The 72,089-nt window shown below is 37.9% G+C and overlaps 1 protein-coding gene across 2 annotated transcripts; it reads right to left on the reverse strand.

Annotated features, from left to right (window-relative positions):
• Nucleotides 1-16,743: 16,743 nt before the first annotated feature.
• Nucleotides 16,744-45,594, reverse strand: LOC142856436 (uncharacterized). 2 transcript variants are annotated; one of them, XM_075983892.1, is made up of 4 exons: nt 45,483-45,589; nt 21,470-21,596; nt 21,222-21,282; nt 16,744-20,088 (listed from the first exon to the last, which is right to left on the reverse strand). In XM_075983892.1, the coding sequence occupies exons 1-4, from the start codon at nt 45,483-45,485 to the stop codon at nt 18,810-18,812; spliced, it is 1,470 nt and encodes a 489-aa protein (XP_075840007.1). In that variant the 5' UTR covers nt 45,486-45,589; the 3' UTR covers nt 16,744-18,809. The 2 variants fall into 2 exon arrangements, 1 of the variants encoding a protein (XP_075840007.1); XR_012911644.1 differs by lacking the exons at nt 16,744-20,088; nt 21,222-21,282; nt 21,470-21,596 and adding exons at nt 21,603-22,503; nt 27,119-27,352 and having other exon boundaries at nt 45,483-45,594.
• Between the last annotated feature and the right edge of the window lie 26,495 nt (nt 45,595-72,089).

Genomic DNA, 72,089 nt, shown 5'->3' on the forward strand with positions numbered 1-72,089 from the left:
CATCAAATTGTGAAACTAAGTTCTGACTAGAGTAGAATACAGAAGATAATTTGACTCTGCAGCCCCAAATGAAGGCTGCAGGTGTTCTTGGATAATTTAATGAGTCACCCATCCTCCTGTAACCAATTTCCAAGATCGGAATCTATAAAAAATTCCTATTAACTCATTTGTTGACCCAGATATGGATAGTACTACTTCTTTTCTTAGTTGCTGTTCTGTATGGGATGAATAGACATTTCTGTGTATTTCTTCAGAGAATGTCTCCAGGAAGACATCAAAGTACCATCAGACATTACTGTCCTCAATATTGGTGAAGTACAACTAAGAGATCAATATATTAGCTGCATTATTGTCCTCTGTGGCCCTCACCTTGACTTAAATAACAACTTCCTTTATCTTCAATCATTTTTCCTGCTATGAATCTGGCCACTAATTTTCTCTTCTTTTAAGGGAACCACTTATATTATGTTACAAATCACTAAACTGACCCAAACTGGATTATGTTTTTAAGAAACATACACACACACACACACACACACACACACACACACACACACACACACACACAATCACATTCTGAAATACTGGTGCATTTATCCTCAATAGAAGGCTCACAATTTTGGATGATAAATTCCTATTGAAATGTTCACGTTGATATTTGATTAAGACAATGTCTGCCATATTTTCTGCTGTACAGTTTCTGTTTTCCTTTATAGTAAGGCAGATTTACTTCACAGTCCTTAATACCTCACTAAGATTCTATTACTACTTAAACTATTACTCTAATTCAAAGATACTGATTTTAAAAGTCTTTAATTTGATCAATTTATGCCTTCCCTTATGAGGCTTCCAGTTGTATCTGATTCCTTTTTTGCTTAAATAATTTCTTAGCTGAAAATTCTAGATGCAAAAATTGATGCCAACCCATGAGTTTTTCCTTTTCAATTTATGGAATTTAGAATTTTTGTAATTTTGCTTGACTAAATAAGTCATTCCTTCTATACTAAGGAAAATTGTTTGTCTATATGATTCGATCAACAAAAATCTACACAGAGGCATATATTTGTATTTCTAGCAAAAAAGATGAGCGTTGAATGTTAAATATTTCTAATGCTATTTTAAAAAGTCATACTTATTTAGATATCTCTTTTAATTCATTTATTTATTTTTGGTTTTTCTAGACAGGGTTTCTCTGTAGCTTTGGAGTCTGTCCTTGAAATAGCTCTTATAAACCACACTGGTCACAAACTCACACAGATCCACCTGTCTGTCCCTGCCAATTGCTGGGAATAATGGTGTGCACCCCACCACCAGGTTTACATATCTTCTTTTACCTGCTTTCCTAATATAAAATATCAGTGCTATTAGTTCCATTCATTCATCTTTTTATTTGATCTATATGTATTCAACTCTATCACTATTTGTCATCATCTACACCTCTTTTGCAAATATCTTCAAATCCATACACATAGCTGTTTCATATTGTTATCTGTCTGTGACATGCCTCAAGCAGTTTTAAAGTAACTAATATACAAAGGCAAACAGAGACATACAGAGATAGTTCATGTTTTTCTATGTGCAATCATTACAGCTTACTGTCCTAACCAGACCTATTGAGAACCATGTTTTCTAGTATACATAAGCAATAAGAGCATGATAAAATATATGTGTTTATAGAAAATAGTAGATTCAAATATATGAATGAGCAGATGTTAGAGGTCATCCACAATTGTAGACAATGGCTTGTATTAACTCTACATGGAGAACAGCAGCAATAATCTGTGTCATCTAGGTATACTAGGTAGAGATGCACTCACTTTTAAGCAGAGAAAAATGGAGGCCCAGTTTCCCTACAGAGCAATATGGGAAAATCCTTACTCTGACTGCTCATGATGAGAGAAAGATAACGGTGAAGGCATAGTTAGAATAAAGCATATTGCTTAGCTGAAGATCACAGTTTAGTGATGGCAAAGTCTCTTACTTCGTGTAAATTATAGCTGCTGTCTTTTAGTTATTTTGGTTAATATCATGCTTCTGACTACCAGTATGTCTTGGAAATTGAGTGAAAGAAAGACATTTTGTCATCAACAGTACATACAAGAAAACAAAATCACACAAGGATTCTGTGAGACCTACCTATTTATTTATTTTTATATAATATTTTCTCATTTTACAAGCTATCCCCATTCCTTCTCCCTCCCTGCTTCCCACCTGGGACTTACCCCCACTTCACCACCCATCCACTCTTCAGAAAGGGAAAGGCTTCCCATTGTGAATCAACAAGGTCTGACACATCACTTTGATGCAGGACCAAGGACCTTCTTGCAATATCTGGGCTGAGAAAGTTATTTCTCCAAGGAAAATGTGATTCAATATGCCAGTTCAAGCACCAGGATTTCCTGGTCCCACTTCCAGTGGCTCCAAAGACTGCCCGAGTCTCTGTAAGATTTTTTTTTACTTCTGGCATTATACTTTGTGAACAATTCAAATCATACATGAAAGTGTAGCATAGAAAAAATTCAGTATATCTGCATCTAATCACATTACAATAGCCCATTTTCACAGGGTAGTAATACTACTGTCTATTTGACCCAACAGGTTCCTTATAGGAAAATTTGCACATTCTTCATTTGGCCTAGAACACTTGGGGACCCAGGCCTTTGCTGATTTCCTGTCATATAACAACCTGGCAGTTTTGTCTAATTTAACCAAATCCTTGGGGACAGCCAAGTGCCAGAGTAGCACCCATTTATCTGAAGACTTCTTAGTAAGCTTCTCAAAACCATAGCAGGTGCAGTGTCACAGGGAAACAAAAGTATAAGGAATTATAACTCCTGTTCATCTCTGATGGCTACTTCTGAGGTTCCTGTTGTTTTTCTCCCAGATAAGGAAAGATGGCCATGCGGTAACATTAGAGGGCCCATTTTTTGTCCTGGTCGCCCAGCTAGCTTACACCCGAAATAATCACTGCCTGGCCTATTAGCTTTAGTTTCTTATTGGCTAATTTTTACATCTTATATATTATCAGAGTTAATAAAAACTATATTTATAACTATTTATTCTTCAACTCCATCAGAGTCTTCAGAAGAATATATTATTACTTAACTAAATAGGAAGTTCATTATAAGCAACTTCTAAAACTCTAGAATTGACAGAGACATTTCACTGCCTGGACAGTCACCAAAAGTTCTATAACATTTTGGCATCCAGTCTTTGGCCTACTGTCCCAATGTATCCAGCAGACATTTCTATGAACTAGGAAACTTGAAAGACTGTTTTGCATATATTGGCAGTTTGTCAATAACTATCTTCTGTGCCCTGCAGAATGTCTGGCAGACTCTTTCACAAAGCAGGAACCCAAAGAACCATCACACCTTTAGGCAAGTTCAGTAGTCATTTTTCTGTGTGTCCTGACTATCCAGTTCATATAGCATACCATAATGAGGTCTAGGCAAGGACATTTTCTTACCCAAATGGCTAACAGACTCCATAAAGAGCCTCTTTGATGCTCATCATCCTCTTGAAGTAGATTGGTGCTGTCAGAAGCAAATGAGACTCTTTGTCATGAAAAGTTCTAAGTTTTAATATGTTTAAAATGTCATATTTAATAGGTCTTTGAAAGGTTTGAAGATTCTCTATCTATCTAAAATACATCTTTATATATCTAGAAAACCTAACTAATATGACTACAAGCTTGAATATTATAAATGACTATCTATTAACCTATATTTCTCAATTATACATTATATTTTTATATAAACTGTGTAAACATAGTACTCTAATGAAGAGCAGCCTTCTTGCACAGTCCAACTTGGCAGAAACATGTTCACTGACATTGAGAGCCATTTTCTTTGCACCAGATCCAGGGTCACAGTGGGTCTATGAAACCATTAAGCAGTTTTTAACACAGACTGATTGTTTGGAGGGATATGTTTGTCAAATGAACTTTCGACTTAGAATATATCTGATCTATATGATCTTAATTGATGTATTCTTAGTGTCAGATATAATATCTATGAATAGAGACAGAGTATATCTTTAGGAATTATCACACTGTATGTACTTTTGCATCTATATTTAATGCCTTTTTATTGATGTTTCCTTATTTCTTGATAGCAAGAAGTGGAGTGTGTGTTCTGTTTTTACACATGTGTATCTGACATTATTACTTTTTTCTCTTATCAGGCAGAGTGAAGAATCCTCCAGGCTTTGAGTTTTTGTAAGTTTTTTTTTTTTTTTTCCTAGCACTTTCCTAGGATTTGTAGTGCAGATTTTCCTCTTGGCACCAACTAGGTCTATTACCTATTATTCCAGCAGAGGACAATAGTAACACATGTTTGTCGATTCAAAGACAATATACTTAGTGCTGAAACCACTTTAACACTATGAATAAGAGAAAGAGGTTGCTGGGCTCTTAATTGAATTAGGCATCCACAATGTTTCCAACCACTTCTCTAAGACTGCTCTGACCCCACTGACACAGCCTCTGGAACCTGGCAATTCTGAAAATTCACTGTTTCCAGAGAGGAAGAAGGTCTCCCTGATGTTCATTCCTGTTTATAACAATAGTCTTGGCTCAGGAGGATCAAATGTCCAAGCTCCTCTTAAAACCACTGTGAGGCAAATGGTGGGTTAATGACAGTTGCTACAAAATCAATATTCATGTTTCCTTCTTTTTCAGAAATGAGGATTTTATAGGATAAGAATTCTGTGGAAATATTCTTGAAAATACCTGAGTAGTAGAATACACACTGGCACACTGGATTTTTCCGGGAATTATGAGTTCTGAGCCAGTTGATTAAACTGGGATGAATGAGAAAAGCTTAACTGAGGAGCTCCCTCTTAATGAGGTGAAAAATTTGGGGACTGAGAATATTCAATGTATAGTACGAAGAGTCATACTTAGCTGAACTTTAGAAATGAAAAAAAAAAATAAACCCTACATACTGAAGAGCAGAACCAGTCATCCATGTAGGTCAAATTAAGACTGGTTATGAAAGTCTATTTGGAGAATACTCTAGAAAAGTAGCAAGAAATACTGTCGAGAAAAATTAAAACAACACTCAGAGATTTTACTTTTTTTTTTTTGTCAACTTAAAGACTACAAGTTAGTGAACAGACACATTTATTTGTCAGTCAAGGGCACTCCCCGATTTTGCATATTTACTCTTCAGCAACCAGTTCAGACTTTCTTTTAAGAGAATAAACTTTGAAAAGAAGTATTTGCAGTCAGACATCATAATATGTTTGCTGGTGCAGTTATAACTTGCGGTTATTCAGTGTCTTAGGTTAGAAAGAGGAGAGGCCCCAAGCTGACACTCAGAATGTTTCCATACAGAATTTTTACTTTTAAAGTAGCAACTATCCTTCCTTCCTTTCCTTGTCTTCCTCTTATACCTCTTTGTCATCATTTATTACTTCATTGCAAAGTATGTAATATGAAAATATTCTGGAGTCCCATTTCCTACTAACATATCTCTTTTCATCTTTCCAACCATAATATCAAATGCAGAAATTGTTCTCACCCAGTCTCCCAATTTCTTGGATGTTTCCCAGGGAGAAAGGGTCATTGTCACCTTTAGGTCCAGTTCAAGTGGCATTTTTGGTATCTTTTATGGTATCAGCAGAAACCAGGAGTCTCTCCTAAGCTAAGCTCCTGGTTCATGGTACATAAACCTGGCTTCTGGAGTTCAACTCCACTTCAGTGGTAGTTGGTCTGGAATGTCTTACTCTCTCACAATCAACAGCATTTGGGCTGAAGATGCTGGCCATTTATAACTTATAACACTCATAACACAGCAGAAGAACTGTGTCCCATTATTCTACAAAGCACAAAAAGCACTTTAATCTTGGACAGAGTAAATTTTCTCGTAGAAGATGAAATACAGTCAAAAGTTTGAAGGATATATGACAGAATTTCCCAATATATCTTCCATGGAAGCAGGACTGAATTTCAGTCAAGGGCCTTAAGCAGCCACTTCTTGCAAAGACAAACAGAAATTGTGTAAATGGAAATAGTAGGGTAAAATAACCAAAGTTCCCATCTTCTTTTTGGAATTTCTGTGCAGGGGAGTGTTTGAAAACTGTAATTCATATTTCCTGAACTGAAATAACTGATTCTGTGGGAATGTCATAGGGATTTTGAGAATATATGCAGGGCTTTAGGATTTATATTATCTTTTCTTTATTTGTTTTTTTTGTTGTTGTTGTTATTTTTAGTTTTTCAAGATGAGATTTCTCTATAGTTTTGGAGACTGTCCTGGAACTTGCTCTTGTAGACCAGGCTGGCCATGTACTCGCAGAGATCTACCTGCCTTTGCCTCTTGAGCACTGGGATTAAAGGCATGCACTACTACCATCCAGCAGGATGTATATTTTCACAACTGTTTCCAATTTAGCAGGAAAAACAGCTCTGGCCCAGAGGAGCATTTTATTAAAGAATATGTCTCTGGGAGTAAGAAGTAAACATTGAAAGAAGACTTCTCTATTACTTTCTCTTTGGATGGGGAATATTGACGAGAGCATCTTGCTGTATTTTAGTAGAACGTGCAGCACTGTGGAAATGGTTATACCAAACAAACAACCACTAATGTGAAAAAGTTGTCAAATACAAGAAATTGTCTTCATTCCACTAAGTAAAATGTAGATTGAGACATTGTATAATCTACTTTTAAAATTTTAGAGCCTAGAGGTATACACATGCATACCTATATTCATATACAAATATCACCAACTATGTTTCTATATACAATGGTTCAAATGACATAAATAAAAATTATTCCAAATCATTATATTTGCAATAAAATCTTTCCTTCATATTTTAAATGGTCACCCTTTCTTGCCTTGTGGTTTAGATGCCAGTGCTTTTGTTTAACCCTGAATGGCTTCAGAAGTAGCAACTCCCAAGTAGCCAGGTGACCACTGATCATTTACCATTATCCTCGAATGTAACATATTTTCTTTTCTATAGTTCATTTTAGAATTAGGTCTTCACTTTATATTGAATGACCATGCCACAATATAATCAAATACAAGTTCTAACCATATCTATGGTTAAGGTGATCCAAAAATTTTTATATAAACTATATTCTTGGCTAATATTATTTTCAATCTACATGGTTCTCTCTGATGTGACTCATTTGTAGACTGTATGTGCGTGTAGAAAGTAATAAATTCTTCACTACATTAACTGTTGCAACTATGTTTAATACATTTGGCATCAACATTTCCTAATCAGCTTCAAAATTAGATATTTTTCCTTAAAATGTCCCAGGTTCATAAAGCCCAAGCTGTACTGAAACTTTTACCTAAAGATGACATTGAACAGCTGGCACCTCTGATTCCTATTTCTAAGGAACAGACTACAAGAGTGTACATACAATCAGGTCCAGCGTATGTAGTACTGGTGATACGATCCAGGGTTATGTTTTCATTGTAGGAAAAAGTCTATCAATTAAGCTACATACCAAACCAATATTTTCTTACTTCTTATAAGCAATAGTTATATTGCATACATATATGTTCTTATATAAGTTATGCACTCCAATACTGTGGGGAACTAAGAGGTGAGTGAATATTCACAGGGTGGGATGCCCCACTCTCTAGGACCTCCTCAGCAGAACAAAAGCACAGATCCCTTCTCCAACACTCTAGGCTTTTCTAGTCATCCAGCTGGGAGTTTCCTGCTACTAGGCTTTCCCCCAACCTATCCAGACCCTATCCATATTACTAACTACACCCTGCCCCCAAACATGCCTATTCACCTGTAATATCAGTGGAACTTTGAAACACAGCTTGCACCAATACTGAGGGGACCTAAGAAGTGAGTGAACAGCCACATGGTGGAACACCCCACTCTGTAGGACCTCCTCATCAGGACAAAACACCAGGCCCCTTCCCTAACTTCCTTGACTTTTCTAGCCAGCTAGTAGGGCGATTCCTGCAGCTTGGCTCCCCCCAAACCCATCCCCATCCCCTGGAGCCCCCAAGCTACTAACCACACTAAGTGCTGAGAGCTGGCTGTAATACTGAAGGGACCAAGAATGTGCTACCACACTGGGGTGATTAAGAGAGAGCACCAAGAGAGCAAAGCAGGAGAGACGACCAAGAGAACAGCTGTATAGAGACTTCAGAGGCTTTCTGAAACAGAAATTGACAGTACAGAGCAGACCAAGAAACATTCCCAAATACTCAGACAGCCACAGCAAGGATTGGACCAAGACACAAAGACCCTACCATCTTCATTTGGAGGAAGGAATGGGTAGGCACCAATGCAAGAATTCCTTCAACAAACTAAAGAGCAACATGGTAACACAAGAACCCAGTGGTTATAGATCAGAAAGACTTGATCTTCCTAAACCAGAAGAAGTAGAAAAAAACAACTTTAAACATAACTTTATGAAAATAATGGATAACTTTAAGGAGGAAGTAAAAAAAATCCCTTAAGCAAATATAAAAGAAGACAAACAAAAAATTGGAAGAAATTAATAAATCCCTTAAAGAAGCCCAGGAAAACCAAGAAAAAAAAAAACAATCAAACAGGTGAAGGAAACAGTTTAAGGCTTGAAAACTGAAATAGAGGGAATAAAGAAAACACAAACTGAGGAAATCTGGATATGGAAAATCTGGGTAAATGAACAAGAACTACAGAAACAAGTATAACCAACAGAGTACACGAGATAGAAGAAAGAATCTCAGGCACTGAAGATACTATAAAGTTCAAAGAAAACATTAAATCCAACAAATTCTTAACACAAACATTCAGGAAATCTGGGGTACTATGAAAAGACCAAACCTAAGAATAATAGGGGTAGAAGAAGGAGAAGAATTCCAACTCAATGACACAGAAAATATATTCAACAAAATTATATAAGAAAACTTTCTAAACCTAAAGAAGGATATCCCTTTGAAGGTACAAGAATCTAACAGAACACCAAATACACTGGAAGAATATAACATCTCCTCATTATATAATAATCAAAACACAAAAGTTATAGAATAAAAAAATATTAAGAGCTGTAAAGGAAAAAGGTCAAGTAACATATAAAGGTAAACCTATCAGAATTACACCTGACTTCCCAATGGAAGCCATGAAAACCAGAACATCCTGGATAGATGTGTTTCAGACACGAAGAGACCACAGATCCAGGCCCAGACTACTATATCCAGCAAAGCTTTCATTCACTATTGATGGAGAAACAAGATATTCAATGACAAAAACAGATTTAAACAATATGTATCCACAAACCCACCCTTACAGAAAGTACTAGAAGAAAAACCCAAACCCAAGGAAGCTAACTACATCCACAAAAACCACAGATTTCTGATAACCCCCAACCAGCATAACCCAATGAAGGGAAACACAAAAACACTACTACCAAAAAATAACCAGAGTTAACAACCACTGATAATTAATATTGTTTAATATCAATGGTCTCAATTAACCTATAAAAAGACACAGGCTAAGAGAATGCATATGAAAACAGGATCCAGCATTTTGCTGTTAACAAGAAACACACCTCATCCTCAAAGATAGACACTACCTCAGAGTAAAGGATTGGGAAGTAATTTCCTAAACAAATGGACCTAAGAAACAGGCAGGTATAGCTCAACCAAGAAAGTGAATTACAGACAGATGTCACTCATGAACATGGATGCAAAAATTCTCAATAAAATACTGGCAAACAGAATCCAAGAATACAATTCATCCATCATGATCAAGTAGGTTTCATCACAGAGATGCAGGGCTGGTTTAACATATAAAAATCTCTCAGTTTAATCCATCATATAAATAAATAAACCGAAAGGAAAAAAACTATATGATTATTTCATTAGATACTGAAAAAGCATTTGAGAAAATTCAGCACCCCTTCATGATAAAGTGATTTGAGAGACCAGGGATACTAGCATCATATCTAAATATAATAAAAGCAATATACAGCAAGCTGACAGCTAACATCAAATTAAATAAAGAGAAACTCAAAGTGATTTGACTAAAATCAGGAAAAAGACAAGGCTGTCCACTCTCTCCATATCTCTTCAATGTAATTCTTGAAATTTTAGCAATAGCAATTAAGACAACAAAAGGAGATCAAGGGGATTCAAACTGGATAGGAATAAATCAAACTTTCATTATTTGCAGATGATATGACAGTACACAAAAGTGACTACAAAAACTCTACCAGAGAACTCCTAAAGCAGATAAATACCTTCAGTGATGTAGCAGGATAGAAGATCACCTCAAAAAGTCAGTACCCCCCCATACACAAAGGATAAAGAAGCTGAGAAGGAAATCAGAGAAACATCAAATTTCACAATTGCCACCAATAACATAAAATATCTGGGAGTAACACTAACCATGGAAGTGAAAGACCTATTTCACAAGAACTGTAAGTTTTTGAAGAAAGAAATTAAAAAAGATACCAGAAAATTAAAGACCTCCCATAGTCTCAAATGGGAAGGAGCAACATAGTAAAAATGGTAATCCTACCAAAAGCAATCTATAGATTCAATGCAATTCTCATCAAAAGTGCAACACAATTTTTCACAGACATTGAAAGAACAACAATCAAGTTCATATGAAAAAAAACAAAAACCCAGTATAGCCAAAACAATCTTGTACAATAAAGGAACTTCCAAAGGCATTACCACACCTGACATCAAGCTCTGTTACTGAGCTACAGTAATAAAAACAGCTTGCTATTGACATAAAAACACACCTATGACCACCTAATATTTTGACAAAGAAGCTAAAATTATACAATGGAAAAAAGAAAGCATTTTCCACAAATGATGCTGGCATAACTGGATGTCAACATGTAGAAGAATGAAAATAGATCCATATCTATCCCCATGGACAAAACTCAAGTCCAAATGGATTAAAGAACTCAATATAAATCTAACTACAGTGAACCTGATAGATGAGAAGGTGGGAAGTAGTCTTCAATGCATAGGCATGGGAGACTACTTCCTACATATAACCTCAGTAGCACAGACAATAAGAGCAACAATGAAAAAATGGGACCTCCTGAAACTGAGAAGTTTCTGTAAAGCAAAGAACACAGTCAATAAGACAAAAAGGCAGCCTACTGAATGGGAGAAGATCTTCACCACCCGCACATGAGACAAAGGAAAAACAACATGAAACCACCAGAATCCAGTGACCTCACAACAGGAGGACATGAACACCTTAATCAAGAAGAAGTAGAAAAAAATTGACTTTATGAAAGTGATAGAGGCCCTTAAACAGCATGTAAAAAACACCCTTATAGAAATGGATGAGAAGTATAACAGAAAGTTTGAAAAATTGAATAAATCAGTGAATGATACCCTAGGAAACCAAGGAAAAACAATCAAGCAGATAATGGAAACAGTTTAAGACTTGAAAACTGAAATGGAGGCAAAGAAGAAAACAGAAACAGAGGGCCGGCTGGACATGGAAAATCTAGGTAAATGAATAGAGACTATAGAAACAAGCATAACCAGCAGAATACAAGAGATAGAAGAAAGAATCTCAGATTCTGAAGATAACATAGAGAAAATAAACGCACTGATCAAAGAAAACAGCAAGTCCAACAAACTCTCATCACAAAACATTCAGGAAATATGGGACACAATAAAAAGACCAAACCTAAGAATAATAGGAGTAGAAGAAGGAGAAGAAGTGCAGCTCAACGGTCCAGAAAATATATTTAATAAAATTATAGAAGAAAACTTTCCCAACCTAAAGAAAGATGTACCTATGAAGGTTCAAGAAGCATACAGAACACCGAATAGGCTGGATCAAAATATATAAAGAATACAAGAAATTAGACAGTAAAATTCTAAATTACCCAATTAAACAATGGGGTACTGAACTAACAGAGAATTCTCAACAGAAGAATTTCAAATGGCCAAAAGATACTTAAGGAACTAACTTCCTTAGTTATCAGGGAGATACAAATCAAAGCAACTCTGAGATACCAATCTTACACCTGTCAGAATGGCTAAGATCAAAACACTAATGATAGTTTATGTTGGAGAGAATTTGGAGTAAGGGAAACACTCATCCATTGCTTGTGGGAATGCAAACTTGTACAACCACTTTGTAAATCAGTGTGGCGGTTTCTCAGAAAATTGGGAGTCAATGTACCTCAAGATACAGCAATACCACTCTTGGGATCTTATTCTCTTTGGACGTATACCTTGCTCATTCTGGTTGTAGTGGGGAGGGCCTTGGATCTTCTACAGGGCAGAGTGCCTTGCCCTCTCTTAGGATTGGAGGGGGTGGGGTAGCAGGGTGTGTGGAGGGAATGGGAGGAGGGGAGAGAGTAGGAATTTGGATTTGTATTTTTTTTAAAACATCTAATAAAAATAATAATAATAAATAAGTTATGTGTGATATGTTGTACAATATTCTTCTTAACACTGCTGCTGACTCACAGGAAAAAACAGTTCGATGTGTGTTTCATTAAGCTTGCTGAATACATTATAATTTGGCATTAATTATTGTCCCCTCTATCACACCCCAATAGGACAAAGAAGCAACCCAGTCTCCATTTTAACAATCTCTCCAGCAGGGGGAGGCAATAGTACATGTCTACCAATTCAACATTTCAAGTCTTTAGACAACCACTCACTAGGGACAAGAGTAGTTTTCAGTTTCTATATCACTTGGCGTTTGGGGTTTTCTTCTAGTCCTTGCATATTTCTGTGACAGTGGTGAGGGCATATATCACATTCACAGTTATTTTGTGAAGAATGGAGATCCTGACAACTCCTTTTGTGGCAGATAGAGTAAAGCTGGTGCAATGACTCTGGCCCTGAACAATGACCTTCTTGGTTACCAGTATCAGGATCACTGCTGCTTCCTTTTCTGTTCACCCATTGCAGTCCTGTTCAGAGCTGATGTAGTGTTGCCTTATATATCCTTGTAACCCTAATAGAGGGTGCTTGTAAACATCCTAAAGACCTTTCAAAGTTGAGAGTATAAAGTGCATAGGAAGATTCTAATAAATTATTATGAGAGAAAACATAAGACATATTAAATCTGGCTTCCAATATCTCCAGCCTGATCTCAAAGGATTATAGTTGGAAGTGAAAAGTTTAGCAAGGTATGTCACTTCATCTGCTATTGAGAAATCATTTTTGTCCATTTTTTCTGTCTTGAATATTGCTAATGTTATGAATCTATGCAAATAAATTCTTTCTCCCTGTGTTTTCTTCTTTTTTCTTTTCTTCCTCTTTGGGAAACTCTCCACAGCTTTTTAGAAATGAAAATGTAAGACCAAAACTCTCCTATATACAGTGCCATGAAGAAACAGACTGTGAGCTGATGTGAGTCCCAAAGGCTCTTATCACTGTTGTATAAAGGATCCAAGGGTTTGTTCTTTCTCCAAACAAATAACACCTTATTGTGTGGTTTTTCCACTGCCCTTCAGTAATCAATAAACAGACCAAACTTTAGAGATCTACCCCACAACATTAGACTTAGTGAAGCCCTCTTAATGATAATGTGCCTTTCCTATGAGTAAACCCAAAATGTCACACACATGTAAAGATAATATATTATGGATGCCATGGAGGTTTAGCTACAAGTTCGAGAATTAGATTTTAGATAAACTCTATTGTTATTTGCTCTAAGACAATGTAGTGTGCTGGAAAATTGTTTTCCAGAGGAGTGTGAAAAAGGATTGCTGTAGGGCAGACAGGAACGGACCCATTTATATCCATTTATCACCAGGTATCATGTCTTGTTTCCAATAATTAATGTAGATTGTTCTGAGAATGCAACTTCATGAAGGAGGTAAATGTAGAAGTAACTAGCTGAAAAGTACCTAGACACTGTCAATTCAACCATAAAACAGATGTGTTGCCTTTGAAGTGTTTATTCCCCCAAATAAACAAATGTTGTGTTTCTAGGTAGACTCCCTCAAGTGTGGGGCAAATGCTGTTCACACAGACACTGTCCTCCACCAAGAGCATTCCTGACCATGGGACCTGGGTAACAATGAATTCATTTCTGCCTGTCTTTAGAAAACAATTACACTCCATATAACTACTGTGTGTAAGTGTTCTGTGACACACTTCTATGAAATTGTGGAATAAAATGCTATTTTGATTGACTATTATCATTAACATAATTTTATTGCTTAATCAAAACATACATATATTTGGTGTTATTACATGAGATATACCCATATTAATGGATAAGATTAAAGGTGGGTTCATACTTTGTATCTCTATTGCAGACTTCTTGAATGCAAGCACTATGACCATTTGCTTCAGAGTCACTGTTGTCATTGATTTTCAGGTCAATCATTTTCTGATTGCACTCACCTCCCTCTAGTTTCTGACACCTCTCCTGTGTTTATCATCATTTTCAGGCCCTGAATGGGTGTCCTTCTAACCCTGAACAATATCTTTCTCTTATATAAAATCAAGTTGTGAGGCATGTCCTCTTAGTATCTGAAAGAGACATGATGTCTGGAACATACATAAGTTCAGAGACTGTTGTACATTAAGGACAATGAGTGACTACTTCTGAGAGAAACACATATTCCTTAAAGACAATAATATGGTAAGAAGAGATTAAAGTCTGGTACCTTTATATGAAGACACACAAGAAAATTGAACATGGATATAAACCTAGGATAATTTAGGAAGTGTTGTCATATACACAAATGGAAGGAGGAAAATCCTATGGCCTTTTCTGACACAGGAGGTGTTCCTGAGTAGCCAAATTGTGACAAATAGAGCAAAACAAGATTGTTTGTCTGAAAGATAAAAACAAAAACAAAAATAAAAAAATAAAAAAAAATTTAAAATTTTAAAAAAAGATTGTTTGTCTGAAAAGATATGCTAGTTATATAAGGTCTTGCCCTTTCTTCCAAGTTAGGCCTGCAGCACACCGCTACTGCCAGCAGAAGAGACGACTGCAACAGGATCCTTCTCAGAACGCCCTTTATTGGAGCACTTACACTTGAGGTTTGAAAGAGGCAAGAAGACCCCGTCCCCGTGGAAGCAGAAGAATATATACGGTGCCAGACAAAGCCCTGACGTGTCATCAACCCAATGGCTCAGGCCAGAATGGAGCGATAAACGTGCTAAATAATGATTGGCCAGATCGGATGGCCAGATCGAAAGACTCCCCGCGCTGGAGGGGGGGAGCTCGCGCGCATGTGCACAAGTTCTCTCAAGTTTGACGTGGAGCAGCAAACGGCGCCCAGGCTCCGTGCCCACGACATGACAGCGCCATGGTGCGCGCTACATAGGCCTTCCAGTATTATTGTATTATTTTTCTGGGGAGTATTTGAACAAGAAGTTGCATAGCGAGTTGGGGAGCTTTCAGCAAAGGATACATCTACAAGAGGCTCAGGGAACTTTTAGGAATGAGGGCAGAAAGACTGACAGAGTTAGAAGATCAGGAAGTTTGCTCTTAAATTTATTTTTTCTGGTAACAACAGAATCTATACCTACACAGCTTCACCAATATTATAACTCAATTTTAAACTAAACAAGAAGGATACTAAAAATCACAGCAAAGTGGATAGAGAAAAGCCCATGAGGCTTCAATTCTATGAAAGAACTAGAGATGACTGGTAAACCTGAGAGTAGGGAAGAGCACATAATTGCTTGTCAAGTGTCAAATGATCAGCGCTGAAAGCATACATACAAGCAACATTATATGGACACAATAGGTAATATTTAGGAATAGATATGTGTAAAGAAATACACAACTACATACAAAAACAATGAATGACAAAAGAAGCCATGAATTTGAGAAGGAGCAGGTACCTGTATTTGGGAGAATTTGGGAGGAGGAATGACAAACAGGAAATTTTATAATTAAAATTCAACCTCGGAAACATGAAAAAACCAAAGAATGTACATGGCCTCAATAACATCTACAATAACCTACCCATGAAAATACACGGTAAGCATTTATGTACTGTCTGTAACTGTACCATACCTGACAACTACTGCCATGGAGGGAAACATAACAAGGGATTTTTACATGAAACTTGACAGAAATCAAAATAAGGTGCAACTCATAGACTGGTGCTGTTCTTTGGTTTCCAAAGAGCAGCACATTCCCTATAAATAAAACTATATGGTCTCTCTGATCTGAGATGTAGGAGGACAACCACAAACCAGTAATGAATTACTCTCTTGCCACTCCTATAGTGGTATCTGGTGATTGATGATTTGCATATGCCCAGACTACAACTCACTGCCTTGAGATCTTCTTCATAGTCAGGTCACATCCAGTGCTGGAGTCAGCTCCACACAGGTAACAGCACAGACATGACAATTCCCACTCAGCTTCTGGGGTTGCTGTTGCTCTGGCTTACAGGTAAGGAAGACAACATGGTAAAATTATTCAGTTGAGTGTGGTCACTGTTGACTGGTCTCAAGGAAAGTCTTCATCTAACAGTATTAAATATGTGCAATTTTTTTCCAATTATTCAAACTCAGGTGCCAGATGTGACATTCAGATGACCCAGTCTCCATCCACCTTGTCTGCATCTTTGGGAGACAGTGTCACCATCACATGCTTGGCAAGTCAGGACATTAATGGGCATTTAGCATGGTATCAGCAGAAACCAGGGGAGTATCCTAAGCTCCTGATCTATGGTACAAGCAGCTTGGCAGATGGGGTCTCACCAAGGTTCAGTGGAAGTAGATCTGGCTCACAGTATTCTTTTAAGATAGGGAGCCTGCAATCTGAAGATGCTGCAACTTACTACTGTCATCAGGGTGATAATACACCTCCCACAATGATTGATGCCATTATAGAAACCATCAAGGGAAGCAGAAGTGAAAGACCAGCCTGGCCCATTTGCTTTTTCTGGTGTCTGCTCTTCAATGTGTTCCAGCTGCTGAGGGGCAGGCATAACTCTCTTACACTTAGGACCTCAGGTTCAGATGTACCAACTGCTACAGGGGGAAACAGGCAGGGGGAAAACATCTCTCCCCTGCCCACCTCACCATATGGCAGATGAGGGGAGGAACTACATTGTCCAAGGTCAAGATTTTCGGGCTGGTTCACCAGCACCCATGTCAATATGGTCAGCTCCACTATGCTGCCCAGACAAGGTGAAGGACCCACTTTCCCAATTGCTATAGCTGGTAAGGGGGAGGGTCTGATCCTTGTGGTAGGTACAAATAGAGGAGGGTATCTTTACGTTGTTCTTACCACCATAAGGCAGATGAGTGTGGTGGGGCCAATTATCCCACATAAACATCACCAGAGCCAGCTCACCCTCATTTCCACCAACTGGGTCATTTCTATTATGCTGCCCAGTCAAGCAGCAGGGATTGGTCTCCTGAATATTGACGCTTTTAATTGGGGAGGGTCTACTCTCTTGTCTGTCATTGTCGGTGAGGGATGAAGGATAAGGAGAGTATCCCTCCCCTGCCCATGCCTTTACATGACAGATTAGTAGTGGGGACAGCTCTCCTACACTCAGAATTTGGGGACTGGATCATCCTCAATTCCTGCAACAGGGTTGCTCTATTGTGCTGCCAGGCAAGGAGAAGGGTCTATTCTCCCAAGTGCTGTAGTGGGTGAGGGGCTGGACTAGTTCTACGGTTCTTATGACTTGAGAGTCATCTCTCCCTCCCTCCTCAGGTACAGGGGCTAAGGAGAGAAGACATTTCTTTCACACTCTTGACACCATATGGCAGATGGGGTCATGATTTCACTAAGTACCAAAACAATCACTCGTATGGTACTACTCCATATCAACCCATAGGAGATAAATTCATTGAATAGGTTCACACAGAATTCATGGGATCCACAAGATTATGCACCAGATAAGTTGACATTTTGAAAGTCAACCTACCAAAATTTATACTTCCGATGGAGGTTAAATTCATGTAGGCATGGTCCATGAAAAATACTGCCTTTTGTATAACTGGTGGTCTCTAACTACAAGTACTCTTGTATGATAACATAAGAACATTTTCTTGATTATGTTCTTAGCAGCATTATTTGTAATAGCCAGAACCTGGAAGAAACCAATAAGCCCCTCAACTGAAGAAAAGATAAAATGTGATACATTTACACAACGAAGTACTTTTCAGTGGCAAAAAATGACATGTTGGTTTTTGCATGCAAATGGATGGAACTCTAAAAAGCCATCCTGAGTGAAGAAACCCAGACACAGAAAGACAAACACAGTAAGTACTCACTCATAAGTGGATATTAGACATAAAGCAATGCAAACTAGCCTACAGTCCACAACCCCAGAGAAGACAGAAAACAAGGAGAGCTCTAAGAGATAGATACATGGATTTCCCCAGGAAGGGGAACTAGACAAGATTTCCTTAGTAAAATGGCAGCATTTCATAAGCAGTTGAGATGGAGTCCTCATGTTTCTGATGTGATGTGATATAGAATTACATCAAAACAGGGTATGACTAGACTATTAAATTCTCAGTGAGTGAAATGAACACGATAATCCAGAGTATGTGTTCTCCAGTTTGTGCTGTGAACTGATAATGATTACATCAAGACAGAGTATGAATAGAATATTAAGTTCTTAGTGTTTATACATGCTAATCCTCTGAGTATGTGTTCTCAAGTATGTGTTTATTCTTTTGTAGACCTTTTTGACATGCAATGTTTTGACCACAATGAATACATTCATAGGGTTTCTCACCAATACAGGTTCTTTAATGTATTGAAAGACTATTGTGAAATGAAAGGCTGTAACAAACAACATTCATAGACTCTGTCCCCAGTATGTGTTCTTTTATATCTTTGAAGACCATTGAGATACACGAAGGATTAAACACAATGATTACATTCATACTGTTTTTCTCCACTATGAGTTTTTTTTATTCATTTGAAGACTACTGTGGAATGCAATGGTTCTATCACACTGATTACAGTCATAGGGTTTCTCTCCAATATGCATTCTTTCATGTTTTTGGAGACTATTGTAAAATGCAAAGGCTTTACCACACTGATTACATTCATAGGGTTTCTCTCTAGTATGTGTTCTTTCATGTATTTGGAGACTATTATGACATACAAGAGCTTTACCACCCTCATAACATTTATAGGGTTTCTCTCCAGTATGTTTTCTTTTATGCCTTTGAAGACCACTGTGATATGCAAAGGCTTTACCACACTGATTACATTCATAGGGTTTCTCTCCTGTATGTGTTCGTTTATGCATTTGAAGACGACCATTATATGCAAAGGCTTTACCACAATGATTACATACATAGGGTTTCTCTCCTGTGTGGGTTCTTTCGTGTGTTCGGAGACTATTGCGAGATACAAAAGCTTTACCACACTGCGTACATTCATAGGGTTTTTCTCCAGTATGTGTTCTCTTATGAACGTGAAGATGACCCTGACTTGCAAAGGCTTTACCACACTGAGTACATTCATAGGGTTTCTCTCCAGTATGTGTTCTTTTATGTATTTGAAGATGACTGTGACGTGCAAAGGCTTTACCACACTGATTACATTCATAGGGTTTTTCTCCAGTGTGGGTTCTTTTATGCCTTTGAAGACCACTGTAACATGCAAATGCTTTACCACATTGAGTACATTCATAGGGTTTCTCTCCAGTATGTGTTCTTTTATGAAGGTGAAGACGACCCTGACTTGCAAAACCTTTACCACACTGAGTACATTTATAGGGTTTCTCTCCAGTATGTGTTCTTTTATGTATTTGAAGATGACTGTGACGTGCAAAGGCTTTACGACAATGATTACATTCAAAGGGTTTCGCTCCAGTATGTGTTGTTTTATGCCTTTGAAGAACACTGTGACATGCAAATGCTTTACCACACCAAATACATTCATAAGGTTTCTCTCCAGTATGTGTTCTTTTATGTCTTTGAAGATCACTGTGATACACAAAGGCTTTACCACAGTGAGTACATTCAAAGGGTTTCTTTCCAGTATATGTTCTTTTTTGTTTATGACGTCTTTTGGGACATGAAAAGAGCTTCACACATTGAATACATTCATATGGTTTCTCGCTAGGATGTTTTCTTTTATGTCTTTGAAGATGACTGTCACATGCAACGGCTTTAATATTTTGAGGGTGTGTGGAAGTTTTTCCTCCAGTTTGATTTCTTCCATGCCTGTAAGGATAATGGCACATACATAAGTGTTACCACATTAAATACACAGCTGAATCGTTATAACTGTATCAAATAATTTTTAAATTTGTTCCATTTTTAAAGAGGAATTAGATCTTAAGGTTTCATCACTGTGCTTATACTTATGCTGTTTCCATTTACTAAGAATATTTTGCAACTTTAAAGATACCTTTGATGGCAAGATCCTTTATTACATGAGTAGCATTTACAGAATCATTTTCCTATACATTTTTTTCAAATATTTGAAGAAAACTGAAAAAACTCAGACTAATTGGATTTAAAAATTTTCCTATACTGTGAGAGATACTATATTTGCCAATTATTATTACTAGTACACATGGGGATTTTCCACAATGTGCATTTTTTGACGTATTATTGTTGAAACAGGAAAACAGATTACTTGAATACTTGAATGATTTTTAACAAGCATACTCAACATGGGGACTGCTACATATCTTCTAATTATTCTTTTTTAAAAATATTTATTTATTTATTATGTATAACATTCTGTCTGTGTGCATGCCTGCAGGCCAGAAGAGGGCACCAGACCTCTTTACAGATGGTTGTGAGCCACCATGTGGTTGCTGGGAATTGAACTCAGGACCTTTGGAGGAGCAGGCGATGCTTTTATCCATTGAGCCATCTCTCCAACCCTCTTCTAATTATTCTGAGAGAGAAGAATCTTATGTCTTTCCATATCTCTATGCTCATAAGCCTTGTACCCAGAGTAACACATGATATACCCAGTAAAAGAAAAATAACAAATAAAAGGATTTCAATTAAATTCACAGAGTTTGACCCTCTGTCCTCTTAGACTTTTGGTATAGGGATTAAGGTTTGCACCCTCAATAAACTTAGTACAGTCACATCAAATATATGAGTCACAAAAGCTTCAGCATGGACTATTTGCATGTTAGAAAGTCTTGGAGACATACTTATCATCACTTCAATGTTTATAATTTTTGTAATATGATGGTGAGGAAGAAATTGAGTGACAATTCTACAGCATAGCTCTCATGATGCTATGATTCGAATGGTGCTAAGTGTTAAGACACTGTTTCCTTAGCTTCTTCCTTAAAAACATACATTTGTATCAGCTTGCACATGAAAATTACCTTTCATATCTTCTAGACCATTGAGAAGGCTTTTCAATATTATGGTCTTCCCAACTGTATCCTAAAATATAATATCAGAAAATATATGTAACATTGAAAATAATGCAAAATTTTAGTTGCTATCTTCTCTGAACCTTAGAATCATTCATCTCATTGCTTTCCTTTCTTAATAAAATTAGAGAAGAACATCAATAACCAATCAACTGTTGTTCCCTTATTTTGAAACATAAAAGAAAATTCAGTCTTACCTATAATAGTGAGGTTCCTGTAGGTCTCCAGCATAACATCTTTGTAGAGATTCTTCTGGGAAGGATCCAGCAAAGTCCACTCTTCCCAAGTGAAATCAACATGCACATCATCATAGGTCACTGCATTCTAAAATTTCCAATGTATACATACAATAGAAAGCATGACAATGACAGTATAAATGCATACTTCTTTAATAGTATACTCACATAATTTTAGGGCTTCCCGCCCAATTATTCTATACCATATACATAACAATTTAGTCACCAAGTAACTTTTGAAGGAAACTAAATAGACGGTTCAGCTCTATCATTTCTTTACCCCTTGAATGAGATATCACCTGCAATAGAAATGCCTATTAAAAAAACAGAGAGAGAGACAAGTAAACAGATCAGCAGTACAAAGGACACATAGGGATAAAAATGTATGAACAATTTATTACTGCTTACAAAAAAATGAAGAAAAATATGGGCTCCTGCCTCTAATTCCAGCACTCAGAAGGCAGAGGCTTCTGAATTGAATGCCAGACAAGTCTACCCAATCATGTCCAGGATAGTCAGAATTACATATCGAGAAACTGTTATCAATACAAAAATTAGCCAAATCAAAACAAAACAAAACCCCAAAAATCATTTAAAAAGTCACAGAGGTGTTTAGGTTTTTTTTTATTAATTAATTTATTAAAGATTTCTGCCTCCTCCCCACCACCGCCTTCCATTTCCCTCTCCCTCCTCCAATCAAGTCCCCCTCCCTCATCAGTCCAAAGAGCAGTGAGGGTTCCTTGCCCTGTGGGAAGTCCAAGGACCTCCCACCTCCTTCCAGGTCTAGTAAGGTAAGCATCCAAACTGCCTAGGCTCCCACAAAGCTAGTACGTGCAGTAGGATTAAAACCCAGTGCCATTGTTCTTGACTTCTCAGCAGTCCTCATTGTCCGCTATGTTCAGTGAGTCTGGTTTTATCCCATGCTTATTCAGACCCAGTCCGGGAAATGCAAATCAAGACAACTTTAAGATACCATCTTATACCTGTCAGAATGGCTAGAATCAAAAACACAGAGGTGTTTAGTTAAGTTCCTATAATGAGTTATGCATTAACTCCAGCTCTGTATTCATCTTCCAGAAACCTGAAGTATGCTAATTTAAACTGTTACACAAAAAAAAACTTTATTAAAAGACATTGTATATTTAAAAACTTAAAATTCAGCGATGAAAATATTAGCAATAAATGCTATCACAAGTATTCAACACAGGGCAGGAAAGAAGGATCAAAATAAAAAGAACTCACTGGCTTGCATAGAGGTGGGCTCAACTGTCTGTACTAACAAGGGGGAATCACAACAACTCAGTATTCCATGGTCAGGGTTTCTGTGATCATGTTTTGAACACCGGGAGGAACAGGTCCCCACATAGTGCATATATATGCATACAGGAAAATTCTCATATACAAGAAAAAATTCAAAACAAACATTATAGCCAAGAAGAAGCTGATGTACCTGCATTCCAATTAATCAGGAGTCTCAGAATTTATTCATGTCATAAATAAATTTGGGGAAATAAAATGATACCCTCTTCCAAATTTTTATATTCCAGATATGGGGGAATTTTAGTATAAGAGCATATGTTTGACAGAGAGAAAACCATCAATCAATAATATAAAAAAAGCAAGGAATGCTGGCCCACCTTTAATCATAGGATCTAGAGTCAGAGGATCTCTTAGACTAAAGCCAGCCTGGGGTACAGAACTACTTTTAGGACAGCTAGGTTTACATGGACAAATATTGTCTTCAAAAACTTAAAAATAAGAAGATTCAAACAACAGGATACTAAACTGCCTTATCACTGAATAGCAATAATTTATAGTGAAATCTTATGTAACTCTTATTATAATGGTGGTGAAGGCATGACAGCAGAGGAAGTTTACTGTTTAGTATCAAACATAACACAGTAGACACAGAAGAGGAAATAGGTTGAGGAAATAGAGAATCATGTTACATCCCCAATGAGGAATTTCATCCAGAAAGCCTCCACCTACTAATGATTTCATAAGTAATCAGCAGAAAGTCACCAAGGAATGATACATGTTCAAATGCATCCTCCTATTTGGGGAGGTGTTCATTTTAATCAATTACAATATGACCTAGATCATTAAAGGCTCATGGTCATCCATGAAAAATATGCTTTAGTCACTTCAATGATCCCCATACTCTGAAAAAGCCCCTACAATGTTTAAATGTCCAAAGTCTTTTGTGACACTGAAGACAATCTCTTGACAGTGATGTTTTGTAAAATCAGAAAATGTGTTACATCTTTCTAACATACAATGACACAGAATACCATTCATATTCCAAAACGGAAAAATGGAGACATACTGAGAGAAGATTGAACCAAGGCAAGACTGAAGTACAGCAGGAAAAAAAAAATCAAATGCTGATGCTCTATCTCAGATGCATGCAACTTCAGTTTCAAAAGACTGAGATAGCCCTATCCCTGGAACTTCTCATACATCTCTCTCTTTGATTACCTCCACTCCCTATAGACTACTTGCTCTCATGGAAGATGTCTCATTGCTTAGGTATCTCAACATCTTGAACATCTTGTGGTCTCAAAATGCTACCCAGGCTATTGCAAAATATTATTAAGATGTGTTATATTCCCTTATGATGTGGAATATTTTTCAATGATGCAAAGATTTGTTGCATTCTTTTATGTTAATTCTTTTAACTCTGAGAAACTCTGATGCTTTGCCTGTCTTAAGTACCTGATTGTGCTAACAAGGAGATGAAAAGCCAGTACCTTATCAGGAAAAGAAATGAGGATCTGGAAGGCAGAGAGAATAGATGTGAGGAGAAATCTTGGAGGAAAATAGGAGAAACAAACAACCAAAAAAGCATAGGACACCAGGGGCCAGCCACCCAGGTACATGCTAGAGAATAAGAAGAAATGAAAGGTATACAGAATAGAAAAAGATAAAAGCTAGAGGCAAAAGGTTGATGGAATAATTTATGTTAAGAACAATGGCCAGAAACAAGTCAAGCTAATGCCCGAGATTTGTAAGTTATAACAAAGCTTCTGTGATTTTTTTTGGAAGTTGGGTGTCTCGTTTCTCAAAAGAGCAAAATCAACTGAATTCCTTTTGATGCCCAATATGGGGCTCAAAACTTAGGGCTCCTTTAAGAGTTTCTTCCTTAAAGAAGTCTTTGAGCAGGGAGTACATAAAAATTCTAACAACAAAAAAAAAGTTTGTAGCAGCACAATAATCAGATTCCTAGTGATATGAAGGAAGAATGCAGGTCCTGAAACATACTTTCGACTTGGCTGCAAGTTATTGCTTGGATTTCATGAAAAGAGAAGCAGAAGGAGCCCACAAAATCACCAGTGGAGTTCAATGCTTTATAGCAGCTTAAAGGCTTATATTGTCAAAAAAGGTGAAATGATATTCAGTTAAAGAAGCTCAGACTGAAAAAAAACTTAAAAAGTTTCCAGTGTACTTTACAATTTGTATCGGCTTAAGTAAATGAAGAAAATACATATAGGCATTAATAGAAAGAAATAGCTTTGAAAAAAATAGTAAAAAGACAGTAACAGTAATAGAATTAAAAAAGTCATGTAAAGATGAAAAATAAACAGGAAGTCAGGATTGTGTATAATATTATGTTGATTCTGAGGCAAGAGACAGCTGGTGGAGGACATGAGATGATAAACAGCACTGTAAAATTGAACCAATTTAGGTAATTTGGGCTATCTTTTTGTTACTATTGATTTTATTGAGGTTTACGATTTTTCTCCACTCTTCCCTTCTTCCTCTCTCTTCTTCTTCTTCTTTCCTTTTCTGTGACCCCCACACTCCTGATTTACTCAGAAGTTCTTGTCTTTTTTCACCCTCCTATGTAGATTCATGTATGTCTTTCTTAGAACCTTCTGTTGTCTGGCTTCTCTGGGGTCTAGTTTTTTTTTTTTGTTTCATTGTTTTTGTTTTTGGTTTTTTTTGCTTTATGACTAAAAGCCACTTATGAGTGCTTACATATTGTATTTGTCTTTCTGGGTCTGGGTTACCTCACTCAATATATTTTTTTCTAGATCTGTAATTTGCCTGCAAATTTCAAGATGTCATTATTTTTTACCTATGTGTAGTACTCCATTGTGTAAATGTGCCACATTTTCTTTTATCTATTCTTCAGTTTAGGACCATCTAGGTATGTTGTTGGTGGCATTTACTTGGTTCCCAGCTGTTCAGCACCAAAATAAACACTCAGAAAACATCTTATTTGCAATACTGTTTGGCCAATAGCTTAAGTGTATTTTTAGCTCACTCTTATCTCTTAAATTAACTCTACCATGAGCAAGGTTGGGTCTGTTGGTTAGTATCTTTCTCCTCTGGCAGCTCCATGGCGTCTTTCTGATTCCACTGTATTTTCTCCCAGCATTTAGTTTAGTTTTCCCACCTAGCTCTATTCTGTTAAGCCACTGGCAAAACCAGCTTCTGTATTCACTAACCAACAAAAGCAACACATTTACAAAAGGACTTCCCACACCATAGATTGTTTTCAGGTTCTGGTTATTACAAATAATGCTGCTATGAACATAGTTGAGCACATGTGCTTATGGTATAATTGAATGTCATTTGGGTATATACCCAACAGGGGTATTACTGGGTCCTGTGGTAGACTGCTTCCTAATCTTCTGAGAAATCACTATACCGATTTCTAAAGCAGTTGTACAAGTTTACAAGGCCACCAGTGGAAGACTGTTGCCCTTACCCCATATCCACTCCAACATAAGCTGTCATCAGTGTTTTTGTTCTTGGCCATTCTGACAGGTGTAAGATTGAATCTCACAGCTGTTTTGATTTGTATTTCTATGATAACTAAGCATGCTGAGAATTTACTTATGTGTTACTCAGCCCTTTGAGATTCATCTGCTGAAAGTTTTCTGTTTAGGTGTGTACCCCATCTTTGTGAGATTATTTGCTCTTTTATTGTCAAGTTATCTTAACTTTAGAAGTCAAACATATCTGTTAAATGAAAATAAAAATATTTTTTAAAAAGAGATTTTGCTTTTGTTTCCACAGCAGACAAATGCTGTGGATTTCTTAAGGAATGACATTGATCAGGTTTGATCAGGGAAGACCTCCTAAATCTTGACAAATGATGACAATCAGCAAAGATTATAGCTGTTCTTCCCAGGACTTAAACATTATCTCAAATTTTCTCAGGGAACCTACAGATGTCTTCACCCATATTCAGCAGGAAGTAATCTAGAGAACATGACACCCACATTTCCAGCAGATGAAATATGGGAGGCTTTTGGTTATTTGGTGGACTATAGATGCTTGTTATCATTTAGGGGAATATAGTATTTTGATAAATATTTAAGTTATTTTTGTTACAGTGCATATATATGTACATATACATATTTCTATTCTTTAAGGTATTGTATTTATGCAACTCATTTAAAAGTGTAAGATAAAGTTCTAGTTTTTGAAAGCTATTATTATAAACTATTTAGGATAATCAGGAAGCTCAGGTTAGTAGATAGCCACTTATAACAATCAAATATGTTGATGTTAGGTATTTTTTCAAGGTCCTACAGAGATATATCCAGATAGACAAATGGTTTTCAAACACTTAAAAGATGTACGGAATATGGCACTTACTTGCTTAAGAAATGATGGGTATTGAAGAAACTCCATTGGTGTTGCTTTCATTCTGGTAAGGCTAATCACTGGGTGAAAAAAAAAAACCTGCTACTACCTTTGGTTGATCAACAGTGTGTTGTGCAGATTTTACATGCAGCAGCAACAGGAAAGTGATTGATGAACATTTTCAAAACAAGCAAGCCGGAAGAGTGCTTTGGGATTCCTGTTTCACAGAAGAGTCTGCCAGACATTCTGCAGGACACAAAGGAAAATGACTGATGAGATTTGCCAATATAGGGCAGAATAGTCCTTCAAATTTTCTACTTTAGAGAAAAGCCTTCCTGTATGCTGTAAATGGATGGCTCAATGTTGAAAAAAAAAAATTGGGAGACTGTCCAGGCAGCTCAGTGTCTCTGTTGTTAGGGAATATTAATTCCATTATCAGGTCTTGGATGGAGTTAAAAACTAAATAATTAGAGTTTCAGTTTCTCAACCCTATGCTAGAAAGTAAGTTAAGTATCAAAGTTTGGAGTCACTAATATGGCATGGATAATGGAGTGTTTTCTCTGTAATTTGTAAATATAAATGGACTGAATATTGTAAATGTAATTCTTACTTGGTAACTGCTTTTATCATACATAGTTTTAGTAAGTTAAAGTTAAAATATTTCATTTTGATTTAGACAAAAGGGGAGAAAGTCTGTGGAATATTATTGTATGATGCATTTTATTTTTTTATGCTGTGGAACATGTGTTTCAATGATACAAAGATGTATCAGATTTGTTTAACTCTGTAAAGCTGTGATACTTTGTCTGTCTAAAATACCTAATTGGCTTAACAAAAAGCAGAACAACAAATATCTTGGCAGGAAGGATAAGAGGGTCTGGAAGGCAAAGAGAAGGAAAAGAGGAACAAGGAGCAAAAAAAAAAAAGAGAGGGTACCAGGAGTCAGCTACCTAATGACACAACAAGCCAGAGTAAGAAGTAAAGAAAGACATTCAGAGTAGAGAAAGATAAAATTCCAGAAGCAAAATGTAGATGGGATAATTTAAGAAAAACTGGCTAGAAACAAGCCAAGATAAGGCCAGGAATTTATAAGAAAAAATAAATCTTCATGTGTGTCATTCATTTGGAAGCTTTATGGTATGCCCCCACAAGCATAAAGAAAGAGAGAGAGAGAAAAAAAAAATCAACACCAGGCTTCAGCCTCACAGTTCCATGGAATGAACTCTCAGTCTCCTCCCAGGGATTCTGATTATGCCAAGCATAGATGCCAGCAACACTGCTGAGCTGTAATCACAGCCTAAGAACTCATTACATTAATTTTTACTATTTCTTGTTTGCAAGAACAGCACATGATGGGTAATACTGCAAAGTTAGACTTCTTTTTCTTTTGTTGTTGTATTGTTTTTCAAGTGAAGGTTTCTCAGTAGCTTTGGAGCCTTTCCTGGAAACTAGGTCTTATAATCCAGGCTGTCCTGCAACTCACAGAAATCCGTAAGTTTGACTTATTAACCCACATACCTAACATGCTTGGATCACAGGTACAACAGATTTTTAGGAAGCTGCTTCCTGGGAATAAAAAACACTTTCCTAACTTGTTGCAAGGAGGAGCCGCTTGTTCATCCCACCTACGCAGAATTGAAATAATCACACAAAAACTGTACTATTTAAGTCACTGCTTGGCCCATTACCTCTATCTTCTTATTGGCTAAATTTTATTTATTTAACCCATTTCTATTAATTTGCATATCACCATGGGGTCATGGCCTACCAGCAAAGTTTCAGCACGTCTATCTCTGGCAGCATCAGAAGCATGGTGTCTCTCTGACTCCGCCCTTCTTTCTCCCAGCATTCAGTCCAGTCCTCCCCATCTTCCTAAGTTCTTCCCTATCAACAGGCTAAGGCAGTTTCTTTATTCATTAATAGTATTCACAGCACACCGAGGGTACTCCCACATCATTTACTCCTTCCATAAATTGAAGATTTATGTGGATGGAGTCCTACCCTTAGGGCACCTTGAGAAGTTTCCATTCCACAGGAAGAACCTTTTCTATAGTGGTGATAAACTCCTTGAAAATTGCCACCTGTTTCAGCAATTTACTGAATGATATGAAACTACCTTTTCATTTTCATGTATTTCTGCCTCACTTGTTACTTTCTTTTTATTGTCGACCTGAATGAGTCATCGGTAATAACCATTTAGCAGATTCATTATTCTATTTAAGGAATTAGCCTATTATTTTTAATTCTCCTGTACTAAATTTCCAGGGCATAGGCAGAATAAGAAAGATTTTGGAAAAAAAAAATAAACATGCATCTAAATGCCTAAGTTTGCAGCAAAAAAAAAAAAAGTTTTGGGCTCAATATATCACACAAATGACCTAGAGTATAATTTTTTATGGTGTCTATTTTGGATGGAAATCCTGTGATCTCAATCTGCACTTTCTGCTATTACTCTTAATATTTCCATCTTCCTAGTCCTACAGAAACAGTCTTTTAAATTTATGTACAACTTTCTATGGTTTTTTGCCACCTAAAGTCATGATATCTTTGACATTCTCACAAAAAAAAAAAAAAACTTCCAGGTTCTGCATAGAAAAACAAATCCCTTTTGGTGTTTCACTTTTGGTATAACTTGTGTTTTTGCTGTACTGATTAAATCTGATAACCAGAAGCAGCCCAGGCAATGAATAGGTCTATTTGACTGATTGTATCAAATACTCCATCATTTTGGGAACTTAAGAAAGAAACATAAGATAAGAATTAAAGGCAAAACCCATGGGCAATGATTGTTTCCTGGCTCTATCTCTTGCCTAGTCACTGTCTCATGTGAAGATATTTTCCACTTGTAGTTCAGGCCCACTTTTTAGGGATAATACCACCCTCAATGGAGGAACCTTCCCACATGGATCATCAATCAACAAAAGCTCTCAGAGATAAAACAGTTTCTGGCTATTATGAATAAAGTCACTGTGAACATATTTGAGAGAGTGTCCTTCTGGAAGTATTGTTTGGATACATATCCAAGCGTGGTATAAGTGGGTTTGGAGATAGACTGACCCAATTTCCTGAAGACTGAATATTGATTTCCATGGTGGCTGTACAAGTGTACACTTGCAAAAGCAATGAATCCCCTTGCTCATCTTCTTGACAGCATTAGTTTTCATTGGTGTTATGTACTTAATCATTTGGACATGATTAAGATGAAATCTCACAGTAGTTTTGATATGTATTTCCATGATGGCTAATGATGGTGAACATTTCTTCTATTGTTCCTCATCCACTTTAGATACATCTACTGAGAATTCTGTTTAGCAGTGTACACATTTATACTTGGATTATATGGTTTGTCATTGTCTCATTCCTTAAGTTCTTTATTTTCTTGAGCGAGGAAACCCAGAAGCACATAGACAAACATGTTATATACTTCTAAGTGTAAGTTAGCAGTTAAGCAAAGTACAATCATAGTAATCACAGTTAATCTGAGTAGAAGGTATAGATACACAGAGGCTTAGCAATGAGAACAGCTCTAGGGGAAATGAAGGGAACTCCCTGGGAAGAGAAACTATAATAGATTTTGTGATGCACTGAGAGTCAGTGGGAATGGGAACAGGAAGAGTCAGGTGAGTGGAGAAACAGAGAGGGGGAGAAGACAGAGAGAGAGATGACGGGTACAGAAGAGCTTTTAGCAGGGGATGAAGAATTAGTGCAGTGAAAATGTCTTAGAACCTATAACCCTAGTTAGGGTTGGTAGTGGTCAAGATTACAGAGGCTAAACCAGCCATCTTCTGTAACCCTATAAATTTCCCAGTGGGACTGGGTCACCAAGCCAGCCATAAAACATGTGACACACATATCTAGACTGCAATATATACAGGGTAAATGGTGGCTCGGAACTACTACAGTAGCCAACCAATAACTGGTCCAATTTGAAGCCCAAACTTGAGAATAAGTGCACACCTGACACTGCCTAAATTGCTAGGAACGAGAATTTGAATGACTCAGAGAACTATAGTAGAAAGAAATAAAGCTAAAGAAGAAAAAAAAATCAATGAATGGTTCCACCTATTTTTTGCTATAATCATAGATTGGCACTTAATCCAATATTTGTCATAGAGGCTTCTTTCAGCAGCTCATGGAAGAACACGCACAGATCCCTACCCAAACATTAGCTTGAGCTATAGAAATGCTTTTAAAGGAGGGGTTTAGAATTGTAGGATTCAGAGGGGTCGAGGAAAAACTTGGCCCACAAAATCAACTAAGCAGGGTTCAAAGTGGTCAGAGAAACTTAAGTGATAATCATCAGCCTTCAAGTCTCTGTGCCAGGTCCTTTGTACACATGCTATTTTTTTTTTTTAAGCTTAAGGTGTTTGTGGTTGTCCTAATTGTCTGTGACTCTACTACCTGTTCTTGGTACCTTTTCCCTCCTATTGCATTGTCTTGTACAGCCTTGATATAAGAGCTTGTGCTGGTCTTATTGTACCTTGATATGATGTATTTGGCTGATATCCCTGGAAATCCTGCTCTTTTCTGAAGGAAAACAGTAGCAGTGGATCTGGGGGAATGTAAATTTGTTGTGGGTGAACAGGAAGCAGGGCAAGAAGGGTACACTGCAGCCAGGATGTACTGTATATGAGAGAAGAATAAATACAAAACATAAAGAAAAAATGAAAATGCATTTTGTCTAAGTTCAATGATTCTCATAATCTACAACAACCCAAACAAAACAAATGTCCAATGTCCCTTCTGACACTCAAGACAATCTTTTGACTTTCACATCTTGTAAAATCAAGAAACAAATGAGTGATTTTCAACATATAATTGCACAGTATATATTCCCATTCTGAAAAAGGGGATTCTATTCTCTTTGGATGTATACCTTCCTCAGCCTAGATATAGTAGGAAGGGCCTTGGACATTAAACAAAGCATTGTGTCTTACCCTCTCTGAAGATTGGATGGGGGTGTGGTGGGAAGGTGTATGGAAGGAATAGGAGGATGGAGAGAGTGGGAACTTGGACTGGTATTTTTTGAAAATCTAATAAAAAATGCATGAAAATGTTTAAAGTTCATGTAATTATATGGAAAAACATTTCGTAAGTATTAATTGAGACTACGAGACTGAAATAAATGTCAAAAATATGTATACTCCTGTAAAATACTAATAAAAGCATACATACAATGTGAAATAAATGGAAACTGAAGGAATTCTGGAAATGAAAATCTAGGTTAACATACAGAACCTAAAGTGGCAAGCTTCAACAAAATAATATAAGACATGAAACAGAATTTCAGGCTTTGAAGGTATGATAGGAGAAATAGATTTATTGATCATGGAAAATACTAAATCTAGAAATTTCCTGAATCTTAACATCCAAGATATCTGGAACACTATGAAATGTCAAAACATAAGAAAAATAAAGATTAAAGAAGAATCTCAGTGTAACATGAGGGGCCTGGCTTATTGGGGTTTCTGTCCTGCCCAATACTCCACAGCTGACATGTCCCAAAGAAAATTACACAGAGAGTCTACATTACTTATAAATTAATTGGCCCATTAGCTAGGTCTTCTTATTAGCTCTTATAGTTTATATTAACCCATTATTCTTATCTATGCTAGACATACAGCTCGGTATCTTTCTCAGCCAGGCAGGTCACATGTTGCCTCTTTGGTGGTCTGGGCTGGACTCAGAGGAATGGGCTTCCTCCTTCCTAGCATTTTCCTGTTCTCATGGCCCCGTCTCTACTTCCTGTCTGGTTGACCCGCCTATACTTCCTGCCCCCTCATGTTACATCTCAGCTCAAAGACCAATGAAATATTTTCAAAAAACTTCATAGTCAAAACTTTCCTAACTAATTGGACAGAGGATGTAACACAGCCCAATGAATCAACTAAGTAGGGCTCACAGGGGCTCACAGTGACTAAAATAGCAAAAACAGAGACTGCACGAGTCGGCAGCAAGTTCTCCACAGGTATGTGATCTTTGTGTAACTTGGTGTCATTGTGTGACTCTTAAAAGTCGGAATGCAGGGATATCTCTGACTCTCTTTGAACCATTTTTTTTCCTAGTAGGTTCCCTTGCCTTGCCTCAATGTGTTTATATCAAATCTTATTGTTACTTGTTATCCAGGGTTTTATTGCTATCCCTGGGATACCTGCCCAATTCTGAAGGGAAATCCATAAGTAAATCTGGTGAGAGGGGAGCACTGAAGAAGACTGAGAGGAGTAGAGGGAGAGAAAACTGTAAATGGGATACATTTTATGAGAAAAATAAATTTTAAAAAAGAAAGAAATGTGAACATAGTGATGGAAGATTGGACCAAAGCTAGACTAACTTCAGTAAAGCAAAGAAGTCCTAGAGATCTGTCTCAGACAGGCTTCATTCTCAAAGGGCTTAGATAGTTCTATCTATGAAAATTTTCATACATGTCTCTCCTTTGGTACTTCTACTCCCTATATCCAGCTCTCCCTTGATGATGTCTCATACCTTGGGTATCTCAATGTCCAATAATCTCAAAATATAAGACTCTTTTAATGTTTACAGTTTCATGCAATGTAATCTCATAGTATCCTCACTGGTTTCTGACTCTAACAAACACAGATGGGTGAAACATTGCTGAAATGGTACTATAGAGGAAGAATCTATGACCTATAAATTTTCAGTCCTTCCTGTTTCCAGAATCAGTACACCATGGGTTATCCCCACAAATGTGGCATCTAAGTTGTGATGGACACAACCACCAGAGTTACAGAAAGATCTGTATGAAGTGGCTTCTTCAAATTGGGAATCAAGTTGTCTATTCCTTCCAGAAACTGAAGGCTAAGATGGATGGATCTTACACTAGAGTACCTTCCTAGGCTTCAAATGACCAGAACAGCCTTCTCTTTAATGGTGCTAAACTTAATGAAATTTCCTGCCTCTGCTTCATCACATTTGAAACCACCACTTGAAACTACCTAGTCTCTTTTTCTCTATAAAACTGACATTTCATTTCTTTCTACACCACGTGTTTCTTTTCCACTGTGGACCTGAATTAGTCATCAGTAATAAACACCCAATAGAATCAATATTTTGTCCAAGAAATCAGCCAATTACTTTTTAATTTTGCCTTACTCAGTTTCTCAGGGCATGTAGAAAATATGAATGATTAGGGGACAAAATTTTAGACAAATGACTCTAGCTGAATTTTTCATGGATTCTATTTCCTAATGAAATACTATGACCTCAAGCTCCCCTGTCTGAATAACTTTCATCACTCTAATTGCCTACATGAAAAGGCAATTAAGCTCTATGTGCAGCTTTTTATGGCTTTTGCCATTTAAAGACCTATATATTTTTTTTTTTGATTTTTCGAGACAGAGTTTCTCTGTGGCTTTGGAGCCTGTCCTGGAGCTAGGTCTGTAGACCAGGCTGGTCTCGAACTCACAGAGATCCGCCTGCCTCTGCCTCCCGAGTGCTGGGATTAAAGGCGTGCGCCACCATTACCCAGCTAAAGACCTAATATCTTTCACATTCCTCCAAAAGAGAACATTCCCACATTCTACCCAGCAACAAAATCACTTTTGGTGAACTATATTTTGACCCAATTTGCTTGTTTATTGCTGTGATTAAATTCTCTATCCAAAAGCATTTCAGGTAGTGAACAGATTTATTTGACTGATATTACCAGATCACATCCCACAACTGGGAGCTTAGGATAAAAACTCAAGCTAGAAATTTAAGGCAAAAATCACAGGGAAACATTGTTTTCTGGCTTTCTCTCTTGCTTAATTACTGTCTAGAACTCAGCTAGCTCTCTTGTCCACCTCAGGCCTACTTGCTTAGGGAACTGGAAAGTCAATGGAAGAGGCTTCCCACACCAATCACCAATCAACACATTTTTTTTTTTTAAAATAGTAACTAGCAGTTCTGATTGGGTCAAAGCCTCAATTGATGCTCCCTCAAATTACTCTAGGCTACATCATATTGACAGAGACCATAAAATATGAGGTTTTTAAAAACACTAAACCAACATGTTAACCATATCAACCTCTTAAGCAACAAAAACACAAACATGAAGATAGCAACAACAGGAAAACATAGATATACCAAGCAATGAGTAGAAGCGAGCCTCTGAGATCAAGAAGAGAAAACTAGAACTGTCTTTCCACAGAAACTTCCAAAGCCAACAAATCCACAAGGAACTCATAACATCATAATAGTAAATTTTCTGGATAAAAATGGTGAAGATACATAATTTTTTAGAGAAACAACAATAAACTTAATGATAATAAAACATGGGTTGATAACAAAACCAGTGACATAGATAACACCACTGGCAAAACAAAACACAAAGACAGACCTATAAACATATGGTCACTAAAATAAGAACAACAAGATTCTAATAAAAATTAAACCAGAAGAAAACACTAGTTAGGACCTTTTCTGTGCACTACATTGTGACTTTTTCCAATAACAGAAAATGGGTTGGGCAAGAAGAGCTGTTCCACCAAAACTGGAGAGAGTCACTGGAAGACTTTTGATGCTTTATCTTTGTACAAAACAGTTTTGATTACTAAAAGAATGTCATTTACTTATATTTAAAAAAAATATTTGTTAAGATCACTTAGGCATCATTTTGTTTCCTGTGACAGATAATTGCCTATAAGTCTGCAGTGGAGTGAGGAAATAAGAACTTTTCCAAGCCTAAAGCAAGATAGCAGACTTTTAAAGAAAAAAAAAAGTACATAATTTATATTGTACAACTAAAGCAAAGTGTTTTGCTCTTATTATTTTATGAGTCACAAGAACTTTTGAAAACAATTCCATCCCCACATTTTGTATATCTTTTTTTGTGCCTTCCATGTATATACAGGTGACATACAGGGGAAGAGGATGCCAAATTCCCTGGATCTGGAATAGCAGGGGTTTACGGGCCTTTCAACTTGGGTATTTAGATATGAGGCCTAAGAATTTCAAGTCACTGAAAAATTCTTAAATTTTAGACTGGCATGAGCTGAGGAACATTTCAATTACATCACTTTGGTTTTTGTATGGAAAATAACTTTTACAAACTTACTTTTATAGTTACTATGAAAATCAAAATGGTAGTTCCTCAGAAAACTGGGAATACATCTATCCTCAGGTTGCTACTATACTATTTTGGAGAGCACATGCCCAACGGATGCTTTATTCTGTAGTTTTTTTTTCCTTCCTTGCTCTTTTGGAGGCTCACCACCCAGTTCCCATATAAATCAAAAAGAGACTTATTCTTACCTATGGATACCCAGGCTGAGCTTGATTTCTTTCTATACAGCTTTTCTTAAATTATCTCATCAGCACTTCACCTATTATCTTTCATCTTTCTCTATTATAAATATTTTACTTCTTATTTTATAGCTGGCTGTGCAGCTGTGTCCTGGATGCCCTCCTATCCTTTTCTTCCTCCTCAATTCTTCTCTCTTTCACCTTCTATTTATTCTCTCTGCATGGAAGCCTTACATACACCTCTCCTGCTTAGCTATTGGCCATCCAGATCTTTATTAGACAAATCAGGTATTTTAGGCAGGCAAAGTAACACAGGTTCATAGAATTAAATAAATGCAACATAAAAGAATGCAACATATTCTTGCATCATTAAACAAATATTCCGCAGTATAACTGAATGTAACACTTCAAACAATATTTCACAAGATTTCCCCCTTTGTCTAAATAAAAATAAATAACTTTTAACTTTCCTTGCAGCTGTCATTTCCTTTTCATTAGCATTTGAAATATTTCAAGTAAATAAGCTGCAGTGTAATCAATCTCTGGGTATTTTAACTACCCCTTGGTGTTTATTAAGCATGCCTTCTAGGGTGCCAGATAAAGTGTTAACTAATGAATCTTCTTCAAGAAAATACAGGGATTCTGATATCAGGGGAAAGAACCTGAAAGATTAAGAGAAGCAGTGGAACAGTCACCCGTGGCTCAAACCTCTTCCATTCTTCCATCCACAAAAGGTCAATATCCTCTAACAGCCCTACCTTGCTACTTTATGTCTCTTATCTTTCCGCAGTATTGTAAACTCTATGGAATTTTTTTGTCAGCTAATAGTTATTTCCTTTCTCTGACTCCAAGCAAGCTTTATAATCAAAATATCACACAACATCCTGTAACTTCTCATATAATTTACGCTTTTGCAAGTTCTAATCCACATATGCAGCTCTCCATGGCAGATGTCTCATTGCTTGGGTATCTCAATATCCTGTGGTCTCAAATGCACAAAAGCTTCATGCAATAAACTCTCACAATCTCTTCCCTGGGGCTCTGACTCTGCCAAACATACATGGGTAAAATAGTGATCACAGAAGAAGAATCCATGACCTTTACATTTTATAGCTTTCCTGTTTCTAGAATCAGTACAACATATGTTATCCTACCAAAACATAATGGGCACTACCAAGCCTAGATCAAATTTGGTGCTCTGTATGATGTTGCTGCTGGGATAAGAAATTACTTTGTGCACTCCTTCCATAAAATAAGGACTAAGCTGGATGGGACATCTTCTTAGGCTTCAAATGTAGATCATGGGTCCTCCCTTTAATGGAGCTAAAATCCTTGACAATCCCTGAATCTTTTTAGCATTGTACTGCCATCTGAAACTACTTAATGATGTTTTTCTCAAAAAAAAATGAAGACTTTTCTGATGTGGGGTATTTTGTATTCTGTGAATATGTGTTGCTTTGTATGGTTAATGAATAAAACTCTTTTGGTATATGGCAGTGCAGAATATAGCTAGGTAGAAAAAAAAATCTACCAGAGATACAGAGAGAAAGATTGCAGAGTAATGGAGACACCAAGAGCTACCAGAGAAGCAAGATGTAAGGAAATAAGCCAGGAACCAGGGCAAAGCTAGCCAGTAATAGTCTGAACCATTGGCCAAATATTTATAATTAATATAAGCCTCTGAGTGGTTACTCAAAAATTGGCAGGTGGGAGAGAAAAGTTCAACTACACTTTTCATTTCTTTCTCCTTGTTTCCTTTTCCCTGTTGATGCAAATGTGTCATCAGTAATAACCATCCAACAGAAGAAATATTTGGTCTAAGAAATAAGACTGTTACTTTTTTAATAGTGCCTTACTCACTTTCTTGGGTCATGGAGAGAAAATGAAGGATTTGGGGCCAAAATATCATACAAATGACCTTTCGCTAAATTTTTCATGAAGTCTTCATAGCATCTGTGCTCACTTACCAGTCAACTGATGGGGCCCAGAGGAATAATCTCAGGCTTGAGCTGGAGTCCCCACAGCAAGAGGATGCTATGACTGTTTTATGGAGAGCAATCAGATTTTTTATTGTTTTTATCAGAAACAGAACATAATGTTAATTTCCTGGATAAATACAGTTTAGTTGCCATGATAAAATGAACTCTGCAAGTCATACAGGGTACACAAAATTAATGTCTAAGAACAACTGTCCTATTAAACTTCTATGATTCCGTGACTTAGTAGTGAAACACAAATTAGCCTTAGTGCTTCACTACCTGAGGGAATGTATCAATGTTTCAGGAACTGGAAAGCACATTCTGTCCAAGGAGCCATGGATATTCATGTAAATTTTTTTTTGACACACATCTGTCAGGGTAGATAGGCCAGGTCAACTCTGTGGTTCCCTATAGAGCCTATTGTACACTATAACCCTTTGACCTTGACCACCACTGTCTATCATTACTCTCAACAATCCCATCTTCCAGGTTACCACATTTTCTGATCTAGGCACACTCTCAGTTGATGTTTCCTCAGATAAATCTAGCCTATGTCATATTGAAAGCTGAGGTTAATTAAGAAAAAGTGATAATAATATATTAGAAGGCTTTAAAGGTCCAAAGATAATCTACTAATCATATCAATCACTTTAACAACAAAAAAAACAAACATGAAGATAGCAGCAACTATAAAGCACAGATAGGACAGGTAATGGGAAGAGGCAAGTATTGAAGACCAAAAATATAAACCTATTTCTACACAGAAACTTCCCAAACCAACAAATATTCAAGGAACTAATAAGAAAATTGCTGAATAAAAAATTGGTGAAAGACAATAATATACCAGAAAATGAGCAATATAATTAGAGAATTATTAATAAAATCAACAATAGAGATGGCGTCACTAATAAAATAAAATACTAGGACAGACCTACAAATATATTTTAAGGTCCCTTAAATAAGAACTACAAGATTCTAACCAAAATCAAACTCCAAGGAATTACATAACAGCCCTCATCCTACACACTCCAATTCTCTATTTAACCAATTTAAGTAAATGCGTTGGGTGAGCAGGGCTGTTACACCAAAACAGGAGATTCACTTGAAGCTTTCCCAAGTTTTAACTGTGTAGAAAATAGTTTTGGCTACTAAAACAATCTTATGCTCTTATGACAAAGAAAAGGATGTCTGTTAGGATCACTTTGACACTACTTTGTTTCCTATGATGAATGACATCCCTGTAAGTCTGCATCAAACTGAGAAAAAGAAAACTGTTTAAAACAAAATGCAAGACAACTGATATTTAAAGAAGCAGTGCACACCAAAGGTAACTTGTTTTACTCTATTTGCTTCATAAGTCGCGAACACGTTTGAAAACAAGTTTGCCGCTATTTTTTCATGTTTGTACATGACTGAGAATATGTTCCATATACTTATGAGTGACATACAAAAAAGGATTTCAGGTCTCCTGGATCTGGAATAGTAAAAACAGAAAAGCCTCACAATTTGATTGTAGGTAATGGAACTCAGGTCATCCCACAAAAGAACATGTGCTGGGTCACATACCAAGACCCATAATACCTTCTGTCTAATAAACAAAAAGTCTTTCTCAGTTTAACAAGACCCATAATACCTCTGTCTAATAAACAAAAAGTCTTTCTCAGTTTAACAAGACCCATAATACCTTCTGTCTAATAAACAAAAAGTCTTTCTCAGTTTAACAACAAGAACAAGAAAGCCTAAATAAATAAAGAAGTGAATAAATGATCCCTGTGAGCATGTTGCAGTAAAATTAAGGTACTGTATATGGTAAATTTGCACCATAATATGAATTCAATAAAATGACAGTGCCCAACAATTTATAACAGGGAAGTCAATTACAAATCTACATTCACAGTGTAAACACTCAGAATGCTCAAAGGGAATTATAAGAAAGTAGTACACAGATTGATATGACTTCTATACTTACCACAAAGACATAACAATTAAAAATGTATACAATACTTATGAAAGAATAATGGGGTATAGCGAAAAAGCCAAGAACAAAGACATAAAAATATTGTTAACTTTTAATCAGAAAACCAAAGGAAACTTAGCAAGGAATAGTGTGATTTTGACCCCCATGTATCTATGATCCTATTAGTACGGACATTAAATAAAGACTTCATACTTTCACAAAATTAGCACAAAGTGACCTTAAAACTGTTTTTGGCCCCTCTAGCTACTAACATTTCTTCCAAAGACAGAAACCCCGTGTTGTTTAAGGAAAATGCAGTTCCATTATGTCGGGGCCCGTGAGGGTCCAACATAAATTCTCGGATTCCCTAACCCGGCTGGAACGGAGTCGCAAGGAAAAGAACCGACACAGCTTACACCGTCATCTTGGAAAAGGCCAGATTCTCCGTTTATTGTCCAAACATTTTATATACCCACACCAAATTGAGCAGGGGAGGGGGGGGAAACACATTACGCCATCACCTAGGCAACCAGGTGCCTGGGCTCAAGTTACATCCCCATCTAGCAGTCAGGTAGGCCCTGAATTAGCATCTCTATAAGACACCTTCCAAATTACAAAAGGAAGGAAGCACCAAACATCTGAACTCTTAAGTCATCAGCTTCAGTCAAACATCTCTTCTCAGGTAATCCACATTTTAACAAAAGGACCTAGGAGCAGGCATCCTGGCTTTTGTTAAGAGCACAGACAGCGTCTGCAGAGCTACGTGATCAGCTCGAACCGAGCTAATGGCTTTTGTGCCATATTGAAATATGGGCCCACAAGTTCCTCCCCGCAATACTGATGTCCAATTCCAAACAACATAGAATAATTTAAAATCTACCTCTTGCAAACAAGATTTATGGCACGAAATTTGGATTATGACCTATCTACCTGCCCAACACCATGCACACCTGAGAAATCTCACAGATCAGAAACTCCTTTTGTCCTCTGGAACTAAACTTCACTGAATCACACCATTGTGGCTGGTGGAAAGTTAACAGTATTCTAGTCATGTATTGCTGAAAGATGATCCCATCACCATCTTTCTAACAGCTTCTAAACTACTTCTATCATTTATGAGACAAACCTAAGAGTGGAATGCCATATTCAGAACTTCTATAAACCAGACCTTCAGATTTCCAATCTGTCTCTCCTCTGCACACAAACAGCAGTGCTCATGTGTGCACACTAGACAGAGTTACTACAAGCATCATATCCTCCCATTCCAGGGCTGCAGATTCTCCCACTTCCCAGGAAATCCATACACAGGGAGGCTCAGAGGACAAGGACCACTGTCCAAGAAACCACATATTCAGTCTGCCTCATGGTCCATCCAATATCCAGCAGAAATGACAGCAGAGGAGACCTGCTCTTAGCATGCCATACTCACCAAGGCACAGCTTGTTGTCTTTATTATTCACTACAGCAGAAGCATACTAAATCCCAGAAAGAATACAAAAACTATGTGTCACTAGTAATCCTAATTGCTCAGATTCCCCAAAGTTCCTCATGGGTTAGAGCCTCCCAGGTATGCCTCAGATCTAGCACTCCCCTACTGGGTGAGCCAAGATCAAATGACTCAGGCAACACAGTCCTAGCTTTGTCCTTTCAGTGCAATAGACAGAACCTTATCTTCTACTCTCCTGAACACATCCTGTTTCCTATCCAAATCACATGGTTCTTTTTGTGCACATCACATTACATATGCAATGTCCAGTTCAGCCAATCCACTGCCACATATTTGAAAAATCCTGCTGATAAACACGGGTCACAGTCAACTGTTATTAAAGAAAAAGAGGCCATGAATTAGAAGACACTGAGGGGTCATGGTAATCTTGGAGGCAGGAAAGAGAATATGGATATGATAGAGTTATAATCTCAAAATTAATTTTGAAATGTTGAAACAGACTTTATAGCAATGTGTTCCTGACAAGGGATTAGAGCATATCAAAGAGTTCTCACACCTTTTCTCTAAAGATGCACATCTTAAACAAGAAAAATAACAGACTTGTTAGGCAGGGTCACAACATTTTGCCAGATCTTTTATTTTGGTTGAACTACTGTAACTATTGTTTTCATGATTAGGTCAGTCTTTTACACAGATTTTTGATTGCACTTGTCTGTATACCTTAAGAAATGGCCAATCAGGACATTTATGAAGCATCTCAAATTGACTATGTAATTCACATTACTAATCTCAATGACTATTGAAGTGGGAACGCTCTCACCCTCCTCTACCTTCCTCTCCATTTCTGCACTCTTTTGGGACCAGCTTCGAAGTTTTCAATGACTCAATTTGATCACACGTCTCTTCATACTTAAGCCCCCCCCCCCAAAAAGACAGAGAGACTGAAGGTCACCTATGAACTGGTCTAATTTTCCATCCCATTGGCTAGTGAAGGCCCAGTCTATAAGGAGTTTGCAGAACTGTTTTCCCAGCACTGGGCTGAAGAGGCAAGGTTAGGTGTTCAAAACAATTCTCAGTTATAAAACATGAGACAAACTTAAGCTATAAAAGACATTGCTTTACACAAGAATCAATAACATGAATTGAGAGAAAAGGACTGATGCTATTAATGACATAGAAACATTGGTGAAGAGAAACAGAGATAAGGGCAGTAATGCACTTAAAGAAAATATTTAAAACTGATACCAAAAATGATTTTTAAAATGATTAAAAATGTTGTATTTTTAAGATTAAAAAGCTTAGGTATACTAACTTTGAAAAACAGTAAGTAATAAGAGATAGACTGATTAGGCCCGTACATCTATGTTGTCTGCTGAGATCTGTAACCTGAAACAGAGTTAAATTCAATAGACTGTTTCTCAAACCTCTGAGCTCACATAACTTTATCAAGCAGGACTAAAATATCTGCATAGGATCTCTGCTTAATTACACCTTCAATATTCATTGGCACAAGATAACCTTACCAAACTGTACACCTACACTGATCTGTGTTCAATTATATGACATGAATTAAAACATGCTGGGAAATTACAGAAACACTTCCCTGACCACAATCAAGTCCTTTATCATAATGGTGAGTCCAGGAGCTGGTTGCCTACCCTGTTTCCCCTGTAATGTACAGAGTAAATTCTTCCTCCTATTTTGGTCAGAAGCAATGTTCCATATGTGGATCCTTTTTCTGTGACTGCACTGGATAGTTGACTAAATGACTCTAACAAATTATTTTAAAACCGAGATAGATGGTACAGTCATGCAATTTAAGAATTTTGAAGGTGAAATATAGAGGACAACAAGGCCATTCTCTGGAGTACAACAGACTGGAATCAAGGCCACCCAAGTCAACCTAAGAGACCTTGTCTCAAACACAGTTTTTCCAACAAGATGGAATACAACAGTTCTAGAATTAATATGCCTTCCCTCTGAGAAATCACTTCACACACAGGGAATTAACAAAGAAAAACTTTAATTTTACATTCCACATGTGCTGTCATCCTTACGTGACTTTTGGGTTCATGTTCCATGTAGACTTTGAACACTTCAAAAGAGATGGGCAAGTTGTAGGTCTAGCCACTCAGGCAGATGGGAGGGTTAGACAGCAAAGATATTCCCAGAACACTTTCTTAAGTACACCTGTGGCATGAAACAGTGACAGGATCCTGTGGTGAAGGTCACAGTGGATGAGAAACATAAGGCAAGTAGAAGGTAGAGAAGATAAAAGCAGCTGAGCAGTGGTGGCACAGGCCTTTAATTCTAGCACTCTAGAAAGAGGCAGGCAGATCTCTGTGAGTTTGAAGCCAGCCTGGTCTATAAGAACTAGTTCCAGGACATGTTCCAAAGCTACAGAGAAACCCTGTGTTGAAAACCCAAAGAAAGAAGAAAGAGAAAAGATAAAAGCTATGGTGGATATTTCTTACACATGATAAGTTCCATGCCAAATAAGTTTCTTAAGAAGAATAGAATATTGTATCCAACTTCCAGGGGAAATGGAAGGAAATGAACAACTTTAATGAAGTCAGCAGAAACTCTCCTGCAGTAGTACAAATTCAAGGGAAGGCTAATCAAACAATGCTACACAAGGAGTCTTAGGTAGTCATTACTGACTAAGACCACAAAGGCCTTAGGACTTAAAACCATAGCTCTGAGAGGTTCTCAGAATCTAAAGCAATACTTTCACAGAGGCCCTGACCCCAGGCGATTACCAAAGTAGCTAAATTCAACTGTCAATATATTACACCCTAGGAAAGCTCCCAAATCCTAGGCCCCAGGCAGTTATTCTCCCTCCTTCCTGCTTGAGGGCCTAAATAAAAACCTTAGTTGAACAGGCCAGTCCTTAAGAGAACAATGTTTTATTTTTAAGTAGATGTCACCTGGTGTCATATTGCCCATCAGGCAGAACTATGCTTTTCTCAAGTGGAAAACTGAAACCTGAATGGCACACCATGCCTTAAGCTTCTAGTGATCAAGTTATGCCCCCACAGCAGCTTGGTACAGGCTTGTTCTTTTGTATGCAGATGGACCTACTGCCTGGTTGTAAACCAGGGAAGGCTTCTTTGTAAAGGCTTAGAGCCAAAAGTCTGAAAAATCCTGTTGAACAAATGTACATCCTAGCATCCTAATCTCTAACGTGCCTGGTCAGCATACACGTATATTTTGAGGGGTTTTGAGGCAGTCTTCCATCAGTTAAATTCTGCTTTTTGAGACTTAGTATTTCCTAATTGTTGGTAAATCATTTGTATTACCAATTCCACTCTTCTACATCACGGCGTAGAAGTGGAGGGCTACCCAACATATGGATGATTTTACAACCTCCACAAAATTAACAGTAAATGGATCTCACACATGAAGGTAAAATGCACGGTGCTGAACATCTAGAAGATAATAGAGAAACTAGACTTCCATGAGTTTGGCAAACTGCTTTCCATGAACGCACTAAAAGCATAATGATGTTGCCTAGAAAGAGGTTTCTCCACACAGCTCCCTGCTCCCAATGCCCTGAGAAGATTCAGCCCACAGTGCCAAGTTATTCAGGGGCGTTGCCCTATTCAGGGAGTTGCAGGCATGGCATGGAACTTGAAAGGATGGGGAATGTGGTTGCAGTTTCCCAGGCAGATCTGGAGAGGAACCACCACACAGGTTCCCGCACCTCACCGTCTGTTCCTCCCAGTCCAGGGACAGCAGCCCCTCACTCACCATGCCGCGGTTTCCTTGCTTTCCCAAGCGCTCCACGCAGGTCCCTTGAGGAGTTTTAGTGGAACAGCACAAGCGACTGGCTCCACTTCCACTTCCCGGCCAAGCGGGAACCGGAAAGGCCCTCCACTATTTCTGACTGGCAAGTTACCTGGAGGACCTGATTGGCTAGTGACGTTCTCATCCCATAAAGTTAGTCTGTTCTTAAAGACACAGCACAATGGTTCCTTACCCTGCCTTCCAAACCAAAGACCTTTTCTAAATCAGCAGAGATGTGCATTTCAATAGCACTTGCCCTTGCAGCCAGTCACTTACTCTATTATCGTCCAGTAAGGCACTTCTTCTTCTTCCTCCTGGACACTAGGTGGTTAACTATCTTGCACAGCCCACTATATTTTGTGGATAGAATAATTCCTTGTCACACATGTGGTGGGGGAAGTACTCAGGCCACAGGGCAACTGGCCCACGCGAGGAGGGGTGGAGAGCAGGGAATGGGCGATCCTGAGCTGCAAGCGATCAGGACGAGGGTGTCAGTGCCCCCTCCCATCCAGGGTCGAGCCTGGGGGCGGGTCCAACTGCGGGGCCTTGTCTGATATCTGGGCACAGGGCGAGCAACGTCCAGCCCCGAGGGAGTCACAGTGGAGTCCAGCTGTGCAAACAGAAGGAGGGTCAAGGCGACCCAGGGGAGAAGGGCGGGAGTACTCCAAGAAAAGAAACCTGTTGCTCCAACAGGCAAGCGCGATTGCCCCTGGCCGCCAGCGGCGGAGTGGGTGGCTGGCAAGAAGTGGGGAAGGCTTGCAGCTGCCGCTGCGAACTTATGGGCAGACCTGGAGTCCCGGCATAAGCTCAGTGCGGTGCGGCAGGCACAGATTGCGGCAGTGGAAGTCCTTTGTTGCAGCGCTGTCCCTGGAACAGCCCGAGTATCTCTGTGCAGCCCAGTGGAGCGCTGCGCGCCACCTGCAGCTGGCGTCCCCTCCCTTCCGCCTGCCTGCTGGACCTGTGGCCCAGCTGCCCAAACTTCTGCAGCTGCGTGTCCCACAGTGCCTGATGAGTAGCTGCCAGTCTTCGGAGTGATGTGGGTAACATTGACCTGAGCTGGGTCAATGTGTTCTTCCTCTGGGAGCCCACTTAAATACCCTGTGGGAGTGCCATGCTGGGATTTGGAGTCCAGATCAATGCAGCTTCCAGGCCAGGGGGCTGGGATGGATGCCATGGGCTGGGGTTTCCCTCCTGACTTAACATTCCAGACTGCTTGGATATAGGGGTAACAAGAAGTTGAGATGATAATTATGACCAACATTTTAGGCTCTCGTAGAAAAAAGAGTGTAGATTCAAGTCTGGCTACTTCCTGCGGGCATGGGACGATGTGGGAGAGGGGAGAGCTGAAATTTGGTGGGTTCATGCTCAGTGGGAGGTATGCCTGGAAAGTCATCTTGTTCACTGTCATTCTGGAGATTCCAGGTATCTGTTTCTCAAGGGAGATAAGAAGGCACATGTCTAGGAGAAAAAAAATCTTGCTATTATTGGCCCAAATGAGACACAATAGCAGATGAAACCAGATATTAGTTGGCGGGTATCCTTGATCCAGAAGAGTCAGCAGGTGTCCTTGAACCAGGAGAGCTGGTACCAACAGTGAAGTCCCAGGAACAGGTGCTTTTGATCTTGTCCTGGGAGTGCTTTGTGGTTTGGTATTGACTTAGGCAGCAGGAGTAACCTGCAAAATATGGCTAGGGTTAAAAATTAAAAATTAAAAACCATGGCTTTTACTAGACCTGAATTTGATGTAGCAACAGAACTTTTCCAGGAATCTGTAAGAGAACTGGAACAGATTTTATATCTTGGTGTTATAGCAAAAGGCTATTACTTTAGATTAGAAGGAATAATAAGAGAAATTGGGAACTCTGAACTTGTGAAGATTGAAACCTGTTAATCCTGGACTATGAAGCCTGCTAAAGAACAACAGTACCTTGAGTTGTTAAATGCCTTTAGACAGATCTGGGAGGAATAGATGAGTAAAAAAACAATACAGTTTTTACCTAGCAGGCAACACCAAGTTCTCTCCTTGAACTTGGAAAACATCAGTCTTAGAAGCAGTATTTACCATAAGTTGTTAAGTGTGAGAATCCCAAAGATTTTTGCTGTGATGCGGAAGATTCAGCCTGACTTTCTTGGCAGGATGAGCAGATCAATTTCTCAGGTGAAGCATCCAGATGCCGTGTGTGTGTGTGTGTGTGTGTGTGTGTGTGTGTGGCTTTTGGCATTGCTGAGTCTCCAACAACATCCCGAAAAACAAATGGGTCATGCAAAAACCCTACCCACATGCAGTTTAAAAGGGGGAACTCACCAAGTAAAGCCGAACTTGCCTGGTGGAACACATGTGCAGGAAGGCCATTTTCCAGCATGGCAAAGAAAGTGACATCAAAGCGGAACTTCTTGAAAAGGATTCTTCAAAAGCATTTTATGCACAAACAGATCAGAGAAGATGCCAACCAGGTGTCTGATGATTCAGCTTCGACCACTCGAAGCAGAAAAGGCACAGTGGAATCTGGAATGGCATCTGGTGAAGGCAAAATTAGAGCCACCAAGACAAAAAGAATTATTATCAATTATGAGTACGCAATATGAGATTCCTCTCTGTATGCTATGAATATGTTTAATTACTATTGGTTATTAAAGAAGCTGTTTTTGCCAATGGCTTAGTAAAGTTAAGTGGGAAATCTGTATAGAGATATAGAAAGTAGGCAGAGTAGAAGAGATGCCACGTAGCTGCCAAAGTAGAAAGGTACCAACCACCAGCAAGAATCTTACTAGTAGTCTACAGTCTCATGGAGGTACACAGATGAATAGAAATGTTTAATTTAATATATAGGAATTATCTAGAAATATACCTAAGCTATTGGTCAAACATTGCTGTAATTAATATAGTTTCCATGTTATTATTTGAGACTGGGAGGCCAGGAAACAAAAGCACCATCTCTACATAACTTCTGATATTTCTAGGAAATACAATCTCATTGCACACCTCCTATTCCATGACCCTTATAATTTTTCCACCACCTCTTTCTTCACGATTCCCGTGTTTTCAGGGAATTAGCAGTTTTATAGATGTATCCATTGGCACAAGACTGCATTATTACATATTAATTGGTTATAGTGTTTTGTCATGGTCATGGGTTGCAAAAAGATTAGGGGTGAGGAGTACACTTTTGGGTATAAGGGCAAATATTTATAATGTAGTTATGGATTATGCTGTCTTAATAAAATGATTATAAATACTCTCCTACAACTATGACTTCACTAATCCTGAGTAGTTGTCTAGGATTTTAACACCAGGCATGATTTTTCTCTTATTGATCCTTTTATTTATATTATAATAACTTTGCGCCTTCAAATCTTTACTCAACTGGCAGTGTTTCCCAGTTTTGTTATTCTTGTGAAACAACAGATTCTTAATAAATCAACAGATAATGTTGAAATGTATTTATGAAATTCAACATAACTTTAAATTTATTTCTTATTAATGATAATATTAAAAATGCTCTCTTAGCATAAGCTCTAATAAAGACTTTGTTTAGCAATTTTCCTTGTCTACTTTCAATAGTACAGTCTTAGCCTGTAACATGAATGTAGCAGGAAGGACAGAGCAGGCAGTGGCCTCAACAGGGTGCCAGAGACAAACATTTGGTCTGATTTGCACCACACACCCAGTCTCATGCAGGCGTGCTTTGATGCACTACTAAAGGGTTTGCTAACTGAATAAAGGGATAGCAAGGAATTGAACCTCTATCCAGCAGTTCACTGACTGGAAACAAACTTGTTCCATTGTCTTATCTCTCTTAAGTTCTCTTCAGGGGAGCTTTTAAAATGCAGTTATTTTGTTCCTTTTGCTGGTAGCTATTTAGACACACCCGATGAGTAGCAGGTGGCAATTATTATTCAGGTGTCAACCTACTAGATGAATAATTTTCTGATGGGTGAACCTCATTAAGCATAGATGTGAGATCACTGACTCCAAATATTGTTTGCTTCTGTCTATATTTTCACATTTGCAAGAACAGCCATGGGGAATTCCATATCATTGTATTGTATGCGTTTATCTCATGAATACATCTTGTTCTACTGAGCATATTTATGTGTAAATTATCAGAAAGATGCTGTCTAATTTTTGACACAGGTAGTTCCTATTAAGTTCCACTAAGAAGATTCTTTAATCACATCATAGATTTATGTTTTAGGAAAACGGTTGAGTCCAGACAGGCTCAAATTCCTTTAATATTTATGCTGAGAATTGAAGTAATGGGTTTGTTTTACACCATTACATGAAACAAACTTCAGAAGAGATTTAGATTGACCAAGATGCCTTGCTATTACAAGGTCACAACAGCTGACCTGCCTATATTGGTTGTAAATACAAAGACAACACAATTATTGATAGCTTGCAGTGATTAAATTCTTAGACCCATTTCTGACCTCAAATTGTGAAACTAAGTTCTGACTAGTGTAGAATACGGAAGATAATTTGACTTTGCAGCCTGAAATGAAGGCTACAGGTGTTCTTGGATAATTAGAAACCTTTTATTGCCTTATATATTTGGTGGGGATATATAAACTGAAAAAAAGAGAAAAGAACAACATGAATATTAGAGCACAATGGAAACCAACATGAGAAAAAGATAGATGTAACTATCAAGCAGGACTGTGTTTTTTCCTATTTCCCAAAAAGCCTTCAGATTAAAAACAAAATCCCTAAAGCTCCACTACTCAGCAACATTAACTTCACAACACTGCAATTATTTGTAAGCTAGTCTTGAAGGCTTCGATATGCCCTAGTTGATGGGATTACACTTTGTATAACAGGTTAGCCTCAAACTCACCAAGATCTGCCTGCCTAATTTTGAGATTAATTGAATTAGCAGGCCCAGTCTTTTCTTCATTCTTGAATACAGGCTGTTTTAGAACTCAAGCTCTCCTTTAAACTAAGCTTTTCAAGTGCTAAAATTAAGCAGGTGGATCAATGGGTTTGCTGTGTGATTGTGTGTCTTATAAGACACATCTGTAATGTCTCATAATCATGAGTGTCTGAACAGGAACTGAGTTCAAGGTGTAGTAGCATACACCTTTAATCCCAATGCCTGGGAGGCAGAGACTGGTGGATCTCTGAGAGTTCAAGGACAGCCTGGTCTACAGAGTTATTCCAGGTCAAAGACACAGAGAACCTGTCTCAAAAAGCAAAAAATAAAAGTAAAAATAAACAAAATAGAGGTTAAAATAAAGTGCACAAAGATGGAAAATACACAGAGAATTTTGATACTGTATGCAATTATGCTCTGTTTGAATTGTTTGAATGCTGAGGAAGGAGCAACAGCTGCTAAAAGATACTTGTTTATAAATGCTGCTGAACTAATCCAACATAGAGATTTTGAAAATACCTTGACTTTAGAATTTGGATCTAAGGATATGATACTTTGGAAAGGAGTTTCTTCTTTTGTTTTCACAGGGGATTAGACCCTGTAGATTTCTTCTATTACAATATGGTACGATGGACCATGCCCTCCTGAAGGGTTGCTGTGAACACCCTCAAAAAATTACTTCACTCAACTGCCAACTGAGATGAACCTGGCACACAGGCTACACCATGAAAGACCTGAATAACAGTGCCCCCATTCAGCAGGAAGCAGTTTGGAGAGGAAAAACTACGCCCATGTTCCCAAATATGGTTTATAAACGTTCTTTTACATTTAAAGGGGGGTATGATATAGGTATGAATAATTTACATTGATATGGATTTTGCTTTAGTGATTTAAATTTAAGGTCAATTTTGTTATATGTATATGTGTTTCTGATCTTTATTAAGGTGTTGTGATTGTGTAGTTCACTTAAAAATGTAATGTATATAGGTTGTTAATGGATGATCAATAATAGTCAAGCTTGTAGTCATGTTAGTTAAGATTTTCTAGATGTACATAGATATATTTTAGATAGGCATTCTTCATATTTTTCAAAGATTGTAGAATATGGCATTTTAAATGTTTTGATAACTTGGGGCTTTTCATGACACTGAGACACATTTGCTCCTGGCAGCACCAATCTACTTCAAGAAGAAGATGGGCATCGAAGAGGCACCTTATGGAGTTTGATAGCCATTTGGGCAAGAAACTGCTCTAGCCTGGACTATTGCATAAACTGGACACAGAGAACCCACAGAGAGAGGACTACTCAACTTGCCTAATGATGAGATGATCTTTTGGGGTTCCTGATTCAGGAAGGAGTCTGTGAGACATTCTGCAGGATGCAACAGATAGTGACTGAACTGACTTTGAATTTTCCTGCTTCAAGGAAATGTCTGCTGGATACCATGGGCCTGAAGGCTGAAGATGGATGCCCCAACGGTACAGAGGAACTTTGGGTAACTGTCCAGGCAGGGAGATGTCTCTGTCATTTCTAGAGTTTTAAAGTTGCTTATTTCTTGTTTGCTTAGGTAATATTGTATCTTTCTGGAATCTTTGATGGAGTTGAAGAATAGTTAGTTATAGTTTTCCTTAGTTATGATAAAGATTATTGTAATTTTTACTTGATAACTGTTTTGTTATATGTAATTTTGCTAGGTTAAGTTAAAGCCTTCCTTTTCTTCGGTTAAACAGAAAAAGGGGAAATGATGGAGGAAGGTCATTGGCTAATAAAGAAACTGCCTTGGCCCATTTTATTGGTTAGAACATAGGTGGGTGGAGTAAACAGAACAGAATGCTGGGAGGAAGAGGAAGTGAGCTCAGACTCGACAGCTCTGCTCTCTGGAGAGGCCATGCTCCCCTCTCCTGGGCAGATGCAATGAAGCAAGCCGCCAGGTCAGACATGCTGAATCTTTCCCGGTAGGACTACGCAGATTATTAGAGATGGGTTGATCGGGATATGAGAATTAGCCTGTAAGGGCTAGAGTTAATGGGCCAAGCAGTGTTTAAAAGAATACAGTTTGTGTGTTGTCATTTCGGGTAAAGCTAGCCGGTGGCGGGAGCTGGGTGGCGGAATGCAACCCACAGCTCCCCACAACATAACATATATTTTGAGAGTAGATTAGATGTAGTATATTTATTTATTTTATTTTGTATTTTATTTTGCACAAGGCATTGAAATGACTTTCATCAAATTTTACTGATCTTAAATATATCTAAAATAAACTACATGGAGTCAGACTCATAAAGTTTGAACCAACATTATCTCTAAGTCGTGAACCCAACTGCCCTCTTGCCTCCTGTTGATCATTAGTCTATTGACAATGGTGGTCACAGAGATCCCAATAGATGATCAAAAACCAAAATTTATTTTTGTGCGATTTTTTCTTAGTGAAATTCTCCCAGAGGGCAGCTTTTCTAGAACTCTGTGTTAGAAGAGTAAAAGATAAAGTTTTAAAGAAAAAAACTTGACAAAACAGGACAATAACAATTTCAATTTATTAATGACTGTTAGTTTCAAGGTGTACTGAAAACAAAACAAAAAACTGCTTATTACCAACATTTACTCCTTGTGTACTACCTTGATTCATCCCAAGATTTCTACCTGTACAAACAAACCAACATCAAATATAGCCAAGGCAGTGGGAATTAGGATGAGATTTGACTCACATAAATTTTCTAAGATTTCTTTCCTTAGAATTTACATGCAGACTAGTTTTTTCTAGCTCATTGGCCATGTCAAGATTGCTGTAGCTCAAAGGAAGATTTCCCTGAATGTAACTCAATATTTGTAAAGTAGATATCTTAAATGAGTTGACTCCTTTGCATTTTCTCATGTTTTCTATTGACATACTTAGATTGGGATTTGTTCAACAACCCAGAGAAGAAATATACAGGGAAAGCTGCTTACTCCTGCCAGGGACTTTTGTGTTCTGAAGTACAACACTTTGGGAAGATATTTTATGCTTCATGTGTGGTAATGGACTTTAATTTCCTTGCCTTTTACTCTTCTGATTTTTAGTTTGATGATCTTTTCCTGACCCATGGTCAATGAACCTGTATGGGAATCTAGGGACTTGGTTGGAATCATATAGCATAATAGCTTTGGTAACTGACCTCTCAGATTCCAATAGAGGTATCTCCATTACTGTGTAGAAGGTTTTCATTTTACCTGTAGAAGATGGGTGATGGTTCTTAAAGGGAGATTCACAAGGAGAGTGGAATCTGAATAATCACAATAACCTCAGGTGATCCTGAAATTAAAAAAATAAAACAATTGCTTAAATTTATTTGCAAATATTGCATGATATTTTTATCATTTGTTTTTCTTCTTTTCAGGTTGAACAACTTTTCATGTTTATAATTTTATTTATTTATTTAAAAGTTTCTGCCTCCTCTCGGCCTCGATTTCCCTCCCCCTTCCCCTCCCCCTCATCCCCCTCCTCTCCCCCTTCCTCTCCAGTCCAAAGAGCAGTCAGGTTTCCCTGCCCTGTGAAAAGTCCAAGGTCCTCCCTTCTCCATCCAGGTATGGGAAGGTGAGCATCCAAACAGACTAGGCTCCCACAAAGCCAGTACATGAAATAGGATCAAAACCCAGTGCCATTGTCCTTGGCTTCTCATCAGCCCTCATTGTCTGCCATGTTCACAGAGTCCAATTTTATCCCATGATTTTTCAGTTCCAGTCCAACTCGCCTTGGTGAGCTCCCAGTAGATCATCCCCACTGTCTCAGTGGGTGGGTTTATCCCTCGAGGTTCTGACTTCCTTGCTCATGTTCTCCCTCCTTCTGCTCCTCATTTGGACCTTGGGAGCTCAGTCCGATGCTCCAGTGTGGGTCTCTGTCTCTATCTCCATCCATCGCCAGATGAAGGTTCTATGGTGATATGCAAGATATTCAGCAGTATGGCTATAGGACTGGGCCATTTCAGGCTCCCTCTCCTCAGCTGCCCAAGGACCTAGCTGGGGACATTTCCTTGAACACCTGGGAACCCCTCTAGAGTCAAGTCTCTTGCCAACCCTAAAATGGCTCCCTTAGTTAAGATATCTTCTTCTCTGCTCCCATATTGACCCTTTCTCCATCTCAACCATTCCATTCCCCCAAGCTCTCCCCAAACCTCCTCTTCTCCCTTTCCTTTCCCCATATCCCCTCCCCTAACCCCGATTCCCATGCTCCCACCTTTTGCCTGGTGATCTTGTCTACATCCAATATCCAGGAGAATAAATATATGTTTTTCTTTGAGTTCACCTTCTTATTTAGCTTCTCTAGGTTTATGAACTATAGACTCAATATCCTTTGTTTATGGTTAGAATCCACTTATGAATGAGTACATACCATATTCCTCTTTTTGGGTCTGGGTTATCTCACTCAGTAAAGTATTTTCTATTTTCATCCATTTGCATGCAAAATTCAAGATGTCATTGTTTTTTCCTGCTGAGTAGAACTATAAAGTGTATATGTGCCACACCTTCTTTATCCATTCTTCTATTGACGGACACCTAGGTTGTTTCCAGGTTCTGGAAAAATAGTGCTGCTATGAACATAGTTGAACAAATGCTTTTGTAGTATGATTGGGCATCTTTTGGGTGTATTCTCAAGAGTGGAATTGCTGGGTCCTGAGGTAGGTTGACTCCCAGTTTCCTGAGAAACCACCACATTGCTGTATACAAGAAACAAACCTCAAACTCAATGACAGACACTACCTCAGAATAAAGAGTTGGGAAAAGGCTTTCCAATCAAATGGACCAATGAAACAAGCAGGTATGGCTATACTAATATCTAAAAAAATTGATTTCAAACTAAAATTAATCAGAAGAGATGGAAAAGGACACTTTATACTCATAACAGGAACAATTTATCAGGAGGAAGTCTCAATCCTGAATATCTACACCCCTAGTGTAAAAGCACCCACATTGAAAGCAGTGTTAAGTGGAAAGTTCATAGCACTAATTGCCTACATAAAGAAGATGGAAAAATCCCACACTATTAAATTAACATATGAATACCTTAGAACAAAAAGAAGTGAACTCACTCAAGACACAACTAGATGGCAGGAAATAATCAAATTGAGAGCAGAAATCCACAAAATAGAAACAAAGAAACAATACAAAGAATCAATGAAAGAAAGAGCTAGTTCTTTGAGAAAATCAATAAGATTGACAAACCCTTATCCAGATTAATCAAAAGGTGGCAAGACAACATCCAAATTAACAAAATCAGAAATGAAAAGAGACACAGGAACTAATAGGAAGTGTTTAGCGAGGATCTCAGCCTTATTGGATGGAAGAGCATAAAAGATAGGAGGTCACTGGTCATTTTCCTGCCAGTTCCCTGATCATTAAGTTGTGATCCCAATATCTGAGTACCAATATTGTATTGAAAAAGAATGGTTAGATAAATGCATCAGGTAATGCTATAATAATAAATGCCATGCTATTCATTCAGTATGTGAAACCTCTGAGAGCATCTATGGTTGTTTCACTCCATGATACAGAAAACGAAAGTTTAGGTACTTTGAAAACTAAAAATCTTCCTATCTTACTTCTTCTTTGTTCCTTGTAGTGAAGGAATATTCTTCCCTATGCTCCATCAACATTGAAAAAAGTATGAAAAGAAGAGATTACAAACCAAAGCAAACCTTTGCTTTTGTTATTTCATTATGCCATGAATTTATTGAATAGATATTTTATTTGCTATTAAATACATCACTTTAATTAGCAACAGTCAGCAAACTATACATTTTTTTACAAAATGTAACAGAAACCTTTCAGAGAAAGAAATGGGGTCTATAAAAATAAATCATAAAGTAGTGAAACAGAAACTTTGTTCCTTTAATGGTAGACTCAGCTTCACTTGAATATGTGAATCTCCTGAAACTGCACAACCAAGCTGAAGAGTTTTTTTTTTTTTGCTCAGCATTTTAAGTTTTGTTTTTGCTTGTATGGTTACATGCATGTGTGAGGTACATGTGTATGTATGGGTTCACATGTGCAGATCTGTCCATTTGTGTTAATCTTGTTTTTCTATTTTTTCAAATTTATTTATTATTTTTAAAATAATATTTTGCTTTGCATACTAATCCTAGGTCCCACTCCTTTCCCTCCCCCTGCTCCCCTCACCTTTCCCTCATTCTTCCCCTCCAATCTACTCCTCAGAGAGAGTAAGTCTTCCCATGGGGAGTCAACAAATTTTGGCATATCAATTTGAGGCAGGACCAAGGCTCTCCCCCCCATATCTAGGCTGAACAAGGTCTTCTTCTTCTTCTCCTTCTTCTCCTCCTCCTCCTCTTCCTCCTCCTCCTCTTCCTCCTCCTCCTCTTCCTCCTCCTCCTCTTCCTCCTCCTCCTCTTCCTCCTCCTCCTCTTCCTCCTCCTCCTCTTCCTCCTCCTCCTCTTCCTCCTCCTCCTCTTCCTCCTCCTCCTCTTCCTCCTCCTCCTCTTCCTCCTCCTCCTCTTCCTCCTCCTCCTCTTCCTCCTCCTTCTTCTTCTTATTATTATAATAAATTAATTTCAAATAGCAAAGATCAGGCTAAGAGTCTTCAAGAGACTTCCTGCAAGTGGCTGGTGAAAGGACCCCAGAACACTTTCTCTACAACAATGAGAAATCAAAGAAAAACAACAAAATAATAAACAGCCACCAATTAGCCAGGTTATGTGAGAGACACCAGAAAATCACTGCCATCATCATAAAATAAAGGGTAAACACTTATGGTTTATAGACATACATATGGGAAAACAGAAATACTGATAAAAATAAAGCAATTTTAAAAAAGAAAAAATGAAACTAGAGATATGCAGTTGCCTGATGAGGTGAGCATCAGAAGAAATTGTCTGCATGAAACATGGACGATGAAGATTGGAATAAATTTGGTTATATTTTTCAATATAATAGTGAGACAGAGAGTTTCAATTCTGGGTGCTTGCTTACACTTAGGAGGTAAAATTAGAGTTTTCAGCAGAGATATAATTTAAACAGCAGTGTATCCTGGCCTTCCCCACAATCGTAAATGTAGAGTAATGCAAACAAAGAGTCTAAGGTCTTTTAACTTTACTTCCATCCCCTCAAGGTCTCTAGTCCTCTGAGAAGGTCAATCATGTGACTAGGAAAATTGTTTGCTTCTTGTGACCTCTAGCACTGTGTATCTCTCCTGGAGAGAGAAGAATTCATCCAGTATTCTGTTTCTGCTTTTTCCTCTGTACTGGGTACATAACCAATAGAGGGTGTAGTTTGGGAACTGATCAGTAAGTGTCTATTCATGAAACTCTTCTCATCAGTAACAAGCATAGTGAGTAGACTGTCATATTCATGCTTGGCATCATCAAACATAGTGCTATAATCATGATTCCCCACGGGAATGCAATTTAAATTCTTCTTAGAATGGTCACATGCTACACCCTCTACACATCACATGTTCTGCATCCTAGTTTCTGTTCATAATTGATTGCAACCACTTTTTTCTCCCTCCCAGAACTAGTTTAGTAGTATTCTGAATTTATCACCCCAATAACAACAGTTAAGCGGATGTGAGTAGAAACACCCCATAGACTCATGTGTTTTAACGTTTAAACTTTAAGGAGTAACACTCTTAGAAGTTGAGGTCTTCTTGAATTAGATGTGGTATTGGTGGATTATTGTTTCACTGGAATTAGTCTTTGAGATCTCAGATGTTCAAACCTGTTGCCTGGGGATCTATATGTAGAACTCTCAACCTCATCTCCAGCACTTTTATGCCACCATGCTTTCTACCAAGAAGATAAACAAACCTCTGAAATTGTAATCCAGCCCCAATTAAATGATTTCCTTTAAAAGAGTTGCCATGGTCATAGTGTCTCTTCCTAGCAACAGAGATCCTAGCAAAGACAAGTTGTTACCAGGGACTGGATGGAGTATGATTGTGACAGGCTTGACCGTGCTTTTGTTTGGAGGAATGTGGAGTTGAAATTTTAGATTAGAAAAACAGTTGAACACTTTAAGTGTGGATTAATGGACCATTTTAGTAGGAACATGGAAAACCGTGGTACTGATGGTACCTATAACGTACTGTAGGCATCTGGCTCAAGAGGTTTCAGACAAGAACAATTTTATTATGTGGTCTAGGATTTATTTTTCTGATATTTTGGCAAATAATGTGGCTGCTATTTGCCTTTGTCTCTTTGCCTGAGGCTAAATTGAAGAGTTTGTATGAACTATATTGGCAGAGGAAATCTGAAGACAACTTAATCTTGACTATCATATGTTTATAAATATTCATTTCCTTTTATGCAGACCTATAATGAAAAGGTGCAAACTGGGAAAATAAAATTACAAAATGTACAGACTGAGAATAAATGGGCAACAGAAAATGGAATGGAGATAAATTCTGTATACAAGTAGATAAACAGATGAAAGAAAACCCTGATTTTAAATGAAATAAAGTAAGTGGTGATATCAGGTCAAGATCCTATCCAGCTAAGCTTCTAACCTGTGGAAGCAGTTAAACAAAAGTTTAGAGCATGTGTGGTGTTGAAGCCTTTAATCCTCAAAGCCAGGGAGCAGAGATGAGTGCATTCCTGAGTTTGAGGTAAGTTCTTCCAACACAGTATGTTCTAAGACAGTAAAACTTAGACTATTGGGGAAGCCATGGAAAACAGAAAATTGATGAAGATATATTTGAACAAAGGTGGAAAATTTCAACCCTAGAAAGCAGCAGAACTTGGACATTTCACCTATGTGGTTCTGGCTTTAGGATAAAAGATAGAAAAAAAGGGGTTATGTAATTGTCCTTGATAGCTTTGCAGATCTAAAGGTTTTGTAGATTCCAGATTCATGAGCTACCTGCTGGGTAATGCTGTCCACAGAAAGTGAAACAAAACTGAATGGAACTGGAGATATGAAGAACACTCTTACATCAGACATAGAGATGTGGAATTTTGACTTTACTCTGTTTGCTTGTGGTCTTGGTTTGGCCTAGCATTTCTTCACCATGTTCTTTTAGCTGCCTTTTTTTTTAAAAACAGTAATGTATATCTTATAATATTTGATGAGAGATGCTTGTAATCTTGCTTTTCAGTTTGCTTTCTTATGGTATTACAACTAAGAATTTTATGAGCCCAAGGGTGCTAGGGAACAGAATGTGGTGATTTGAATAAAAATGCCCCCCACAGATTCATGTGTTGAAGATCTTGACCCATATGGAGTGACACTTTTAGAATACCTTATTGAAGTAGGTGTGGAATTTCTGGAGGAAATATGTCACTTGGATCAGGCTATGGAGTCTCAGGTGCTCGAGCCTGGCCAGTGTCGCTGTCTCTTGCTGCTACTTGGGGATCCAGATACAGAAGCCTCAGCTACCTCTTCAGAACTATGTATTCCTGTGTGATACCAGGCTTTCAATCATGGAAATAATGGACCAATGGACTCTGAAACAGTAAACCAGCCCCTATTAAATGTTTTCCTTTTTTTGTTGATTTTTCTTGTTGTTTTGTTTTGTTTCAAAACAGTTTCTCTGTAGCTTTGGAGCCTGTCCTGGAACTAGTTCTTGTTGACCAGGCTGACCTCAAATTAATTCACAGAGATCCTCCTGCCTCTGACTGCCATGTCCTGGGATTAAAGAAGTGTGCCACCACCGAGCGGCAAATGTTTTCTTCTTTAATAGTTGCCATGGTCATGGAGTTCTTCAGAGATAGAGACCATAACTAAGAAAGGGGGTCTGATTTTATATGCCATGCCTTTCATCATGGTGATCAGTATTGTACAGAGTCAGATGACAGAGATTGAGTATTGAGACTCTATGTCCCAAAACAAGAATTTTTGTATGCTGTGAAGGGCATGACCCTAAAGATATTTATTGCAATTGAATTTTGAAAAATGATGCATGTTTGCTTGGAAAATTTATTAGAAGTATGTATCATCTTTGGGTGTGAGGAGGAAATTATTTGGTTTAAAAAGACATTTTTTTTCTGCTTCTTGATACTATATCAAAGTACCTGTTACAAGGTGCTTTAAAAGAAAGGTGCTTATTTAGCTATCTATGAGAATGAGAAAGTAGAGCAATGAGCACTCAAATCTGTTTATCTTCTGCTGTAGTTACTTTGGATATATCACACAATATGCATATAAAAGATGACAAATGGGCTTTGTAAACAGATGAGTCATAAGGAGACAGAAAGCCTGAAAGTGGACAGACAGGTTGATGGTTAAATCCACCCTCATGACAGTAATTCCTTGTAAAGAAAATGGTTCCCCAGAGCTAATTACCTTCTCCCAACCCCACCTCATAAAGGTTCATCCACCTAATAGCAAAGACATAGGGAAAAGACCCAGGATATTACTGTTTGGAGAAATGCTGTGGGACAATGGTCTTTTATTCTGTCATTTGTATCATTTTTTAATAAAATGCTGATTGGACAAGTAGTGAGGCAGAAAGTATAGGCTGGGCAATAAGAAGAGGAGAATTTCTTTGGGACTGAACAACTGCAGGATTGGGCAGAATAGAAACCTCAGTCAACAGGGAAATCTCCATTGAAAACACACAAAATGTTTTAATGATGGTTCAATTGTATTTTGACCAAAAAGATAAAGCAAGGCAATAAAACAAAATATTTTGTAGAGATTTTGAGAATTGCTTTTGTTTTCTTTATTAATTGTAATTGAATTTAATTTCCAAAAAAAATGCATGGTCAACTACCTTTATTTCTTGATATAGAGGATATGATAAGCGTATAATTTATTTATTTAGTTAAAATGTTAAGGTTTATTATTTTTTATTTCATGTGTGAGTGTCTAATCTGAATGTATACGTGTGAAAAAGATATGTGCTTATTGTTGTAGAGGTCAGAGCAAGTCATCAAGTCCCCCTGAGCCATCCATCATAAGGGTGCTGGAAATTGAACACTGGACCTCTGCAAAAGTAACAAATGCTCTTAATCACTGAGCTTTCTTCCCAGACCCTGTTCATCCTATTTATGACTTTAATAAAGTCATATAATTAGGAAATCAGCATTAGTTTACCATCCTGCAAGAATATTTCTTTCTTTCATAACTGTGTCAGACATTTTTTTTTTGTAATAAAATGGTCTTGCTCTACAGGCTATTGTTAGTGCCATGTATTTTTTTTTAATCTCTTTCATTCTGGAACAGTTTTGAATTCCTCTGGAGAATTTCCCCTTCTTGTCAGTTTTAAACAAAGAATATCAATTACTTCATAAATTGAACTTGTTTTGTAATACTTTTTCTCCTCATGATTAAATTGAGATAAATTAACATTGGGCCTATATTATTTTTCAAAGACTTTATAATGAAGTAGTACGATTCAGTAGCTTAAGTATCAGGCAATAATTTACCCACTTTGAGAAGAAAGTAATTTTGGTAACAGGTATCAGAAGGATTTTTTTCTTCTGACATCTCTTCTTGACTGAGATGACTCTTCCTGTGGTGTATTTAATGATGGCTCTGAATCTTTATTTCCCTTAATATTTTATCATTATGTAAATTAAAATAATAATACAATATTTTTGCTACTTCTTAGATAATGTCACTCAATAGAACTTACCAAATTTATCCACATTCTTTGTAGTAACTTCCCCTAGGTCCTCTCTATTAATTAATACCTTCTTTAAAAATGATTCTACTCTTTCATCCAACATATTGTCATATTATTAAATTGCAATTGTTAAAAAGCAAAAACTGAGTACAATGACAACCTCTAGAAGAACATCATGATTTAAATAGACAGTAGAAACAAAAATTTTTGTCTGTCATTACATGGTCATGGAAGAAAATAAAGCTCTGTATACAAGTCTCAAAAACCCACAACAAAGTCAACTGTGATGAGATTCTTGAAAGCACTCTAGAATTTGTAGCTCAGACCTTATCAAATGTTTGACATGGAAAACTGACAATGCGTAGTCAACAAATTTAGAGTTATTTGTTTGTTTTTCTTATCTTAGTTTACATAGTGGTTCCAGAGAGAGTTGTCTACCTGCACTTGGAACTTGGGGAAAAATCATAAAACTAATGCTGATTGCAAAATTTTTGTGACTTTAAATCCGTACTCTTACTGAATTTTATTTTCATTTCATTCAGACTAAATACTGGCATGGTTTAGTTTTTGTGCTGTGTTTTGTTTATAAAGAAGCATTTCTGGTTTGCTGGCAGTAGTATTGAACTCTTTGTAAAAGATGTCTGTTGGCCTAAAATTTTCAAGTGCCTGGAGATACAAATTCAATGACTTTGGATCGCTTGTAAGTTCAAGGTCTACAGCCTTGTCTACAAGAGCTAGTTCCAGGACAGAGAAACACTGTCTCAAAAAAAAAAAAAAAAAAAAAAAAAACAAGAGAGAGAGAGAGAAAGAGAATAAAAGGAAACAAATACCATGAAACATCCAGAGAATGCTATGTATGGACATGTGTAACTAATTTAGAGAAAACAGCATAGGTCACATACTTCTGAATGGAAGGTAGAATACTCTTAACTTTAGATTGCAATGGTAGAGGGAAAGAGGCAAATCATCATTAATAAAAGAAAAGCTACTTAAAGCTGCCAATTTAGACATTACAAATATGCCCTTCCTTATAAAGCATGATACTTATGGTTGCTTTGCACTTCAACTTCACAATGTGATTATGAAAGCACTGTACCAAAATGAAATACCATGTGATGTCAGTAAAACTAAACTGTGCCATATGGGAGGAGCTTGAAAACTAGGTTGTTCTTTCTTGGATCATAGCATGAAGACAAGTAAACATTGGTTCAGAAAGATGTCAAAGCTACTCATACATAATAGATCCTGTTTTTCAGTCAGAAGGTTCTCTGTGCTTCTGTTGTAGGAGTGGAGACATTTGGAGACTGTGGGCTTTTACAGAGATGAGCTGTTTCTAAACCTATGATCAGCTCTGCTTAGCTCCTGATGATTTGCATGTGATCAGAGGACAGCCCCCTTTCCTGTGCACTTTTAAAGAGCTGGTCAAACTCTCCAGAATGTAAGTTCAAATCAAAATACAGCATAGACATGAGGGTCTTTGCTCAATTACTCGGACTGATGATACTCTGGCTCCCAAGTAAGGAGGGTTTCTTGGGAAATTTCTCAAAATATTGTGATTAGTGTTGATTGATTTTTGAAGATAATCATTTCATGATATTATTAATTGCATGGGTGTTTTCTTCTAATATTCCAAATTCAGGTGCCAGATGTGACATCCAGGTTACACAGTCTCCATCCTCCTTATCTGCATCTCTGGGAGACAGAATCACCATTTCTTGTAGAACAAGTCAAGGTGTTAGCAACTATTTGTCTTGGTATCAACAGAAACCAGGGGAAGTTCCTAAGCTCTTGATCTATTATGCATCCACTTTGCAATCAGGAGTTCCTCAAAGGTTCAGTGGAAGTGGGTCTGGGACAGATTTTTCCTTTACCATCAGTCGCCTGGAGCCTGAAGATATTGCAACTTATTACTGTATGCAAGGTCAAGATTGGAAACACAGTGATACATGCCATGACAAAAACCACTTGTAGTAGCAGAAGTGAGAGTGTAAACTTCCCCAGATATTCATGGTTGTTCTCTCACTCGTGGAGAGCATTTCTCAGATGCAACCAAGGCATGAGGGTCACTTGGAGAATTTTGTGAATGGCACAGGGAGACTGCTTTGCACATACTTCACAACTGCATCATCACAATGTCTGAGATATGACAACGCTTCTCCTGAATCTCTAATAATAATTATAATCCTTAATAATGAATCACTGATTCATCCTTGTGAACTAGAGAGGCATAAAGGAAAGCAGAAGCCACCCTAATTATTCAAAGAAGTTATCCTCCCTACGGTATTAGTCTTACTCCAGTATGTGATGTGAACTCTTTTTCTGAGAAGAGCCCCAACATTTTGTTATCCACCATACTGCTACATTTCAACGATTTGCCAACAAAGAGACTGATAGATGAGACAATTAAACTTTTGCATACTTGGCTTCTAACTCCTTGAATTAAGCAAATCTATTTTCTTAATCATGTACATAGCCATAGCTATTATGCAAAAACAATAAGATAGATATCATATACAACTCTAGGACAAATATAATGAGACCCACAGAGTTGATTCTGTGCTTCCTTTTATTGAATCACAAAAGATTCACAACAATATATTCTTAGGGTCTTGTACTATCCTCATTCTAGTGTAACACCCATTTAAAGACTCACCAACTCTTAATACAACCACAGTACAGAGTTTTTGTTGAGCAAATAATCACCTAAGGGGAAATTAGAAATGGAAGTAAAAGTGATGGTCTGGGTCATTTTAAAATGTTAATAATATCTTAAGTATGCTTTTTAAAACAAATCGTTATCTTTTAAAGAATTTGCACTCTAATAAATTAAATAATTAATTTAATCATATTAAGTGGATGATGTTACTCACACCATGAGAATTTTATTCACAACTGTGCTGCTTGGACTAACAAGGAAGAAAGAGACTTAGGAGTGGAGGAAATTGTATGGGCATCAGAACATTAACTTCCAAGTCACTATAAGAGTCTGATTATTTGAGAAAAAAATATTGGCATTGGTAATAAGAAAAGGTGCAGCAGAAGTTTCTGATGCATACTTCAGTAGTTTACATCATGGTTGTATTCCTTTGGGAGGGATACAAGAATGCTTTTACAGAAATAAGAAGCAACATCTTCAGGATACAAACTGCTAATGGTGAGAGTGGAATTGTTCCCAGGTTCACCGGCGCTGTAGCTTGAAGGAAACCCATAGTCCAAATTCAGACTTCATGAGCTTTCCCTAGTTAGCTAATACTAGGTTAATTAATTATCATTGCTCCCACTTATCCTGCAAATAATCATTACTCTTTCTCCTAAGGATGCAGACAAGAAGGAGGAGATTGGGTCATTTGAATGGTACTCATCATGCCTATGATAGGAAACATACAACCCATATACACAGTTAATCATTAAAGAAATTACTTCTCTGATGAGAGCAAGGAAAGTGATAATTTGATTGAGGGAGCCATTATGGGACTAGCAAGAAACCTGACAGTAGAGAAATTCCCAGAAATCCACAAGGATGGCCCCAGCTAAGACCCTAAGTAATAAAGGAGAAGGTGCCCGAACTGGCCTTGCCCTGTAGTCAGATTGATGAATATCTTAAATATCACCACAGAATCTTCATGCAGCAACTTATGGAAACAGAGGTAGAGACCCTTAGTCCAGTTGAAGAGTGGGAGTAGCGAGAACATGAGCAAAGAGGTCAAGACCATGATGTGGACATGTTTACCTGAGCAAATGAGAGCTTACCAACTCCAGCTGGATAAGGAAGGAAACAGCATAGGTCCAGACTAGTCCCTCTGAATGTAGGTGACAGTTGTCTGGCTGAGGGAGACTGTGGAGCCACTGGTGGTGACACCAGGACTTATAGCTGCTGCTTTTACTGGCTTTTAAAGAACCTATTTTCTTTGGATGGATACCCTGCTCTGCCTAGATATAGTAGGGAGGGTGTTGGACCTTCCTCAAAACAATGTGCCTTACCCTCTCTGAGAAGTGGATGGAAATTGGGGCGGTGGGATTGGTGGAGGGAATGGGAGAAGGGGAGAAACAGGAAACTGGGATTGTTATGTAAAATGAAAAAAGATAGTTTGTTTTCTTTTTAGAAAGAAAAAATAAAATACATTAAAAAATAAAAATAGATTCAGTAGGGAGCAGGGCCTTGGCTGCCATACAAGCCTACAGTGGCTTGGGTGGGGCCATGAAAAGATATTTAAGGCCCAGAAGCTAGTCAGTATGTCTTTCCTGGAGAAGTACTGCTTAGAGTTTTACCAAGGCAAACAAGGCATCCTTGGCGCTGGAAGAATCCAATCTGGGGGACAGCACTGTGGCCTGGGAATCCCAGCACACAAGCACTGTCTGGCAGGCCAGACAAATGAGACCCTGATAAAAACCCTTACCCAAATTTCAGGGACAGGCAGGAATTGGCCAGGGAAATGGGGTTGCCTGAGTACCACTTCCGGGTGTGGTTTCAGAACTGCAGCACTTGCAGAGGGGCTGTGAGGAAGCTAGTGTCTAGGCAAAAACCTGACCAAGGTTTGCCTGTACCAAGGCAAAGAGCACCCTCGCCTCTCAGATCACAGAAAGCTTCGCCCTCAAATTAGCTTGTCACAGTGGATCCTGGTACAAGCTTTTGAGAGGAGCGATTTCCGGGCTTTCCTGCCTGGAATGAGCTCGCCAGAAGGACTGTTTTACCCGAAGACATGATCCACATATGGTTTCAGAACAGAAGAGCACACCACTATAGCACTGGCGGGGGCAGAGTTCGAGGTCAAAACTCTCTGGCATCATCTATGAAGAAGGGAGACAGGGAGCCTAAACTTGGCCAGGACAGCTTGTTGACAGGTTCCTGCAGGAGATGGGGGTGTATAGACTTTGACCCAGACCTCTCCACCAACCTTCTCCAGAGTCTCCTTGCATAAGCAGCACAGACCTCTCTGAACCAGACCACCCAGAGCTCCACGAAGTGGCATTGAGCATCTGCCCTTAGTTGTTCTTTCACTAAGGGCTGACAGAGACTCAAAGCTGACAAGCAGGCACAGGTCACACTAGACCTGGATGACCAAGGGAGACAGAGAGACCAAACACTTGAGACCTCTCTGGGCGAAGAGGAATATGAAGAACTGCTGGACCTACTCAAGGCTTCATGGTCTCATTTGGGTGCTCTTGCCCAGAGGGCAAGACTCTTACAGAAAACACCTACCAGGGACAATATGATCCCCGGCTTTTGTGCATGACAGCCACTAAGAGGAATAAACACAAAACTGTAAACACAACTCTTCTGGCTCCCAAACTGAACAGTTCTCCAGAACCACATGGGGGACTTCAAGGCCTTCCCATGAGTCCCAGGACTAGGAAATTCCCTGTGAAATGGTGTCTTCTCAAGACTAGAGGGAAATTTCACTGGTAATACCTCAGCTACAAGCCAGACTGAGTAAGGCCTCAATAGTTGAAAGACCTGTATGAAAAGAACTTTAAGTGTTTGAAGAAAGAAATTGAAGATGTAAGAAAATGGAGAATTCTCATATGCTTTTGGATAAGTAGGATAAACAGAAAAAAATGGCAATCTACAGATTCAATGCAATCCCCATCAAAATCCCAAGACAATTCTTCACAGACCTCAAAAGAACAACACTCACATGGAAGAACAGAAAACACAATATAGCCAAAACCTCCAAAGGTATCAACATACCTGACTTCAAACTCTACTACAGAGCCATAGTAATGAAAACAGCTTAGTATTGGCATTGCTCCTCAGTTGAAGAATGGATAAAGAAAATGTGGTATATTTAAACAATGCAGTACTACTCAGCAGCAAAAAGCAATGACATCTTGAAATTTGCATGCAAATAGATAGAACTAGAAAAAAGCATACCGAGAGTTAACGTAGACCCAGAAAACATGGTATGTACTCACTTATAAGTGGATATTAGACATAAAGCAAGGGATGAGTAACCTATAGTTGTTTACAGCCCTAGGGAAGCCAGGTAACAAGGTGACAATTAAGAGAGACATGCATAGATCCCCTGGGAAGGGAAATTAGATAAAATCTCCTGAGAAAATTGGAAGTGGGGGGATGGAGAAAAAAGAAATGACTTCTCTGAAGTTCCTGTTACCATTGGTTATAAATGGCCAAATGATTTCCCATAGTAGTCCTTCCTTACCTTGAATCTAGAATAGCAAGCACAGCAAAATTGAGATAGAGATAGAGATGACAGAGAGCCTTCATGTCTGTTCTGTGACATGATAATGACTGACATTTAGAGAGAGTATGGCTTGACAGTTCACAGGTTCTGAGCAAGTGCAGTTCCCACGTGCTAATTATCGCATCTCGGCCAGGGCACAGCACAGTGGCAGTGCTGTTTTATCTTAGTACCTGTGCTGTGCCAGTTACAGGTGCCTAAAGCCAGGCAAGAATATTGCAGATTATTTCTGCCAATGATAGTTTTTATTAAAAAGTTATTTTGGTACAGTTTTCAACATTGCACTGTATATAAACCCAGATATGAAGTTCTTTTTTTCATTTTATTAATATTAGGTAGAACTCCATTGTTTAAAAAAGCCACAGTAAATACTAGAAAATGGCTTCACCTCTTCTTAATCGTAAGTGTTAAATTTTTTCCTTTATTTTCTTTCTTTCTTTTCTTTTCTTTCTTTCTTTTTTTTTTTTGAGTCACGGTTTCTCTGAGGCATGTTCATTGTTCTGAAACTCACTCTGCAGACCAGGCTGACTTCAAACTTGGGGATCCACGTATTTCTACCTCCCAAGTGCTGGAATTAAAGGTATGCACCACCACATGACTAAGAGTTTTTTACTTAGAGCAAAGAGCACTTCTACAAGGAATTATTCCATTTGAAAAAATTATTAAAACACATTTATTGGAAACACAAATAAATTTCAAATAATTTTTGATAAGTGTTTGAAGAAAGAAATTGAAGAAGATGTAAGAAAATGGAGAATTCTCATATTTTTGATAAACTCTCACCACTATTATTTTGTATAATATACTGAAAATTTTTATGTCAATACAAAAATAGCATTACTTCTTTAGAATTATATTATTAAGGGATGGAGACATGACCCAGAAATTTAGAACACTTGTTGCTCTTATTTAGGACTCAGGGTGCTTTTTAGGAAAACAGGAAGCCGATAAGAGATATTTCTCAACATTATAGAAATTGTTATCAACACAGTTTTATCACAGGAGATTTAAGGGTCAAACCACTCAGTAGATGTAACTTTGCTTAGAGGCTCAAATTAAGCCAGGCTTCACAGAAATACATGGGAATTACTCTCCATCAAATCAATGCATCAATAATGAGGAAAAGAAAAACAGAAAATTTTTGCTCACCAGTATTATATCTATAAATAAATATATATGCTTTAGCTTTAACTGGGGTTGGCCTAAATAAAAGACCACGTGTGCTTATAAATGTAAAACAGCCTGACCTATATCTTGATATTTGCATACTTTATCATCAGAAACCACAAATTTCTCACAGTTTGTTTTAAAGAGAGGTACTCATGAGAAGAGCAATACGTAGCCTGAAACAGAGATTAGAAAACACAATGAATTATTGGGTGCACATTTTCAGCTTCCTGCTGATCAGTGTCACAGGTAAGACAGAGAAAGGTCAATGAGCTCAGAATCTAAGTTATTTTCCCTGGGGAAGTTTGAGTCTAAGATAAACCACTTTTATTTTGTTTCTTCTGAATATTGGGAGGTACAGAGTTAACTTTGTTTCAATTCCTCCTGATCACAGTGTCCAAAGGAGAAATTGTCCTCATCCAGTCTCCAGCTTACATGACTGCAACTAGCGGGGAAAAGGTCATTATCACCTGCAGAGCCAGCTCAAGTATAAACTCCAATTACTTTCACTGGTACCAGCAAAAGCCAGGAGCCTCCCCCAAACTCTTGATTTATAGCACATCCTACCTGGCTGCTGGAGTCCTAGATAGATTCAGTGGCAGTGGATCTGGGAACTCTTATTTTCTCACAATCAGCTGCATGCAGGATGAAGATGCTGCCACTTACTACTGTCAGCATGGGAGTAGTAGCCCACTCCACAGTGCTACAGACTGGAACAAAAACACTTTACTCTACTATGGCCCAGCTGCTTCCTCCTAGAGATAAAATCTGGCCAAGGGTTTGACTGATATGTGACAGCATTTCCCAAAGTGTTTTAAGGTGGTGTTAGTATTTTTTAGACATATATACATTTTCCTACTTTTAATACTTTCAATTTCTAACATCTTAATATGAATCTGGTAGATTCTTTTATATCAGTAGGTTTTTTTTTGTTTGTTTGTTTGGGTAGGGATCGAGGGAGACAAATATGGTTATCTGTGGGATTATTTTTAAATTATAATTTGCAGCACTAGTACTTACAAGAATCCCAGAGGCATTGGCTTCTAGGGTTGTGAATCTTGTTCACCTACCAGGTTATGTGCCTTCTCAGACTTGTGAGTTTCCTGAGGCAGGTTTAGGGTAGGTATATCAGAGTGTATCCAATTGCATGCCTATGTTGCTTCAGTGTTTCTTCATAGCTATGGAGAAGTTGAAATTCTCCAGTCTTGGGGTAGAATAACATTACAAATGAAAAGTGAGAAGCAGGGACATATGAACAGGCTATTTCTGTAGGCCATTGGTGGATATAGTGTTAAAGTAGTTAAAGTCTCATTCCTGAGACTGAGAGCAAAGTATAGACTAGGTGACTTTATTACTTATTTTGTACAATACATTTTTCTCATGGATTTTCCTATACTAGTTCCTCTCAGGCCATTCCCACCTATGTATCTTCTATGAGGAAGTGAAGTGGCGAGAGCTCAGATGCTTCACATTCTGAACTAGAGGCCAGTTAGTGTAGATTCACCAGCAAAAAGACTTCATTGTCTGTGACATACGTGGGGATTGGGGTAGGCCTCACTCTTTCATTCATACAGCCACAGGAAATCCTCTTGTTTACAAGTTGATCTCAAGTGGTGACATGGAGTGGTGCACACAGAGGACATTCACTACTAATTTTCAATGCCATTTGCATTCTAGGATAATTCAGTGTCTCCACGACATCCCTCTATGCTTCAGTGCTGTTATTCAAAAATCTAGTTGGATAGCATTTGTGTATTCTGTAATTTGGCTCCGTTTGTTGGAGAAAAGTGTAGGTGGCACCTCTCCCCAGCCATTTTATTGGAGGTTCGGGAGATTCTTTCACTCATCTCAGGATCTTCTCTGACTGCTTGTTCTCTGGGACAATCACTTATTGAAAGTAAACTGCCTCTATCATTCCACTAAAAGTAGTATCCATTGTCCTCTGTCTTCTCATTTTTATTAACGGACCATTTCTCTGAAATTGTCCTGCTAAGCAGTCAGAAAAATACTGAAATAAAGGAAATTATCAGAATCCTGGTCATATCTGGGCTGCTGGGTTAATAGAGACAATTGCAGACAGAGTAACATTAGTAGAATTTCTCACCAAAGCTTCACAGTGACCTTCAAGACATAGCTCTATTTGAAAATACTATTGTATTTTTGGATTGTAGCTGCTGCAGGAGGCAGCTATTACATCTCAGTCTCAATATCTCCCTGATCTGAATGTTTTACATTATGAATTGTATTGTTGTGGATGGTAACTCATAGTACTTTTGACGGTGACAAGTTGCAGTACCTTCAGACTCCTAGTTACATATAGTGAGTGAAATCTGTCCCTAAACCCCTACCACTGAGACTAGCTTGTGTCTCAGATAGTAAAGTGGATATGAATACAGTATAGAAGAAGTTTGGAAGCTTTCCACAGTTTGTGATGACACATGTCTAATCTATTACTAACACTCCAATGGTGACTTTGTCTCTAGGAGATGCAGAGAGGGAATATGGGGACTATGTTACATGGTGATGACTAATGGAATTAAAATGTTGACTATTTAAAATGACTATAATTTTGGCTGTATATTTCTTTGTTGTATTCATGAATCACTTTCAGATTAGTGCAATAGCCAGCCTTAATATAAAAATGTTTCACTCTTCTTTGAATAGTAGTTAATACAGAGACTGGGTGGTCGTGAGACTAAAACAAGTTAACTCTTGAGTGCCCAACCATAAGAGAATCACCATGTCCCCCACTCTAAGGCATGGGGAGCCTGAAGGAAATGG

This window comes from Microtus pennsylvanicus, chromosome 8, assembly GCF_037038515.1.
Source record: "Microtus pennsylvanicus isolate mMicPen1 chromosome 8, mMicPen1.hap1, whole genome shotgun sequence".
NCBI classification, from domain to species: domain Eukaryota; kingdom Metazoa; phylum Chordata; class Mammalia; order Rodentia; family Cricetidae; genus Microtus; species Microtus pennsylvanicus.

Excerpts from the sequence above, each read along its gene's own strand:
- LOC142856436 (XM_075983892.1), bottom strand. Across the intron at positions 21,283-21,469 it reads CAGGAACCTCACTATTATAG|GATACAGTTGGGAAGACCAT; the intron begins GTAAGACTGAAT and ends ATTATATTTTAG. Across the intron at positions 20,089-21,221 it reads TGGTCTAGAAGATATGAAAG|GCATGGAAGAAATCAAACTG; the intron begins GTAATTTTCATG and ends TTATCCTTACAG.